Source organism: Ruditapes philippinarum, unplaced genomic scaffold (assembly GCF_026571515.1).
Source record: "Ruditapes philippinarum isolate M1 unplaced genomic scaffold, ASM2657151v2 ctg852_1_1_1_1, whole genome shotgun sequence".
NCBI classification, from domain to species: Eukaryota; Metazoa; Mollusca; class Bivalvia; order Venerida; family Veneridae; genus Ruditapes; species Ruditapes philippinarum.
Window position 1 is genome coordinate 1 of NW_026852510.1, and position 52056 is coordinate 52056.

General features: G+C 32.6%; 3 protein-coding genes across 4 annotated transcripts; 1 reads left to right on the plus strand and 2 right to left on the minus strand.

Annotated features, from left to right (window-relative positions):
- Positions 1-3935: 3935 nt before the first annotated feature.
- LOC132715251 (vacuolar protein sorting-associated protein 54-like) lies at positions 3936-36528 on the plus strand (the record flags this gene model as incomplete). Its single annotated transcript, XM_060698245.1, is given in 11 exon segments — positions 3936-3985; positions 26919-27001; positions 27748-27783; positions 28472-28526; positions 29326-29431; positions 29928-30015; positions 30525-30649; positions 31524-31604; positions 32358-32465; positions 33451-33545; positions 34490-36528. Coding segments are annotated over 11 exon segments (930 nt in total), but the record flags the coding sequence as incomplete, so codon positions are not given.
- Positions 5423-22655, minus strand: LOC132715234 (uncharacterized). 2 transcript variants are annotated; one of them, XM_060698229.1, is made up of 4 exons: positions 21400-22655; positions 7747-7815; positions 7066-7155; positions 5423-6601 (listed from the first exon to the last, which is right to left on the minus strand). In XM_060698229.1, the coding sequence occupies exons 1-4, from the start codon at positions 22426-22428 to the stop codon at positions 6554-6556; spliced, it is 1236 nt and encodes a 411-aa protein (XP_060554212.1). In that variant the 5' UTR covers positions 22429-22655; the 3' UTR covers positions 5423-6553. The 2 variants fall into 2 exon arrangements, with proteins under 2 accessions (XP_060554212.1, XP_060554219.1); XM_060698236.1 differs by lacking the exon at positions 21400-22655 and adding an exon at positions 9049-10592.
- Positions 36529-43140: 6612 nt separating the features above from the next.
- Positions 43141-45545, minus strand: LOC132715263 (uncharacterized). Its single transcript, XM_060698256.1, has one exon. It carries the CDS (start codon positions 44550-44552, stop codon positions 43845-43847), a length of 708 nt encoding a protein of 235 aa, XP_060554239.1. The 5' UTR covers positions 44553-45545; the 3' UTR covers positions 43141-43844.
- Positions 45546-52056: the final 6511 nt, after the last annotated feature.

Sequence of the window (52056 nt, forward strand, 5' to 3'; positions counted from 1 at the left end):
AAAAAACGATTTTGAACAAAGAAATAAAAGCATTTCCACAAACCTTTGCGATGTTATTCATCAGCAAATCTATGTCTTGGATGGAGAAATCTCAAAAACACGAACGTTATTCTGTCGATGGTCCGAACAATGGCGGGTGTGCCCTACTTATTAGTCAACACCAAGTTTTACCAAATTGCATCCGTTAATTCCAGAATACTTTTGAAAGACTTGTATTGTAATCTTGTTTTTTATTATTTATATAATAATATTTTTGTTTCAAACGCTTTGATTCTAAGCTATGATAGTTTGCGAACCATTTTTTGCGAAAATAGTACAGTACAGAACGCGGGTTGTAATAAAATGCGAAATGGACTCCATTTCGCGAAATGAACTTACCGCCTACGAAATGGACATTTGTTTGTTTAACCATAATGAGTAATATTATTTTTATTAATTTATGTTTAACATATGACATAAAACTACAGATTGAACCAATTAATATTTTGTCCCAGGTTAAACATATGATATAAAACAGAATCTTTATATTTGAAAGACCATGTATAATACACTGAACTATGTGGTATTATTATACGATTGTATTCTTAAATAATGAAAAAAAATATTACCAAAATTATTCAAATAGTAATTTTATGTCATATATCACTTGTTTGTTATTAAAAATGATATTAAAAAGTACACTTAAACCAAAATTTAAGAAACAAATGTCCATTTCGTAGTCGAAAAGTTCATTTCGCGAAATGGAGTCCATTTCGCATTCTATTACTACCGCCTTTTTAAGGCCACATAGTTATTGAGTTATCGACGTAAAAAATCAGCGGTGGCATAAAATGCTATTCAATAAATTGCTAAATATATACAATAAATACTTTCATTTCCCTTCGGTTGACTTATATATGTGAACTTTTCAGCATCTCTGCTACAAAATTACACCTTATTTATATTCAATTTATTGTACATAGGTACATGGACACAAACTTTTCTTTGGCCTAATGCGTAATAATACTGATGTTTTTTTACCGTACACGTTTAAGATTATGTTCCATTGATGTAAGCTAACATTGAATATCATCATTTCAAGTTTTTTTGAACATCAGCTTTTTCTTCAAGTCATCCACGTTTGAAAGTATACATATAGTTCTGCTGCACTACTTTCTTGGTCGCATTAACTACTTATTTTCTATTGAGCTTAAACAGAATTCAATTAGGTGTTGTTCGTTCTTTTTCAATATAGGCAGACCGATACTATAGAAAGGAAATTTTTTTTTGAAAAAATTTCCTTCCAAAAATCAGCTGAAGATTTGTGTTTGAAATTAACATTAAAGATCAAATTAGGATATTTCCCCAGCAGCGCCTTCTAGTAGTTAAATGTTGTTTATTGTTTTTTTATTATTTACTGAATAAATATAATTTTATATATTTGTATATACTATTTACAATTATTATACCCCCAAAAACGAAGTTTGGGGGGGTATATAGGAGTCACTCGGTGGTCGGTCGGTCGGTCGGTCGGTCGGTCCAGACGTCCGTTGCATTTTCCTTGTCCGGAGCATAACTTGAAAACTAATAGTTGGAATTCAATATAACTACATACAATGGTCAAGCACATTGAGAGGAAGTGCAGTGCACAAGAACCATAACTCTATCTTGACTAATTACAGAGTTATTGCCCTTTGTTACTTTTCCTTGTCCGGGGCATAACTTGAAAACTACTGGTTGGAATTCAAAAACAACTTCATACAATTGTCAAACACAATAAGGGGAAGTGCAGTGCACAAGAACCATAACTCTATCTAAAGTAATTACAGAGTTATTGCCCTTTGTTGCTTTTCCATTGCTTTTTTTTTTGTCCGTTGCATTTTCCTTGTCCGGAGCATAACTTGAAGACTAATTGTTGGAATTCAATATAACTACATACAATGGTCAAGCACATTGAGAGGAAGTGCAGTGCGTAAGAAACATAACTCTATCTTGACTAATTATAGAGTTATTGCCCTTTGTTACTTTTCCTTGTCCGTTGCATAACTTGAAAACTACTTGTTGGAATTCAAAACAACTTCATACAATTGTCAAACACAATAAGGGGAAGTGCAGTGCACAAGAACCATAACTCTATCCAAAGTAATTACAGAGTTATTGCCCTTTGTTGCTTTTCCATTGCCTTCTTTTTTTGTCCGGACCATAACTTGAAGACTAATGGTTGGAATTCAATATAACGACATACAATGGTCAAGCACATTGAGAGGAAGTGCAGTGCATAAGAACCATAACTCTATCTAAAGTAATTACAGAGTTATTGCCCTTTATTACTTTTCCATTGCTTTCTTTTGTCCGGACCATAACTTCAAGACTAATTGTTGGAATTCATTATAACTTCATACAATGGTCCAGCACATTGAGAGGAAGTGCAGTGCACAAGAACCATAACTCCATCTTGATTTATTACAGAGTTACTGCCCTTTGTTTCTTTTCCTTGTCCAGAGCATAACTTTAAAACTACTGATTGGAATTCAAAACAACTTCATACAATGGTCAAGCACAATAAGGGGAAGTGCAGTGCACAAGAACCATAACTCCATCTTGACTAATTACAGAGTTATTGCCCTTTGTTTCTTTTCCATTGCTTTCTTTTGTCCGGACCATAACTTGAAGACTTATTGTTGGAATTCATTATAACTTCATACAATGGTCAAGCACATTGAGAGGAAGTGCTGTGCATATGAACCATAACTCCATCTTGACTTATTACAGAGTTACTGCCCTTTGTTACTTTTCCTTGTCCACAGCATGACTTGAAAACTACTGGTTGGAATTCAAAACAACTTCATACAATGGTCAAGCACAATAAGGGGAAGTGCAGTGCACAAGAACCATAACTCCATCTTGACTAATTACAGAGTTATTGCCCTTTGTTACTTTTCCTTGTCCAGAGCATAACTTGAAAACTGCTGTTTGGAATTCAGTACAACTTCATACAGTTGTCAAGGACATTAAAAGGAAGTGCAGTGCACAAGAGCCATAACTTCATTTTGACAAAATACAGAGTTACTGCCCTTTGATACTTTTCCTTGTCCGGAGCATAACTTAAAACGTACTGGTTGGAATTCAAAACAACTTCATACAATGGTCAAGCACAATAAGAGGAAGTGCAGTGCACAAGAACTATAACTCTATCTTCAGTATTTATAGACTTATTGCCCTTTGTTCTTTTTCTTTGTCTTTCTGGACTTATTACACAGTAATTCAATTAAACTTCATCAATGGCCAACCACATTCAAAGGAAATGCAACATATATGATCAACAATTATCTTTAATTGCCCACAACCATAACTCTATGTTTCAATTCTTTTACAAGGTAATTCTGTTACTAGTAACATCCTCATTTCCGAAGCAGACTTGTGGGGGTATTAATCACATTTAGTGATAGTTCTAGTTAAATTTAATGCATAGAAAGACTAAAACTGATGGTGATGTAGTCAAAATTATCTCTCAAATTCTATGAATTATGAAAAATTGAATAACATAAATTTTGAGCATGACTGTGATTGTAATGCTGATTCTTGATCCTTCTTGAATACTTGGTCAAATAAATACCACAACTTTGCTTAAATGATTTAATTTGTCTTGCACAGTAAATTGTCGTGGCACACATCATAGGTTGCCAAAGATCTTTTGTCTTGTATGACATTTATTTCAAAGGTATGGCATATTGGGTGTCCAAGGCTGAGTGGTGAAAGTTGTTGACTTCAAACCATTTGCCCCTCACCGCTGTGGGTTAAAATCCTGACAGGGACTTTGAATTCTTTCATGTGAGGAAGCTATCCAGCTAGCTTACTTATGTCGCTGGTTCTACTCAGGTGCCCATTCTGGCCTGATGTAATCCGTAATATATATATGTATAAAATGATCACAAACAAAATTTGTATATTTTTAGGCAAACAGATTTATTAATAGATTCCATGAAGAAAGAAGAACAAAATTAAGGTATGTACCACTACTTTTTTGTCAGTGATATAGTACACAGAAAAAGCATGCATGTTTAAGAAATACCTACTTGTATATGTCTTCCAACAAAAGTACTGCCATTTTCAGCTAAACAAATTCATACGTCCGGGTCAAATATTTCTATTCCTTACTTAGTATTGCTGGAGTCTTTACAACAACAATGGTTATTGACATTATATTCATACACTTATTCATAAGGAAAAACAAAAGCTGAATGAGAAAAGTACATGTATGGTTATTACAATTTACAGCATAGATCAAATTATGATATAATGTTTGTTTAATATGAAATATTATACAAATTGTAAGTGGAGTAAACTGTTTTCTACTTGTTGGATACAGGAGAAATGATAGCATGAAATGTTTATTATTATACACAAAACTTTTTCATGACAGATATGTAGGCATACATGTGACATCCCGGCGGGATTTAAAAAAATCCCGATATTTCAACACTGATCCCGATTCCCGATATTACAACTTGAATTCCCGATATTTAAAAAAAAATCAACATAAAAAAAAATCAAACACAGCACCTGTATCTAAAATGTAAACCGTGCCTCCGGGCATTGATTGTTATCTGTCCATATCCTAAATTATAGCGGATTAAATGTTGAGTCCCTAATTGACAGCAAGGTGACGTAATAAACAGTTCCAATACCCAAAGTTATTCTCACGTGTTTAACTTATCACGTGTCGTGTGTCAGTCAATTGACCTCTTTTTAGGTATTACACGCTACGTCATCAACACTACCCTGTAAATTTACAAGTATGAATTCGGCTCAACCTTTGATTTTCTTTGATTAGTGCCGCACTGATAAAGATAAAAGGTGAGCAGAATCATTTAAAGGGAATCATTCAAAACCTGTTTCAGATGTTTTTTTAACCTATTTTTAGTGAGTGGGTAATTTTTTGTTTTGTTTAGGAATTACACAATCATCGAGGCAAACAGGTGGATTTAATTAACGGAATGATTCTTGCATTTATTTTGAGTCTTCTACTTATGTTCTTCTACTTATGTTACGTTATTTAACTGTCATAGTCTTATGTTCATGAATAGTTGTTGCACATTTTCAAATAGCTTGTGTTTAATTATTGAAAGACTGAAAAGAAATATAATTCTTCAAACTGAAAATAATGAAATGTGAAAGTGTCACTGTTTTAGAAATAGCCTGTATGACTACACTTATTTATTTATCTATTTATTTATTTTTTTGGTGAAATAAATTAAAATTGATCAACAAAAAAATCATAAAAAGTATAATCATTAAAGGATATTGAGGGTAATATAGATTCTTTGAACCAAATGTGCCAAACACGCATTGAAATTCAAGTCGATAAAAAAATCCAGTTTTGAGCCTCAAAATCCAGCTGAAAATCCAGATTTGGCCCATTTCATTTGTCACATGTATGTGTAGGTAAAAGTATGATTTTGTACAATGTGAATTTAAAATGTCTTTGACACATGAAGTATGAAAACTGACATTTAAAACACTATGCAAATTTCAGACTTTAACACGACAGATAAAGTACAATGTATATCATTATATGAAAAAGAAAAAGTAAACGTTTGATCAAGAAATGAAATGACATGTAAAAAAGCATGAAATGATTTTGGCGATATTAAATTTCAAGGTAATGAAAATATGAAGTTGTATTAACAAATAACTTGCTGAAATCAACCTGGTTTTCCATAATAGTTTTCACTTTCACCTTTGATCTGCTGAAGTTGTGCAATAGAATTATCCTGCTTTGAATTTTGGAACAGTCCATTAGAAGTTTAAAGAATTTCAATTTTGAAATGACAGTATATCGCTTGTTCAGGCTACATAGACATGCACTCTGGCTTAAATCTATACTGATGGCAAAGTCTGATGATATTTGGTACAACTGGTTAAAAGTTAAAAGTATTGTCCATAGATTCTTGTTCACCCTTCCAAAGAGTGATATTCTAAACTGTTTCATTTTGAAAATTTTGGCTTGCATTGTGAAAAAGATAGAATCATGTGAAAGGTATCATGTTGTCTTGTCTCTATCTTGGGGTAAAAACTTAATGGCTTTTCGTATAATGCAGATTTTTTGTTCATGCTGTATAGATTTCCGCTTTTTTTTGCAGACTTTTTGTGTGCACTAAATCTACAATATTTTCTAGTGTTTTATTCATAGCTTTCAAAAACTATCATATTGTGGAGGAAAACCAGAAACTCAGAAATGATTCAGATTTGATCTTTTTCCATACTTTACACTACACTGGAGGTTTTAATTTTATGGTCCATTGATGACATGGAAATTTATCTCTCCAGTTATCTTCATTAATAATTCCAGTTATGTCTTATGAATATTATACACAGATGTCAAGTATCAAGGTCATTAGAGATATGACATTATTTTGACCTTTGGTAAATGCCAAAATATATACACTTTTTCTAAAAATTTTATTTATATTGTCTTATTTTTGCTTTATGTCTCACACGGGTATATTACTGGCATTAACTCTCTGTTGTGTTTTTGTTGTTAATTACGGTAGTAAAAAAACAAGCCATCATTTTACAGTGTGTAGAGGACGGCAAAATATGTCAGGAAAACACCAGCTATCTGAAAAATACAATGTTTTATTAATGCATATCATTATCCCTTTGTGAAAAAGGTATATAAAAACCCATGTCAAATGTTATGAAAACAGTAGTTCAAGATTTACATTACTTCCAATAACGTAGATTAAAATGAATGGCTTCAAATGTTATTGTGAAAATTTCTTTAGTTATATGCTTCAAGTTAAGGCTAAAGATTTATTATAAGTTAATTTAGGTCATGAGAAGAATTTATTGGGGTTCTACCAAGGTGGCATCTTGTGTCTGAAATATTGTATGGAGGGGCTACAAGGGGTGTTCTTACACTGTTAAAATATATCCTTAGCAGAAGCTTTGTCAAATTAAAGGAAAAATTCTACAATACTATATTAGAATTGAATGACAGAGTTGTACATTTTAAACCAGTTTATATATTCTAATGATAAAGGTACATTAAGTCATGTTATAAATAGGTCACCATAAACTTACTGTCAGTATGAATTCCTTTGTTATGATGAGTAGTCCACATGTTGAAAATCCAACTTGGGTACCAGTCAACTTTGACAGGAACAGGTTCAGCTGAAATGGGAACCAGTAAAATATATGTTCACTAAATTAAGTTTATACTGCAAGGCATAGATAAAACAATATTTAGGAATAAATATTATAAAGTATAGCTTAGTAAATAAGCTATATCTAGTTCATTCAGAGTAAGTCAGGATAATGATAATCAGTAATTAATAACCCTTGATTTCCTGTTTGCTTTGTAGGTGAAAGCTTAATATATACATACATATATATATTTATCTTTTCTATCTTACATTTAACTTACATATGCAGTCAAATCTTAGAATAATTACCATTGAATTAATATTTGTCACTTAATTGCCAGCATGTTAGTTTCTTTTTATGAATTTTGTACTTTGTCACTGCTAAAAGTTAAAATTCTTACTCTGGATTATTACTTGTGTGATAGCTACAATGTATTTGGATGGCTTAAAGGAAGTTGTTGTTGATGTGACTTAAACAGCCAACATCTAAGGCACCTCCCCCCACCTAAAAAAAGAGAGCAAAATTGCAGTCTGTCATCAAGTACCACATGATTTTCCTCGACTTGTCTGTTAAAACAGGTGTGTTGTTATGGAAACTGTGTATATTCATATATTTTACCTGTGCTAGTTTCTCCACAGTGATGTCCTGCACATTGATGTAGTAGATACTATCTAGTGGGGCATGGGCCTGAAATGAAGATCTTTAGTTATTGATTATACCATATAAGACAAGATAATGCCTGGAAAGAAAGTAACTTTAATTTTTCAGCCATACATTTAAACAGTTTACAAGCAAAGTGTAAGCTTAATATTAAACCCTTGGCTTGCTGGAATGAAATGTGAATAGCCTTTGAAACCAGTATAGAGCCAGGCAAGCCTGTACATAATTATGTGAAATCTGACCAGGTTCTATACTGTTGGCTGACTAACTTTCAAAATTAATAATGGACAGTTCCAAAATAGAAAATTGTACTAGCCCATTTAATAGATTCAGCAGGTTAATTTCAAACCATTGCCAATGTTAAATAAACTGTCATGCTTTTGATTTAGAACTAGAGATTTTCAAATGGAGTCAGAATGCCGCAATCAGCAATATAAAGTCTGCATAGGCTCACTCAGGCTAGATTTAATGTTTGTGATATATGGAAGTTATTATCCCACTTCCATTCAGAAAGTAGAATTGTTTAAAAATTGTAGGATTTTAATATCTTTGCTTGCTGTAAAAGTCTGATCAGAGTATGTTCAAAAGTGATTATCAATAAGATTTTTAAAGTTCATTAATTTTGTTTTGTAACAGTTTTGTTGTTTGGAAACCTTAGCCAATTAGTTATTAAATATAAGGTCTTTGACTTCATTGCACTTCCCTCTTTGCTGTGGGTTTGGATCCTGTCATGGGCTTTAAACTCTTTCATGTTAAGAAGCTATCTTGCTAGCTTACAGAATGTCTGTGGCTCTACTCAGGTAACTGCTTGTGTCTAAAATAATGCACAGTAAAGCTTGAAAGTAGCCTTATGACCATTACAGTGACAGTGTGATTTAAAACCTAACCACAGATTGTGATAATCAATCTACAACAATTGAAGATGAAACTATTGATTTATAAATTTGTTTGATTTAGTCACACATTTATATTATGGTAGGTGGTAGATATATTTATAGCGAATGTAATGAACATAATTATATCTATTGATTAATTGATTTTAAGTATTATGTTTATTGACCTGAATTAGAATATGAATTTACGTTCTTTTAAGCTGAAAATTAATTCAATGGATTCCAAAGGGAACATTCATGCTTTAAATAGTAACAAAAAAGTTTGAACGAGAATAAGAATTGTGTTATTTCTTTACAATTCTTTGATATGTTTGTAATATCGAATTCTATTGTATTATTCACAATGGAAAAAACTAGAATATCTTACGGCTTCATGAACAAGTGCAGCAAAGACTGACACAATAACAACGATTGCCATGCTTAGAAAGAGCCAGAATGTGTAAGCCATGATTGCTATCAGCCCTAAACTGCCATCATTTACATGTAACAACACATATAGAGTGAATAGACCAAGCGTAATGTTCCAGAAGCACAGATTTCCAAGCAAGTACTGGAAGTCCTTATCAAAGTCCTTGACAATTTTGCAGAGGTCCGTGTAGAATTCACGTATCTTCTGAATAGTTTGCGGCAGACGGCACGCATCTTGGCACATTTTCTTATGTAGATATTCGTTAAAGCCTCGAAAACAGCGTGTAAGCAAAGAGAATATGACCACCATGTAGAGTGCTGGTATATTTGCCTGGAAGCCGCAAGCTGCTATTAGTATCATTTGAAGGAAGCAAGTAAACGGCGTGTTCTCAAAAGGTGTCGTCATCATCGCAGTATTTCCACTACCTAGAATGCCAGTTAATTGTAAAGCACTGAACAATAGTAGTATAGTAATGAATCCTGCACCAGCACAACACAGAAAAATCTGCCTCTTTCTGAAACTGTCTCGGTCAAATTTTATCCCTAATTTTTCCATTTGCGGCCCAATAGTTGTGTTCCAAAAGCGAAAGGTGCGTTCTTGGTTTCCGAAAGAAGAATGGTTCATACGAAGTGTCAGGAGGAACATGAACAAGCAAGAAACATTCCATGTCAATACAATACCGTGTCCAAAGAAATCCTTATCAGATATGTAGAAAAAACCGGAAATTGTCTTTGCCGTGAAAGCAAGAATTGCCACAAGGATGAGAATCCGGTAGATGGTTATGAGAATGCCATATTTTTTACGCTTACACGGATTATAATTTCCACTAATTGTCATGGCTAAGAGAACATGTTTAAGACATGTTTTCTCTATGTTGAATGTAGTTTTTTCATTTTCAGCGTTATCTCCATTATTTTCAGCAGGAACAACTTTGTTCTCATAAAGATCATCCATAATATCAGGTGGTTGCACTTTTTCCATTTTTTTATCCTAGATAAAATGTTTGCAGTAGTCACTTTTTATGGTACATGTATTTACATTTTGTATGTGATAAATGCACTCATTTGTAGCTAGGACTAGGTTGTAAACAATCAATAATTTAATATCCTTTTTTCCGTAGAATAATTTTGAATCTGATTAGAACACTAGCATTTTCATAGCACTGCGCCAGCATTTACTATTAGAATTGCATCGTTACAACTTGCTTAAATGCATTGTTCTATAGATAGAAACATTCCTATAGTTATTTATGCTCCCCCTATGTTTAGAGCTTGAACAGTATCTATTTCTATTGAATGGAATCTGCATAATTTATCATTTTGTATAAACAAGTTTTTTTGTAGCATTCACTGATTAACTGATAGCATATCTGAAACTTTTCTACTTTTCACAATACATATGATTACAACTGAGCGTTTAATCACTCATCTGGGATCCATAAGTAAGAGACATTTCTATTGGTGTGATGTCCCTCCGGAAATGAATTGTATGAGAAGCTTTCGTGGCATGTGCCTGTAAGCTGTGTAAAATTTGTTGACCGATTCTAGAATAAATTGATTTTTTAAGTGCAGGTCTAGAATTGCTTTGTTTAGTTTAATTACTTGCCATTAAAAAATATTTGATTTGAGACTTGTTTTCAGACAACTGTGCCAGGTATTCCATTGTTTATTATCGATATGTCAACATATTTTGTCTATAAAACATTATAGTTTTAAAATCAAGTTTTTTATTGACAGACTAAATGGGTTTTTGGGTTTTCATAATGGTTCATTGGATGGCTGAAACAATGCAAGGTTCTTAAATATATGAGTCAGATATAAATCATATCACACTGATACTGAGTGAAATAAAGAATCTTGGGTCCATTTTTGGCCGGGTTGCACAGGTGCAAACCCGGGTTATAGTATGGTGAATATCAGGCGTTTGGTGGACGGGCGGGTAAATTTTTTTCGTAACATTACTATTTACAGCATCATGATACTTGGTATAGAAATGCAACCTGGCCTTTTCTGTCTTTGACCCATTTTTGTGTCGCCTCTACGGAGTAGTGGCGACATATAGGGATCACTTCTCCGTCGTCTGTCTGTCCGTCTGTCCGTCCGTCCGTCACAAAACTTGTCCGGACTACTCCTCATAAACTACTGGTGCAATTTCATCCAAACTTTACAGGAATGATCAGTATCAAGTCTAGTTGTGCATATTGTCAGGATTTTCCGGTTCAATGATTTTTGTCAGAGTTATGGCCCTTTAATAATTTTTAATTTTAAAGTTTGTCCGGACTACTTCTCTTATACCACTAATGCAATTTCAATGAAACTTTACAGGATTGACCTGTAGCTAAAGTCCTTGCGCATATTGCACGGGTTTTCCGGTTGAATGATTTTTGGCCGAGTTATGGCCCTTTGATAAAAAGGTTTCTTTTTCTGTGTGTTGCCAGATACACAAAAGCTTGTCCGGACTACTCCTCATAAACTACTGGTGCAATTTCATCCAAACTTTACAGGAATGATCAGTTCCAAGTCTAGTTGTGCATATTGTCAGCATTTTCCGGTTCAATGATTTTTGTTTGAGTTATGGCCCTTTAATAATTTTTATTTTTAAAGTTTGTCCAGACTACTTCTCTTATACCACTTATGCAATTTCAATGAAACTTTACAGGATTGATCTGTAGCTCAAGTCCTTGCGCATATTGCACGGGTTTTCCGGTTGAATGATTTTTGGCCGAGTTATGGCCCTTTGATAAAAAGGTGTTTTTTTCTGTGTGTTGCCAGATACGCAAAAGCTTGTCCGGACTACTCCTCATAAACTACTGGTGCAATTTTATCCAAATTTTACAGGAATGATCAGTACAAAGTGGTTAGTCTAGTTGTGCACTGTCCGTCTGTCTGTCCTTCTGTCACAAAATTTGTCCCAACATGAAATTGGCCATCATGAGGCGACACATGTGATTACTGATCGCTCTTGTTCTGTACAAAATCTGCTGTGGTCATATTATTATTTTAACAATAGTTTTGGTCCCAAATTCACTTTGCTTATATTAATCATGGTCATGTAAATACATAATTAAGTAAAGAAGGAGATGCTTGTTTTATTTTGAAAAGCAAAGTAAAGTGGAACACACAACATATAAAAAAATATCATGAGGTCATTTTTATTAGTGTTATTTGGCACCAATTTTAGCAAGTCCGTTTTAGAGAAAATGATGAGCTAATATAATCACTGTAGCATCATTTTCATTGGTCGTTGTGCAAAATTTTTATGTTGTCATCCAAATCATCACAGAATAAAACATACCAAGCCGAAGACTTGGACTATTTTAGGTCAATAGAGATAAAATTGTCCTTCAGAGTTATTTAGATACACTGTGCTGGAACGGACTATAGAGCAGATATGTCAGTAATGTCAGTGTATCATTCCCTCGTTAATGTACAGGTGATATTCTGCCATCATTATTACTGCTAATTGCTTAAAAGAATTCTCTAAGAAAATGTATCATTTGCAAAGAAATGTATACTCACCACTTCATGAAGAAGGGCCGCATGCAGTATGGATATAGTCGCATTGAACATGCACGCCAAAAACCAAATGATAAACAAGATGAGAAGGGCGTTATCTAACGAGGTTCGCATAATTTGGTAGAGGATAAATATACACAAACCTACATTAAAAACAACACTTGTCCCAAAATACCACTTCACCTCTTTATCGAGGAGTCCAACTAGGTTGCACAGATGTAAATGCAGACGGCGACCTTTTTCAAAGTTCTCGAAACTTTCTAGATTTCCGTTTTCACAAATTGACACAAGATACTGATTCGTAGCAAGATATGCTTCTTTCACAAACATGGAAATAATAACGATAAAAGCCATTGGCATCATCCAGACAAATGTTTCAAGGCCAAAGACAGCTAACCCTATTGTAAGCAGACTATTATTATTTTCAAATGGAGCAACGTAAATGTTGATATGGGACATTTTCACCTGAACATATGCACCAATTATGTTTACAAAAACCGAAACAAAACAAAGTACTAAGGCAACTGTTGAACGTCTTTTCATTTTTGTCTCTGGATACTGAATACAGAGTTGGTCAAGGAGCGGCACAATTTGTTGCTTCCAAGAATCAAATGCTTTTTCATTATGTCCGTATCTTCGGCTTGTGGTTTTAACAAATATCAGAAATGTAAGTAAATTGTAAAGAAGCCAGATAACATATTGTACATAGATTTTGGTGTGTCCAGATGACGAGTAGAAACAAGCTACCACTACCCTGCAGACGGACAGACAAAGTACGGCAAAGATCAATAACCTGTAACTTGTAGACAAAACAGATTTCACAGAACATCTTTTCTCTATCTTTGCACATGCTTTTTGTCTAATGTCTTTGAAATGGTAACATCCAGCTAATGCTAGTCCATACAATACCGGTTTTAGAATCTGCTTCATATGGAATCTATGGTTTCTATCAGTCGAGGCATCCATTCTTTCCTTTAGATGACCATTATCCTTTTGGATTTCTCTCACATTCATACTTTTATCCATTGCCAAATGAATATGATAGAAAAAATTTGGTCACACTTTCTTTATTTGACAACAATTTCCAATTTCTTATGCTTTTGTAATAATTAATTTCTACAAAAATAATATGTCACTGATTATCGCTCTGTTATAGTAATAAAACTAAGTAACTCTCTATTAATGAAAGAATATAATTGAATAAAATCATTGAAGGGTAAAAATATGAAAGCTTTTTAAGAATTGTATTACAGTAAATCAAATAAAAAGCTTTTAATGAGAATAAAAGGGGAAATAATGGTCTAACTAATAAGACAATGTAGAGTTTTTGCTATTATTTCATTAAATTTGTGAGTTTTTGATGGACAATAGCCATTAATGGTCAGGAAGTGTATGATTTATAGGTCTTTTAATAAGTTGGATTACTGTGTAATTTGAATGTCCATTGAATTCTTGACAATGTCAATTGGAAGAGAATTGTGGAATTGAATTATAGCAAGAATTTATTAAACAAAATGGATGTTTTTAAAAAGTGAGGAATTGTTTTTTTGACCTTGATCCAGATAGTGGCCACTGACTTCATCATTCTACCCATGTGTGTAGTGCAGACCAAGGTCAGCTGGTACGTAGGTTACACCTTATCAGTGAATGAAAGTCTGCACTGTTAGCTATTCAGTTGGTCTATATTTTGCAATATTTTTTAAATTTTTCCCTACAATTATGATCAATGGTTTTGTACTGATTGAAAGATGGATCAGTCCATATAAGATATTTAGTGGGGTAAAGGTTAAATATTGACCGTTACAGCGTTTTCTTTCTCTACTTTTGGAATGGTGCCGGTACCAGACTGATTGTGGAAAAATGCATTATTCTGACTTTAATTGGGAATTTTTTTTTATGTATTTTTTCAGCTATAAATAAGATTAGTCATCATGAATAAAGATAGCTAACAGCTTCCACTCTCCAGGTAGAACTATTGAATGGTGATTTATCTGAATATGTTGGATTTAAATGATTTCAGAGAAATCACTTGGCCTTGTGGGAATTTTGAACAGTCATTTTGGGAATTTAAAACATAATAATCTTCTGGTTTGTTTTTTTTTGTAGCATTCTCCACAAAAAAAAATAATTCTTTTGTCTGCTCATTTATTATGAACAAGAGAAAAAGCCAAAATTTGTGAACACTTTTGTTAGGATAAGTTATTTCTGTTCTAGACTATGTTTGATACGATTGTTTTGAGCGATATTATTGTTTTCTGCAGACTGAAATTGTTTCTCAATTGATTCTTTTGAATTATATTTAAATTTTTAAATGGAGGTTTTGCCACCACAGGGATTAGTCAATAAACTAATAGGATTATATAGATAATGTAGTTACAAACCTTGAAAAGTTTGACGTCATAATCAAGGAAGCAAGATATTGCCTCAGTGTGCATTATGTTTTAATACAAATACAAATTCCAATACCCATGGCCTTTACAATTAGATAGTGCAAATGCAACAAAAAGAACAGCTGGAATCCACAATTTCAGTTTTATAACTGGGTATTCGATACCAAGTTCTTCAAATTCTGGCTCAATTTGCTCCTCCCAGAATTTAAAGACATGCGCGAAGTGTCCAAATTTGGCACTCGAAGTTTTCATGCAGAACAACTCTAGGTACAGAATGTAAACACACCAAGCAAGAAATAATCCGTTTGAATCAAAATTGTCTTTTGGTAGGTAGAAAAAACTTACTATAAATTTAATAATAAACAGTGATACTGACAGAAAATAGCAAATCCTGTTTGCGACCAGCATGGATCCAGACCAGCCTGGGCATCCATGCAGTCTGATCAGGATCCATGCTGTTTGCTATCAGTTTCTCTACTTGTAATAGGGTTGGTAAGCGAACAGCATGGATCCTGATCAGACTGCGCGGATTCGCTGGCTGATCTGGATCCATGCTGGTCGCAAACGCACTATGTTGGTTTTGTTATGGCGCGGCTCAACATTATGTGACATTAATGTTGCTTGGTAACCATTGAATCCATGGAATTATTTAAGTTCAAATATTCTGCTTTTTTCCCCTTCTGAAAATCCACTTTTGTATCAAGTAAATTTATTTGAGTTAGATTAACGCTTTGATAAAAAAGAATCACAAAAGTGATTTTTTGAAAAAATTTAAAACATGTTCTGGAATAGTGATAAACCTAGGAATAAACAAATGATTGTGTCCTTAGGGTATTATTGGATTGGCACGAGTGGGTGATAACAATATGATATTTAGCAATCAATTGAAAAGATTGTAGATTAACGAGGCAGTTCAATTGATAGATGTCAAAACAAACTTTTAATGTGAATTTTGTTTTATTTTAAAAGCAATTAATTTCATTCTGACTAAATATTTTATTCATTTATTTGAAATGTTGCATTTTATTTGTCTCTGACAGATGGTTCAGGGTGCGTGAGCAAAAATGACATTTGTTACTTCTTCCGGCGAACTATTTGATAATGTTTCTTCAAAAATTTGATTAAAGTCTATATTGCTTGTACTGATGATCCTAAGGAAAAGACTATTGACATGAACAGAGGCAAAATTAGAATGATGTTTGATGAATATTTTTCACATAAATGCTTCATTATCAACTGTGGTCAGACACATTTCCAGAGTACATTGTAACTTCCGAATTCCGGAACTTCTGAAATCCGGAAACTTCTAAAAACCGAACAATTTTTTCGGTCCCGATTTTCCCCCTTCTATTTTCTATTAATATAATACTTCTGAATTCCGGAACTTCTAAATTCTGAATTCCGGACGATATTTTCGTAAAATTAGAGTCAAATCAATGCAATTTTACCTCCAAAATCCGGAAATATCTAAAGGTGTGAAATACATTGTAAATCGAGAATGTTTACCCTGCAGGAAGATTTAATCTCCCTGTCAATTGTTTAATTGTTTACTAATTAGCGGTGATCGTGTAATTGGACACGCGTTAAAATCACAAACTGTAAAATGGCATGTTTGAAGTGATGCGGTCAATTAAAGTAATTTACGGCGGTCAGTTAATTTAATGTGTTTATTAGCGGATTAAATGACAATTAATTGGGACAAATTTGTGTGCACCAAAAGTCTTTAGGGATTTTATTGCATTTGATGTACTAATTAATTAACTAGCATCGGACAATATGCAAGTTAAATTAAGTGTTAAATATCAATGTTTTCTTTTCCTTCACATCTTTATCTTGATTAAAAGACTATTATATACAGAACAGAACAAAACATATCTTTTATTCACCCAGGTACAAGAAGATATCATATCGTACAACATGGGGTTATTACGAAATTTACATGAACACAAAATAATACAGTATCCGGTCAATGAGTATTACAATGGTACAAAATCATAAGAAAAAGAGAAAGAGATATATATATGATATAACAGTAATGGCCACATTTTCCTTGACATTTAGTGACATGTAATGTCTTAGTCTTGTCCACATTATCCGAAACCTCTGAATTCCGGAAACCTCTGAAATCCGAACTTTTTGACAAGACCCATGGGTGTTCGGTTTTCAGAAGTTACACTGTAATAGTTAAGTGATCTTTTGAACATGCTACATACTCACTAATATACATCCATGTTGTTTTCATACCAATGATTATAAGTACAACATTATCTGGACTAGATATTTTGTTGTATTTTAAGTGTTGTAAATATCTTCTCATTTATTGAGAGATCCGGATGGAGGGAGATGTCAACCTGTATAAAACCTTTCGTTATGAATTTTTCCAAAAGAACATCGAAACACATGTATTGTTCGTAAGAATTTGACTAAAAGGCAAATATGATAAATCAATAAAATACTTACAGCATCGTGAACCAATGCGGCATGTATTGCTGGAAGTCCGATGCTTATTAGTCCAATGATTAACCAGTATAAAAACATTGAAATATCAAATACTGTCATAGTTTTCTTTATGATCTGGTAAAGTGTGAATATACTGAGGCCAATGTTACAAGTAAAAATAATAGCAAAGAACCAGCCAAGGTCCTGATCAAGGTCACTCACAAGCTTGCACAGATTCAAATGCAGCAGACGATATTTTTGAAAATTTCCCGCCATTTTGCATCCATTTTGTTTGAAAAGTTTATCTTTGTGTTCATGCAAGGAATAAAAAGCTTGTTGAATGAGTTTAGTAAAACTGGTGACAAAAGCGATGTTGATAAGCCAAACAAGAAAGGCTACTGTCATAAGCGTGATAAATGCTGTAATTGTGTAAGGATTAGTTTCGAACGGTGCCGTGTAGAAAAAACCTCCTGCTACTTTAATCAGAACCCCAATCCCAGCATCGTTGAAGAGAGTCATAATAAATGTAGCCGTTAGTATTGCAATGACCCGGTTTCTAAGTTTTCGAGCAGGGTATGTGATATTGAGGTCTTCAAACTCGGGCACAATCTTTTGATCCCAGAATAGAAACACTTTTTCGTAACATCCAAACTTGGAGCTTGTTGCCTTCATATTGTAAACTTGCAAACAAACAAGGTATATGCTACATAACAGGCATAATCCGTTGAATTGGAAAAGTTCAGAAGGTATGTAAAAAAAACTTACTGCAAATTTTGTGACGAGAAGCAAAAGTGATATGAAAATGCAAACTCTGTATAATTTGGAAAATGCACATTTGTACATGCTCACCTTTGCTCCATCATTGTTAATGTCAAAAAAATTGTAACCTCCACTAATTGCCATACCATATAACAAAGGTTTCAACATTTTCTTCAAGCTCTTTTCACTTGAATTCTGTGAAATTTTCTGCACTTTATGATCCTTTACATCAGATGATTCCATACTCAATATGTTATAAAAATCCATTTTCATCATCAATTGAATCTTAAATGATCTAAATATTAATTCTGTTTTTTCTGAGAACTTGCTTTTTGTTTAATGTTTGCTTATTCTTTCCCTTTATTAGATATTTGTCTTTATTGATGGATTTGTTTATGAGTTACCATACCTACAATTTCACGTGTTGTAGTTCCAAAAATTCTGATTTATTGAGGTTCAATATCTGTTTTAATTACAACTTAACAATTAAGATTAAAAAAATCCAGTTTCACAAAACGTTACTGCCAGTTATATTTACCCTGCAAAAACAGGCTTCTTTAAAAGATAAGAAATGTTCAATTGCCTGTTTAATATCAATCAATAAACCACTCACAGTTCAGTTATTGTATAGATACCTGTTGTGACACTAGCAGTGATTGTGCTTTACCTATATATACCCATCAGCTTTATAGCGAATCCGAAACCTGCATGTCTTTGTTAAAGTGAATTGGTCTACATTATGGGCATATTTTTCACAAGAATTCCAAATATTGGTAAAAACCATAGAAATGTATCATTTTGATATTCTTATTATATATTTCTTGGAAGAGAGTCAGTATAGACATGTATATGATGAATAATGATATTTTATCCCAGAACAATTTATTATCTGCAATATTAAGATACATTTTATTGGGCCTTATGTATGATACACTTATCAACAACGTTTCTTTATGATTATTTTGTGGTTTGTTAAGACAATCATATGAACATATTAGCCGCGCCATGACAAAACCAACATAGTGTATGGATCCAGACCAGCCTGCGCATCTGCGCAATCTCAGATTAAGATCCATGCTGTGCGCTGTCAGTTTCTCAACTTGTAATAGGGTTTGTTAGCGACCAGCAAGGATCCTGATCAGATTGCGCAAATGCGAGGTTGGTTTGGATCCATGCTGGTCGCAAACGCACTAAGTTGGTTTTGTCATGGCGCGGGTCAATTAATTATTTATTGTATAACAGACTTTCCATTTATTGACCTATTCACTTTAAGTGATAATTTTTAGTTACTCAGATTTGGATCCCGGTTGAAGTTATAAGAATAATGTAAATTTATCCTTGTACACTTGCATATCAGAAAAGTATTAGTTAACCTCTCTGAACAATAATTAGTTGTTATTATTGGACTCGTTTTTCATTTGTCATCACTTTGGCGTTATGTGAATGTTTTCAATGTCCTGACTTGAAAAAATTGTCAATCCAGTATATATTATTTGATTATGAGAAAAAATTAGGAAAGGTTCAAGTTAAAACCCTGATCATTTGGTGTGCATATCATAATGTTCAGTTATAGTGATTTGTTATAGTGTTATGCCCTGTTTATACATTTTAACTACTAATATTTTGTCCAGACTATTCCTCATCAACCACTATTAATATTTTAAAAAAAAGAGAATTCATTACCAACAAAAAGCAACATATTCTAGTTTATTGATTTTTGGGAGTGTTTTAACTTTTGTTGCCTTTTTATCATTGACATCCTTTGTCCAAAACACAAATCCAAAGCTATTCATGGCATTTTGTTGAAAACATTGTCAATGATAGTACCGTATATTGATTTAAGGTAGATTGGCAGTGTGCAAGAACCATAACTCTGTCTAACTTGCTCTATAAATAGATCACTTACATTGTAACTGTTCCATCCCACACAGTACTCTCCTCTGTTACTTATGGCTCTCCTTTGTTACTTATGGGAGAATACATAGTTTCTAATGATCATACCTTTGTTCCAAATTCTGTTAATGTGTTAATTATGCTTTTAATCTTTTCATCAACATTCTCTTTATTGTTATCACTGGTGATATTGTCTTTTAAAAGATAATGAGCTTTTCAAAAGCTTTTACATTCTAGTAATAAAATTGTCACCTTAGTGCAGTAACAGGTTAACTCCTATTAAATTGTATAAGGAGTTAACCCATTATTGCACTAAGGTGGTGATATATAGAACATTTTGTTAGACTGTCATAAAGTTGAACAAATCAATGTCAGAACAATTGAATGTATACAAAATGTTATGATAATATTTGATAATTAAATGAAAATTTTAAAGAATTCACACAATAAAGACAAAAGTTGACAGAGGACTCATTAACCATTGGAATTAATGTTTAGTGAAGTTATCAATATGTATTGGGAGGCTGATTAATATATTATACTGTATTTGAATATTGTAATTGTGTCTATGTCTGTTTGTATTTAGCGTTATCTGAATTATGAACACAGTGGTAAAGCGGCCTTACTTGCACTGTATAATTATGGTCTATATCAGTGTTTTGTTTGTTCTTAGACACTCCAGGCTCATTTAAAACAGTTTTCAAATCGCAAAAATTTGCCCCAAATTTGGATATTGTTTGGGCAACTAAAAATATCCCATTTGCGAGTCTCAGGGCCAGATCCTTTGTGTGATTGGGCAGCTGATATTGAGCAGTTTGATTTTGAAATTTTCTTAAATTACCATTTATGATGAATAATATCTTAAATGGACTTGTCCATTTTTATAAAAAATCATTCATCATTTTAGAGATATTTTAAGAAAAATAAGTGAATGTCAAAAAGAATATTGAAGGCCATGATCAGATATGGCACAGATTAATGCCTGTTCATATTGGCTTGCACTGGATGCATAGAATCAATTGCCCCCAACAGGCTATGGGTAGATGGGCAGGTAAAAATTTAAAGCAGTGTCAAAGACAAGGTATATAAAAGTGGAAAATTTCAAAGTTCAGTAAGAAATAACCAGACCAGCCTGTACTTGCAGGCATTTTGACAGGCTTTATGCTGTTGGCTGACCAACTCAAAATTTTCACATTGATATTCAAAAAATTAAAAATAAACAGTTCTAAATATAGAAGCTGGACAAGTCCATTTAAGAAATCAGCCGGTTAAGAGTTAATTAAAAAAACAAGTTTGATTATAAACATACTTACAGCATCATTTACGTATGCAGCATATATGGCTGGAGCTCCGATACCTGCCAGTCCAGTTAAACACCAGAAGACAAACATTGCAATTTCAAATGGTACCGTAATTATTTTTATGATCTGGTAAAGAGTAAATACACTGAGTCCAATATTGAAAATGAAAATAATGGCATAGAACCAGCCTAAGTCCTCATCAAGGTCGCTCACAAGCTTGCATAAATTCAGATGCAGCAGACGAAATTTTTGAAAATTTCCCGCCATTTTACAGCCATTTTGTTTGCAAACTTTGGTTTTGTATTTGTTCAACGACTTAAATGCTTCTTGAATTAGTTTTGTGAAGCAAATAATGAAAGCAATAGGTGCTATCCAAGCAAGTGTTGCAGCTGTCATGCAGATGAAAAATGCAGCCAGTGTGGCGGAATTCGTCTCAAATGGTGCCGTGTACAAATAGCCACCGATTAATGATATCTGAACTCCAAGTGCAGAGATGTTGAGCAGCACTAGTACAATAGTAATAATCAAAATGATGATTACGCCTTTTCTCAATTTTACTGACGGATATTCGATACCGAGTTCTTCAAAGTCTGGAACAATTTTCTGATTCCAGAATTGAAAAACCTTCTCATAGTGTCCAAATCTGGAACTTGTTGCCTTCAAGTTATAAATATGTATGCAAATGATATAAATATTCCATACAGCACATAAACTGATGAAGTGGAAATAACCAGCCGGCAGGTAGAAAAAGCATGCGATATATTTTGCAGCTCCTGCCACCACCAGTGTTATCATAACTAGTCTATATACTTTAGAAAACACAGATTTGGTGTAACTTACTTGTTCTCTGTCATTGTTTATATCGCTAAAATTGTAACATCCGGCAATCGCCAGTATATACAACATAGGTCTTATAATGTATTTTAAACTTTTAACTCTGCTTTCATTGTACTCAGACCATGCTTTTTGACTGTCTTGCCTTTCCATTTCAAATCGTTCTACTTTTGTCTTCTTTTCCATCTTCATTATTAATTCCTTCATTTATTCTGAAATGAAAAATCCTTTTGGCCGACAATATCCTTCACTGATTGAGGGTTTTTTCTCAACTAAATTGTCTCTCAGCAGCATTTATTCACTTCGTAAATGTTTTGTTTATTTTGAAGAATCAATTTGATCATTCATCCTTTTATGATTATCGCTTGCACTCTGAGGACAGGCAGGTTTTTTTTGTAACAAGATCATCTAGGACATATTTATGTGATATGATCTTTTTTTTTGTTTATGGTCAGTCAATAAATCTATGTGTCAGAGATTCATCAGACTCCCACTGGCAGCAGGCTTTCATAGAGGGTATTTATCATGTTTTTATGAACATATCATCTAGTATAGGAATTGAAACATCAGTGGTAATGATTATGTGGAGCTGATGAAATAAGTCAATGTTTGCTTTGAACCTTTTAAGTGCTGATGTTCTATTTCTTTGCTTGTTTACCGTGGCTTAATTCCATGTCAATCAATGTGATACTTGATGGTTTATCAGTGAAAAATATGATTTATATATATCACTTTAGTAATTACCAATCCTTTTGAAATTCACTGTTCTTCCATCAGATAGTATAATAGTATAAATTTAAGTATATTTGTTTGTTTTAATATTTGTAATGAATATAGAATTCATTTAAGTTCGAAACAGATTTTTTAAAATTTCAATATTTACTTTCTGCGAGACAAAATATTTTTGAATTTTTACTTTTGAGTAGAGTATGATAATAAAAAAATATTCTTCTATGCCAATTACATGTAATGCTTGATTTTGTTTTAGATAATTATGTTATTTCTTGTTTAATGCCTTTTAAGCAACGTAAACTTGGGTAAACTGTGAGACTTAACAAAAAAAATGTTTGTCACCATGTCTTGATGTCCTTGCGATGGAAATTATCTTAATGGACTTGTCCATCTTTCAGTCTGGACATTATATTCATTACTTTTAAGGAAACTTGAAAAATAATAAATAACTGAATAGTGAACATAGCAGACCATGATCAGACAGAGTCAATGTTCCAGCTTATCTTGTTCTGCAGTGACACATGGATAGAATTAGTTGTTTCTGAGGCTTAAATTAAGTTTTAAGAAAAGTAGGAATGCCAGTTGATAAAATGTTTCCTCTGACATAGATTTAAAAAAAGAAAAAATTAATTCTTATGTAAAAACTATTCATATTTAATAATAGCTAAAACTCTGTAATCCATATTCACATTATTAAATTATACCCAACAGTTCTTGAAATTCCATATAAGTCTCCCTTAAGCATTAGACATACATTAATATCTGGTTAAAATAATTTTTTGAGCAATTGTAAAATTGATAATCTATGTCTGGAGCTGAGATCATAATCAAATGTCTGTTAAATTTAATTGACTTTCTTTTGTTTGGTGAAAAGAGTGGAATTGAAAAGAGTTTTTCAGCCTGCTATTTGATCGAATGTATTGTTTACCGAGAAAGGTGATCTTTTTTGAAAGAAATTATTACAAATGCACTGGTGATCATTATAGGTCCAATTTTAGATTATCATACGACATAGCTGAATTTTCAGGAAAAGTTTCAAAATGTGTAGTGACCTAAGTGACTAAATAGCAAACACTGCACAGAAGTTCTCCTTATCATTGGGTATGCATGGCTAATGGTAAAAGCAGCATGCCTCAAGATTCATGCTAATTTTTAAGAAAATTTTGAAAATATATTATGCATTATGTGTGAAATATTGGCACGTGGAAAATGTATTAAAAAGTAAAATATTGTTAAGTGAACAAAGAAAGTAATTTATACATTGAAAACAGAACTTTCAATCCATGCAAACAGCACTTTCAATCCATGTAAATTACCAAATATAGTTCAAAATAATTATGCAACAAAAAAAAAAATAAATAAATAAATAGGTGGCACAGTAGGAATATGGTAAAAAATACTGCAAAATCAGACATTCAATGCATACAACACGTAAACCATTACTTGATGTGTGAATATTTTAACTTTTCTTAAAAGTGTAGTTGTTGATTTTCTTGAAATGGTTTGGATCATCTGGTGCCATGCAGCTTTAAATATTAGCTGTGTCACGACAAAACATAGTGCGTTTGCTACCAGCATGGATCCAGACCAGCCTGGTCGCAAACGCACTATGTTGGTTTTGTCATGACACAGCTCAATTATTAAGATTTTTATATGTTTGACTGGTAGAAATCAAACTATGCAGGCAATAGGGAGCAAATTCTCAAATATGTTTCTTTATGTTTGTATACTTCAAATGAATTTGAAAATGTCTAATTATTCGTGTACCAGAAATTGTTTTATATAAAATATGTTTTTGAAATATCTTTAAAAACTAAAATAACCTCAGTGTTTTAGAATAATGCAATAATCACAATAATAAAATTCATTAAATTCATTGGGGGACTGTCCATGGCCGACTGGTTAAGGTTGCTTAACTTCAAACCTTTTGCTCCTCACTGCTATGGTTGTGAATTCTTTGGATTCTTTTATATGAGAAAGCTATCCAGACAGACATAATTATAATAGAGGCTAAGATAGAGCGATGAATGCTTGACAATTCTATTTGAACTGCTCTACAGAACTACTACGTGTACTAATAGAATTTATCAAATTTGATGATCTCATTTTAATGTTTTCCTATTTAAATACAGTTATATTGGTTATGTATCCAGGGAATTATTATTGTTAATGGAACATGATCACTAGACAGTAATTACTCTACAGAATTGTTTAAATGCTAGAAGATTATTCTGTCTATAATTAAGAGAACTTGATAGTTTTGTGAGTAGGGAAATGGGATTGAGAAAAATCAATGTGTTTTAATGATTTTTATCTGAATAAATGAAAGCGAAATTAATAGTTTATATAAATAGAATGATTATGAAATGAGAAATTTCATTTAGTAATAGAAAGAAAAAAAAATAAGAAAAAATTAGCTCATGTGGAGTAGGAGAGACTGTAGCTGTTAAAATGTGTAATTTCTAAATTACTTAGTTTGTTCTAAATTATTTAGTTCATTGTTGACCTAATTTTTGTATTATTTATCAAGGAAGTAGCAACATTTAAATAAATAGTTAGGTAAAAACTATTCAAGACAGTTTATGGGAAGCAGACTGTAAAAAAAATTCAGATTTAGGCCTGTATGCCCAACTTTACTGATTACCTTTTAATTTTCATCTAGATATATCATGGATAGTTCCATATTTAGTGGATTGGATAAGCCCATTTAAAGGGTGTCTGTGGCCGAGTGGTTAAGGTCATTGACTTCAAACCACTTGCACATAACCACTGTGAGTTCAAAACCCAACAGGGACTTTGGACTCTTTCATGTGAGGAAGTTATCCAGCTAGCTTACTGAACATTGGTGGTTCTATTCAGGTGCCCGTTCGTGCCTGAAATAATGCACAGAAGGGCATCTTCGAAGTCTTCCTTCATCAGTAAAGCTGGAAAGGGGCCATATGACTTATACTATGTTGGTCATGGACATAAAACAGGGGAAAAACAAAAACAAAATAAAAACACAACACATTTAAGAAATTCAGCAGGTTAAAGGTAAAGTTGTTTTTTTTCAAAAGGTCAAATAATGTTACAATGGTCTTCTGGTGTTCTAGAACATCATATCCTGGGAAGGTTTAATGAAAAGAATAATATTTGAAATGCTCTAATTGTTTTCCAAAACAACTAAAATTGTTACTTGATTGGTTAAAGTATAAGTAAATTATCAATACAAATAAAAGTCTAGAACATGTTGATTATGAAGCGACATTGAAAAGGAATCCTAATACATTGTAGTAAATGAAAATGTCCCATTACTTTTAACATAAATATTGTTTGACAGACTCGCTAATGGTAGCTTTTCAAAATAATCTATAGAGAGATACAATTTCTTAATGGTGCTATTTTAATTGTTTTTTGTTTCAGTTATTATTTTTCTATATCTTTTACCATTTACAATGGAAGTAATTTATTTACAACAAAAACACTCATCTCTGTAGGCTACTTAAGTAGTCATTATGGTGGTCCCATCTGTTTTTAAAAAAAATTATAATAAGGTTTTTAATCATTAGCGTAGCAGACCCAAAAAGTTTGGCTATTTATTAAGCAGTAATTTTCTTAGTAGTTTAGTATCTTTAGATGAACCCGTAACCTGAACTAAATATTGTGCTTGAAAATCTGCATAAAAATAGGGAAACCTGTGAACAACTTCATCTTGTGAATTAACCTTTACCAAGCTTAATATCGAAAATGGACTTGTCCGTTTTTCAACTTTTAGGAAAGCATTCATCAGGTTTGGTTAAAATTTCAAAATATATATACTGAATGAGAAGTGAACAGTTCTTACTTTGGCCTGCACTGGTTGCATGAGTAAATTCAGTTGATGCCAGCAGGCTAATGTTACATATGTTCAGGTGAGCGATGCAGGGCCATTAAAGTCCTCTTGTTAGATTTTTTAAGTAATCATGTATGTATTTCTGTATTTTCAGTTTGATTTTGGACAATGAAAGATGGAAGCAGGCAGATGTACCAACAGAATTTCAAGACCTTGTCTATCATATATCTAACACAGGTATGAAGAAATATTTTATTTTAATCACCTTCCTTATTTTTTATGTAAAAAAAAAAACAAACAAAAAACGGTAACTTATTTCCGTATATTGCACATGTTTGATATGCAGATTGGCCTGGGTCTATACTAGTGGCAACGGCTAATGTCGCTTTTGGTTCCATTAGGCTATTTTGTTTGTTTGTTTCATCTAATTTTTACACTAGTATCAACATATTTCTTGGTCTTATATTGGCAATCAGTCCACAAAAAACTGGCTTTCCTGGAAAACTAACCAGTAATAACCAATTTCTACTAAATCCACATTATTTGACTTTCTGACTTATTGGTGATAGATAAAGACAATTAGACACACTGTCCAAGATCAGTTGTCATGATGAAATTTCATCTTGCCCAAGGATCAAACTGGTGGCCCCTCGATTACAAATTCAATGCTCTCCCTATTGAGCTAACTTCATTCATAAAGATCATTGCTTCACCTGTCCAGTATCAACGGAGGCTTAGACCATTACTCCATTTTCATTCTTTAAAAGTTGATAATTTACTGTGTCTTCTTTGTTTAAAGTTGAAAATTTTCTCTGTTTTCATTAAAGTTGATTATAATTCCATTTTTATTAGTTTAAGTTAATAATTTACACCATTTGCATTAAAAATGATAATTTACTGCGTTTTCTTTGTTTAAAGTTCATAATTTACTCCTTTTTCATTAATAGGTAAACGTTGATAATCATGTTTTGATTATTTTACAGGTCATTTATGTATTCCAGAAACCAAAATTGAGATAGGTATGTAAATATTTTTTGTTGGTTTTAGTCTATTTAAAGAGCATTTTAATCTATATGATGTTATTATACAGAGTTCTGCTTTAAATTAAGTGGATTTTTTATAGCGAATGTGACTTTCTCATTTAATGCATTTCTCGGATCAAGCCCATGCTTCCTTATATTTAAAAAAATACGGGAGGGGAGAACAGCATTGTTTCTTAATTCTTTTTTATCACAGTACATGTACTTGTACTGTGTCAGTAAATACAATACAGGTAGTATACAAAAATAGTTTACAGTCACCTTTCTTTTTATAGTTTATAAAAATAGAACAAAAATAAACCATTTGTTGAACAATTAAGCCAAATTTGATTTATAACTGCTTGCATTTACAAATTTAGAAATATACCATATTTTATGGTCAGAAATAGAACATTATTTTTACATTATCCTTAAAACTTCCTTTGGCCTGTGGCTGTTAGTTTTATTTGCACTTCCATCAAATTAATTGGCCATTTGCAGCTTTCCTTTGCCCAAATATTTGTTGGACAGGTAGCCCTTCTGCTCTGATAATACTTTAACATTGATAATTATTGTGAGTTCAAAAATTAGCAAATAAAAATTCAGGCTGAATATCTTTTTAAAGAAACTACTTGTTGCTTTTAAATTTATAAAATACAAATGTAAATGTTGATTGTCTCCTTTACAGAGAGAAGTCCTGGTGAATATCTAATAGTAGATGGTGACAATTATGCTGTTGTAGGGTAAGTGATCAAATTTCTTTCTTATCCTGAATATCCTACTGATTTTGAATGGACTTAACCATGCTTTGAATGTGGAACAATCCATTGTTAGTCTAAGGGATTTTGTCATTACAATTATGAGAATACACTAAATTAAAACATCAGTCAGAAAGAATTCCTGATATATTTTAAGTTCAATGTCTAGATTTTGAATATCACTGAACTCAATAATTTAGTTACTTTTTTTACCTTGTTTTGTTTTAAAGATCTTGCTATTTGTAGACCTTGTTTTGTTTTAAAGATCTTGCTATTTGTTAGATTTATAGAAAAACAAAAGTCTTAAGTGTGTGTGCCTCCAGTATAGAGCCAGGTAAGACTGCAGGGATATGTATGCTGGCCTGGCTCTATACTGGAGACAAGGCTGATATGATCACTTACAGTTCCAGTAGGGTAAAGATTAAAGTCTAGTTCTGGTTTTGCTATAAACAGTATGTCCTAAGATACTTTGTCTGCTGCAAATTTAGAATATTGTATGTCTGGCTATAATGGGTTGTATCATTGTAGAATCAACTAATTTACTAATTCAGTTAGTGCCTGCTGGCATAAGACTGAAATTTAATTGGAAATTATTGCTGAAGTTAAGCTATAAAGATTATCAAAAGAGAGATTTGATGCTCTACAATTGTATGCAGACTTTTGAGTTTTCTTTCTGTTTTTCCTTGGCTTTAAATGTAGTGATTGACTTTACGATGGTTGTCTAAAATGATTTCTGTGTAACTGGAAATTCTGTTTATGAATTTTAATTATTTTGTAATTTCAGGACAGTGTTATTACTATTGAAGATGGTGATAGAGTATTGTCAGTGTTCAGATGATATTCCAGCAGTGTCTGCAGATCTTCTAACTAGACTTGTAGATCTACTTAAGGTATGATATCTGTCAAACATGTAACTATAGCAACTGTGCACATTTTGGACAAGACAAGGTTGATTTTTGACCAAGTTTTGTTGTATTCTTCCTACTATTACAGAAGTCTTTTGTTTTAGATTTACTAGTCCTAATATTTTGACTTAAATTACATTATTTGAGAGTAAGTTGAATCTCAATAGTGATTAATATAAAGTCATAACTTTATTTTATTATGCCATAGATGAAAATGAATATAATTCTATGTTCAAATTAAGGTAGAATATCTAAAGATTTAGCAGAATTCTGTTTTCCATGCCAGCTAGGATGAAAACAAATTTAATTAGAATAAAATAGCTTCGAAACTGCTTAAAAATTCTGAAATCTTTAAACAAATTTTTACCTTTTCCTAGGAAAACTAAAATGAAATTTAAGTGTTTGACAATAATTCTGTTTAAAACTGAAAGAAAGTGCAGTTTGTATGCATGAAGTTAAATTCTTCCATTTTATTTTTCAGATATTTAATTCAAGGACTTGTCAGCTGGTGCTAGGGGCTGGTGCATTAGAATTAGTAGGCCTCAAAACTATATCAACTAAAAATCTAGGTACTTTACTCTTCTTTAAAACTCCCAGTGATATCTGTTTTCTATACAATGGCAAATTTATAACTTAGCTTTATCTCACAATTTTGATAGATAAATGATTATTCTTATATCTTATAGTAATCAGGTTGCCAATTGTTTTGATATTCTTCCTCTTTTGTATCGTATCTTAAAATAAAATATTTTTCCCTGTCATCACAAAATTGTAAACCCCAGAAAAAATGTATCTTTCCTACTTGCATCTAAATATGTCTATCTTTATCCATTTCCTTGTTGTCACCATTAGTAAACCCTAAAATAATGTTGCCATACTATGAGAATCTGTATTTTTTATCCCAAGACAGACAGCTGTGTTAACTGACATGCAGGTTAACTAATAATACCTGCTATTCAGTTAAGGCACTGTGCATTAATGAGTATAAGATTTATCTTCCAGCACATTTTCAATGGAAAGGTCACTTAACTATGATAAATATAAAAAGACATTTGTATTGTTGTGGATATATTTTCAGCTTTAGCATCACGCTGTCTACAACTAGTTGTTTATTATATGCCGATGGTTAGAAAACATTTTGAGGAGAAGCTAGTCAATAATAAAACAATCAACATGCTTAAACATTTCGATCAAATATTAAAGGTAAGCAATACTGTACATTTTATAGTGAACAGTTTAATATATATTTTGTTTTTTTAAGACCTCAAAAGAAGTTATTAAGTTATTTCCATACTTGCCCACTCAGCTCTACAGGGAGAGCATTGGATTAGTAATCCAAGGGGTCTCTGGTTCAATCCTCACTTGTGACAATTTCTCTGTGACAATTAATCTCAGACATCCAGTTTTATGATAATTTGTTACCAACCGCTGAATCAGAAATCAAGTGGGATAAGTAATGGGTCACATACGGAGAAATTTGTAATAACTGGTTAGTTATCCAGGAAGGCAAGTAAGATGGGTCGACTGCAAAGATATGACCAAAGCATGTATACTAATCTTCGTAAAAACCAGAATGACAAAACTCTTTTATAGATATTGGGATCTCAAAGGTTATGTACATGTAGGTTTTTTAAGGGTGAAGAAGTGCTCATCTTTGTCATTTTGTCAGTAGAACTGAATTTGACCTGGAGACTGACATCATAATTATAATGTTGTTTATTGATATATTCAATAAAACACACATGAATTGACATTTCATTTTATACTTTCTCAAAAAGCTTTTTTTTTTCAAGGGAACATATTTAGATATTATGTACTAAATCAACAAACAGGATCTAATAAAACCAAAGACATGGCACATGAACATGGCAGCAAAACTCATATGGCCACTACAAGCTTTTCTAGTTGAGAAAGATCTCTTATGCCCCCTTCCCCCTACCCCAATCCCAACGCATTATTTTATGCATTATCATCATAACTAAATTATATTAACTACATGTATTTGTGAATGTACCATAAGTCATTAGTGTTTGGTTTACTTATTGTTGAATGTGAAATTATTGTTTTTGTATTACAGGACTATCAGGACCATATAGACGAGATCTCAAATAAACTAGTCACCATAATGGAGAGCATGGTAGATTCACAGTTATCAAGGGTATGTTACTCTGTGCTAAACTAAAAATAAAGCCATACACAGTTGGTTCCCTTTACATATTACAATCCTAACACTGGGGTCACAGAAAATGATTAGCCTTAGACACCAGTATAGAGACAGGCCAGCCTGTACTATTGTGCAGTATGACCAGGCTGTATACTGTTGACTGACCAACTTCAAATTTTCATCTTGATATTTCTAAAACCCATTATGGTCAGCTTCAAAAATAGAAACTGGATCAGTCCATTTTGGAAAAAACAACATTTTAAGTACATGGCTCACATCATATGGAGTTATAAATGTACAAAAGGTAAGTAACTCTTTGCTGTAGTCTGTAAATACATGAAGTATTCTTTCCGTTTACTCTGTCTAATATTGCATTCTATGCAAGGGAATGTGTGAGAAAGGCTATATTCATCATGTTTTCATTTAACAATATCACTGAATAGTGTACTTCTTTTAGAACATGTATGATTTTGCCAAATTAAATGATTTAAGTTACTGTCTGTAGTTTGTTTAAAGTTTGTAGAAATTCCATCATAGGAATATGATGTTTTCATCAAAAGTATATAAACATTGTACTTGGTTTTCATTAAATGTTATTTTTTTATGTATTTTTTAACAAACAGATTTAGATTTCATAAATTATTTTATGTATACATTTGTTTTTCATTTTTATGTTTCATAGGATTTTTTTTATTTATTTTATGTGCATGCATATTTCATAAGGTTTTTCTTATATGTATATTTCAGTGGGAAGTGAAGGCTCCCATGCCGTCCTCCTGTTTCCGTGCAATATGTAAACAAATGGCAAAACTTCATGAAGCTATCATTGACATTCTTCCTCAGGAACAAGTAAAGGTATGCCATGTATCCCTGCTGAACCTTTTCCTACATTGATACCACATCAGAGTTCTAGATACATAGTTTCTTATTGCACCAACGTGATGTATATTTGAGGATTTGAAATTTTCTGGTCATATAAGCTGTAAACTCTATATGTGCCAAAAACATGAAAGAAATTGTCAAGAGAGGCACAGAAGTTGTAAAGAATGATATGTACTACTCGCTTCCTGAAAGCATTTGTGCCCAACAAAGCATTTGCGACCAGCGTGGATCCAGACCAGCCTGCGCATCCGCACAGTCTGATCAGAATCCATTCTGTTCGCTTACAAACCCTATAACAAGTAGTGAAACTGATAGCGAACAGCATGGATCCTGATCAGACTGCGCAGATGCGCAGGCTGGTCTGGATCCATGCTGGTCGCAAACACATTATGCTGGATTTGTCATGACACGGCTCATTTGTATCTTTATATATTTATAAATAACACTGGCGATAGTCAATATTGTCAACCCCAAATATATTTCCCACTGTGAAGACTCATGAATCAAAGATATAGCATTTATTCAGTCTGCCTATTTTCATCTCTCTATTGATCTTTACATCTTATTCTATTATCAGGAGCCTTCTTACTTAAACATTAGTTACATCTAAGAGTTTCATTTTGGCATTTTGAGAAATGACCTTGAGATAGGGGCCTCCTTAGCTGAACTCAAATCATCCCTCACTCGAAATTTCACCTGGAACATTGAATTCATTCTTATAGAATGTTGGTGGTTCTACTCACCTACTTGATTATGCCTGAAATAATGCACAGACGGTCTTCCTGGGATCTTCCTGCACGAATAAAGCTGTATAGTTGCCATGTGGCCTTTACGGTGTTGATGTGACTCCTTGCAAAGAAGATGTTTCTTCTTCTGTCAATTAAAACTATATGCCATTACGGTTTATTTACCAAAACTGTATGAAAAGATGTTAAAAAATGATCTTTATTTTTTTAAGGCAATATTTACCAGAATCAATCAAACATTTAAGAAAGTGTTACGACAACAACTCGTTCATCTCAATGTAACAAATAATGGAGGACCACAACATGGGTATTGTTTTATTTACCTACTTTTTACACCTAATAATGGGCCTCGCGGATATATAAGTTTATAAATTTTGCTTCTTAAATAAAATGGTATGAAAACATGGCTTTCATTCAGTCAGGGGCAAGCCATTGTTTCCTTGAGCAAGAAACTTTACACTCATTGCTAAGTACTGGTTAGTTCCAGGAACGAATTCGAGAGTGTTTCAATAAGCTTATAGCTTCCAACACAAACTAAAATGAATTTGTATAAAGATAACTTAAGACAAATATTATGTACATTTCTTTCAGCAACAAAATCCCTTGTTTGGACTGTCAAAGATCTTTCATTTGAATATTTACTAGCTGACTTAACATTTAGTCTGGTGGCAGCACTGAATCTACCTGGTGCAAACCAGAATTATCCAGCACATCTGTGCAGTCTGATCATGGTTTGCATTGTTCACCATTCAGTCAGTTCTCATTTTGAGATTTTCTCTAAAAAACAGGTGGTTTTGTCCAGAGATTGAAAGATAGACAAGTGCATTTCAGATATTTGACATTGTAACTTGTTAACAGAGCATTTTCTTCTATTATTACACTTCTTTATTATAAAAAGTTTGAGCACTGGACATATGTTGCAAAATTTGACAACCAGTTGCGTATTTGGAATTAGATATGGTTCAGAATAAGTAAGTAAGTAAGTAAGTAAAGTCTTTATTTACTGAGGCTACACATTTGGTTGCCCAATCTTCCATGTGGGCCTCAAAAACATAAATATACATAAAATATACATAATTTACATCATGGTTATACAAAGATATTGAAAATGGTGTATAAGATATTGAAAATGGTGTTTTGACTATTAACGTATATGGCATTGGTTTATTACCCTATTACAATGAATTAGTATGACATATTAAAAAAACTAATTACAGAATGGCTGAATTACTTTTTCCTCTAATTTTGTAGGCTTGTAACATCAGATCTGACATTCTATGCGGGCAGCTTTAAAACACTGAGAGGCCTTGAAGATTTAGCACAAGATGTTCACGACGTCTGGGACAAGAGATGACCTTCACCTCTTATGCTGATGATTATCTGGGTCACTGTATGACCTTGACATTGAGTCAATGAGGCAGTCACCTTCACTGCTTGTGGGTTTAGAAGTCATCATCAAATGACCTTGACCTCATTGCAGCTATAACCTTCATTATTCAAGCTTCATGGTTATCAAGGTCAACATATGACCATCTGTTGGGTGCACTCATTGTAATCCAATATTTAATAATCTGAAGGATATACAAAAGACTTATAGGTGTCTCCATCATTGTTCATGAGGACAGGATCACAGTTCATCTTATCAACTGGCATGTACGCTACTCATGGTCAAGTGGGTTATTTAACTTAAGAACAGACTTCAGTTTTAGTCTCACTTGTTCATGCTGACTTTTAACACATTTATGTCTCAGATGTTGAAAGTTTGTTCTATTTACATAATGTACTTTATCATTATATATATTTTGGGGTAATAAACACTGGGAAATAAAAGAAGGTCAATCCTATTTCATATGGATATGCAAAGTTAATGCAAACATTAACCTTTGACCTTAAGCTGCTTTCAGTTTAACCTTCACCTTAACTCCTCTAGATATGTTTATAATATTGTATGACCTTTTAGCTGTTGATTTCTTCTTTTTTAAAGCTACTTGCAAAACATATCTGAAAGGTTACTAACAGCTGAACTATGTAGACACATTAAGTATTAGACAGTGAATGACCTTCACCAAAGAGACTTATTAGAATATAGCTTCCATTTGTAGATAAGAATATTTTTTATCAAGTATGATATTAATTATATCAAACTAATTTTTATTTGGGTTGAGAAAAATGAATAACTTAAATGTTAACATGAGCCTATTGCAGCAACTCTATGTACATGTATCTTGAAACAGGCTTTTTTTTTCATTTTTAGTTTTGAGGTATGCAAAATATCACATTTCTTTCTCAGCCATTGAGCATTAGAAAACCATCAAACTTTATAAAAAAAAAAATGTTTTCTTTTTAAAGGAACTGAGTATTTGATTATGTATTACTAGCTATTGTTGCTCTAAATTTACATATGTTTTATAATCTATAAGACCTGAAAGAAGACGAAAGGGGCCAAGTAAGTAAAATTTGTTTATATATCTTTTAAAGCTCAATGATTTTGGTTCACTCCTGGCCGTACTTAGGAGTCTGCTTATGTCTTTAATTGTGCTAAGTTGGTCTTCTAAGGTCTTTCTTAAAAGTGGTAGAATGCTGGAGTTGTTAATGTGTTCTATCTAGTTGTTTAAGGATTGCTGGCAGTATGGGTTCAAAAGCCTTTACACTCACTGCTGAATACTGATTTTTTCCAGAAACAGATTTAAATATATGACTTTAAGCTTTAATTTCAAGTCTAAATAAATTCTGTGCAATTTTACAATTTCCTACATTGTTATGGCTTGAAAGTCACCATATGACTGTCCATAATAATTGTTTGTCAGGCTCTGATTTCAAATTAAACAAGATCATTTAATAATATTTGAACTTATTTTTTGCCAATATTTATCATTCAATACACAAAAATCTTCCATGCATGTAATCAACTTATCAGTTTATTTAACAAGTTCTTGTTGTAGATTTATTAAAAAAGTTGCCCAAACTTATACTTTATACATATATGAGCCGCATCACGACAAAACCAACATAATGGGTTTGCGACCAGCATGGATCCAGACCAGCCTGTGCATCCTCGCAGTCTGATCAGGATCCATGCTGTTCGCTATCAGTTTCTTGTTATAGTGTCTGTAAGCGAATAGCATGGATCCTGATCAGACTGCGCGGATGTGCAGGCTGGTCTGGATCCGTGCTGGTCGCAAACCCATTATATTGGTTTTGCCATGGCGCGGCTCATATATGTTAGGTCAGTGAGTTTTGTCTGCATATAAACTGTATTTATTAGTCAAGTCCTTTAATAGTTGTATGTTTTTAACCAGGTTTTCCGAAGGAAAAAACTGGTTATTAGATTGAGGTATGTCGGCGGGCGGATGGGCGGGCGGACGGGCGGGCGGGCGTTAACAATTTCTTCTGTGCGCAACTCCTCCTAACATTTTCTCAACGGATTTTGACCAAACTTTCACAGAAGCTTTGTCATCAAGTGCCCTGGCGCATATTGTCGGGGTTTTGCCATTGGATAATACTTGACCTAATTATGGCCCTTAGTTGTTTTTTCTTATATAGAATATATAGTGAACAATTTCTTCTGTGCGCAAACTCCTCCATCATTTCTCAACGGATTTTTGACCCAAACTTTCACAGAAGCTTTGTCATCAAGTGCCCTGACACATATTGTCGGGGTTTTGCGATTGGATAATATTTGACCTAATTATGGGCCCTTTGTTTGTTTTTCTTATATAGAATATATAGTGAACAATTTCTTCTGTGCACAACTCTTCCTATATTTTTTCTACGGATTTTGACCAAACTTTTACAGAAGTTTGTCATCAAGTGCCCTGGCACATATTGTCCGGGTTTTGCCATTGGATAATATTTGACCTAATTATGGCCCTTTGTTTTTTTTTCCTTATAAAGAATATGTAGTGAACAATTCCTTCTGTGCGCAACTCCTCATACATTTCTCAACGGATTTTGACCAAACTTTCACAGAAGCTTTTTTATCAAGTGCCCTGGCACATATTGTCGGGGTTTTGTGATTGGATAATATTTGATGTAATTATGGCCCTTTTTTTTTTCCTTATACAGAAATATATAGTGAACAAATTCTTCTGTGCTGAACTAGTCCTACATTTCTCAAAACAGATTTTTGTTCAAACTTTCACAGAAGCTTTGTTATCAAGTGCCCTGCGCGCATATTGTCAGGGTTTTGTGATTGATAATATTTGACCTAATTATGCCCCTTTGGTTTTTTTTCCTTATACAGAATTATCAATATATAGTGAACAAATTCTTCTGTGCTGAACTAGTCCTACATTTCTCAACGGATTTTGTTCAAACTTTCACAGAAGCTTTGTCATCATGTGTCCTGGCGCATATTGTAGAGGTTTTGTGATTGGATAATTTTTGACCTAATTATGGCCCTTTGTTTTTTTTCCTTATACAGAATACATTTTTTCCTTATACAGAATATACAGTGAACACTTCTTCTGTGGCAATTCCTCCTACATTATTCATGTTTTACATTGCACATAGTTACATTGTTTATTGCTTGCATTTGTATTACAAATACAACATATTTATCTACAATGGAGATAATTGAAAACCTGGTTTCGTGGCATTGCCATGTTTCTTGTTTACTATTTAACTTGCCTCATTTTGGTAAGGAATATTTATTTTTGAGTCCAGCATTGCTGGGATGATTTTAGGCTTGTCTGCTTCATAGAATTCAAAATCGGACTATTATGATCACTTGGTTGTTGATGATGAAATCTTAGAAAACCTTCAATTTCTCTTAAAGTATGAACGATATCAACACTAATCTTTGAATGCTTGCTTTTGATTATTAAGATAAGGCACTGTAGGAATACAAAATGGCATTATATAATTTTGGAGTTGTGTCCCTTTTTAACTAAGAACTTTTGTCAAAACAGCTTATTAATTTCAAATGATTTCTAAACTGTCAAAGGTTTTCAAAATGAATCTTGGAATACTGGAATTGTAAGACAAGCAGCATTATTTTAAAAGCTATATTTGAGTGATGTCCCTTCTTAACTTAGAAGAGTTGTCAAAATTGCTTATTAGGTAGAATCATTTGTACAATCATTGAATCAACATAAAGCTTGGAATACTTTATTGCCATGATGTGATGCAGTTATGAGACAAGGAGCATTATCCCGATAGTATTAATTTTTAAGTTATGTCCCTATTTATCTAAGAATTTTTATTAAAATTGGTTATTGATAAAATATTGAGAGAAAAAAAACAACTAAAAGATGTTGTACATATTCTTGGGGACAGTGTGTAGGGCAATTGGTTCAGTATGACGTCCTATTCTATTTCTAGAGTTACGTACCTTTTTCAACTGGAAAATAATTGAACTATGAAAATAACTGAATATCTTTAAAATTAACAAAATTATTCATCTTACTGAGTAGAGGTGGAGTCCAAAAGAACCGAGATTATTTTTTAGTCATTTTTTTTAACAGACGAGGGTCAGCATCGTATGCGGTGCTCCTGTTATCAGCGATGCTATACTAGAAATTGTGTCTTGTTCAAATATCTCACTGGAAGTTATGTAAACATTTAGTTGATACTTGTATTTGTCTACAACACTTACATTATGTTGAGTGGTTATGGTTGCAGTTTTACAATCACTTGCTCATTACTGCTGTGGGTCCGATTCTGAGTCGAAGCGTTGGCTTATTTTATGAGAGGAAGCAACCTGTCTAGTTTACTGATGGTTGCTAGTATTAAACCTGTGCCAGTTTGTGACTGAAATATTGCATGAAGAAACTCCTAGCGTTTTCCTGCAGCAATAAAACATAAAAGTTGCCATAAGACATTTTAACACTGTTGGCTGATTTTGAATGGAAACTCAAAAAACAACCCTGTGTCTACATATGCATATTCATTATTAACACCAATAAAAATTTTACTTTGTTAGTGACATGTGAAGCAAAAATAAAACAGTATAAATTATTATTATATAATATTTTTGGAGTTGTTTGGTGGTTCACTGTTCTACCACAGCAAGTGTTCATGGTTGGCAATGTATTTATCATTTTTTTGTTGCTCTTGTATTTATTTTAATGCATTATAGATAGAGAACCAAGTTATTCTGTGATACTATTAAAACATGAAATAAAACACAAAATTTTAAAACATGATTTGTGTTAGTGTTTAGTTTGTTTCAAATTTAAAATTAATGGCTCTGGTTGTGTTTTTTTCTCTATTGAGCCAAATATGCAACTCAACTCATGTGTAATGGAATAGATTGTAAAACTTTGAAGTAATTGGCGTCATCATGAGATTTCTTGTGCTGAATTCAAGAACTTTCCAGCTAGATTACTGAACGTTTATTGTTTTCAGGTGCCCGTCTGTGCCTGAAATAATGCACGGAGGGGAGACCTGAGGTCTCCTTTGACTATTTGACTAGTAAAGCTGGAAAGTCGCCACATGACCTTTTCAGTGTTGTTGCGACGGTAATTGAAAATGAAAATAGAATTAATAATTTTTACCATTTATGAATTTTATGATATTTCATTGGATGTAGGCAAACAATTTTTCGGTGTTATTGCATTATATAATCACAATAACTTGTAATAGAATGACCATGTTAAGAAATATTTAATGTACATTTATGTATCTGAAGGTTAATGACTAGTTGTTTGGACCAGGGGTTTTGAAATACACTGTCTAGAAAGATACAATTTTTTTTACATATTAAAACCAGCGGATAATGTTCTTATTAATTATGCAATGATGTAAATAGGAAGAAATAACGTGCAATATTTCTATGAGTCCGGTTTTATTAGTGGACTATTATTTTCAGATTGCCAGGTCTTTAATTCCTTACTTTCTGCTCTTCATATCCGGGTATTGCACAAGTTTCATGACAACTTCTTAGTGTACGTCACTCGGTTATCATACTAGTATGTTGGCATTTAGCACTAGGATTTAGAGATTGTACAGCATCTATGAATATAATCGCTACTAAACATTTATATGCATGTTAATATATGTTTTGCAATTAAATATATGACGCGTTTCTGTTGATTATTTCGCTAACATTTCGCAAAAACAAAAATTAAAGCAACATTTACTAGCGCAGTCGACAAAAGATCCCGGAATCACAGACTCGCAGAAAATATTCTGTGAATACGTATACAAAGCCTGTTTTTCTCAAATGTACTCAAGCTTCAAAAACATGGGAGCAATGACCTATGCATGTATAGAAATGCAACCAGTATGATGTCTTTTAAGTGTGCTTTCTTTAAACACCGTGACATAATTATGCTGGAGCAATCAAAAGACAATATTTTGCAAACATCATTGGATGACGTAATGAGTTCAAAATGAATTGATTATTTATCAGTCATAAGATGTGAAAATGATGCCAAATCATTTCATATTCCATAATCGCCATGTGTGGCCGCGTTCTTTTTCCGTATTTATATCAGAAGGGAATTGAATGTTATCCGAATGTGTTTACATTCACCAATTATAATGCAGAACACAAAGTTTCTGTACCAAGTGGTTTTAAAACATCACGTGAATATTTTGTTAAGCATAAAAAGGCTATTGAAACTGCTTCAATATCTTTTTAAGAGCTTGTTATTAAATCTGACAAGTTGAATGCAGTAAGAACAATATTTCTTTGCCATCAATGCGAGAGAAATCAATATTTTTGCTTGTCAAGGTCGCTTAGGTGTTTACTTTACAAATTATATCTACTTTTAATCGCCTGAACATCCTTACAGATTGTCAGATCTTATTGAAATGGTCCGACTTCTGATATTTATTTACAGCCATTGTCCGATTGTCACTTTTGATCGTCTGCTTTTCTTTAACGACAACCGAGGGTCGCTTATGTGCCAGAGTGAAAATAATTGCTATAAAAGACGGATATTTTGGTCCGGATACCCTGTATTATTTAATGAATTACACGATTTTACTGATTATACGGTTTATTCTTGCCGTTTACAATGGTAAAACTGATTGATCGTATGCGCTTTTCTATTTTCATTGATAATTGTAACATACAACATACAATTTACATAAACAAAATACAAATGTAGTTAAAACATCTTCATTGCCTTTTGGTTAGGCGTTATATTTGGCGCCCTTTATGAAAATGTCGCTTTCGGTTGTTAGGCATAGCGTCGGTAGCTACCTGGGATACATGAATATTAACAATGCATGTGTTCAAAATTAAACGATGTTCGCGAATAGTGTCTTTCTTAGATTCTGAAAAGGTAACCAAAAAAAGACTCTATCAAATACAAAGACTGAAAAAAATGCAAACAAGTTCTAGATGTGTTTAAAGGAATGCCCGACACGGAAAATTTGAAAATGTTGCACCTTTTCATTGATGGTTCGTATACTTAATACATGTAAGACTTAAAACTGCATGCCTCCAGATTCATGCTATTATATTCATGACTTGTTTTAATGTTTTAAAATGTAAATATCCTCCTCAAGTGAACAAAGAAAGTAATTTACAAAAAATGCCAAAAAAATAGGTCAGAATACGCAAAAATAGTCCTTACTGCGTTAGTCACGCAGTACAATACAAAAATATGGTAAATATTGCTGTAATATCAGTCATTTATTCCATATAGCACTTAAATTATTTCTTGAATTCTTATTTTTGCTTTTCTTTAAGTCTTAGTAACTTTTTCTCAAGGTTGATTTTCTTGACATATTTTAGGCTCATCTGGAGTCTGCAGCTTTAAAGCTGATGTGAATTTTAAATAAACCGATTATTATCAATATAAAATTTTGTTGAAAAAAAAGAGACTGTCTTGTTTCACAATTTATGGGATGACAAACATAAATGAGCCACGTCACGACAAAACCAACATAATGGGTTTGCGACCAGCATGGACCCAGACCAGCCTGCGCATCCGTAAATAAATACATAAATAAAAAAATGGGTTAATAAGCTTTTTCTTTGTCATCTGATAGCTTTAGTAAGAAAATAATTCTGAAACCAAAGATTTGATTGAAAATATCGTATAAAAACTTATATAAATCAACTTAAAGCCTAAATAATCTCGTGTTCTTTTTTAATTTATGCAATAACAGAATCAGAGTATACACAAAAGAAACAACATAATCAAAACAAAATACTAATAAAAGTAATAATCCTCTTCACGCTCGGATATTAAGGGACTTAAGCTTAGCTATTTATTTTTCTGATACCAATATTATATCAGTAAATTGTAAATATTTTATTAGTTGTATACACTATATTGATATAATAACAAACGATTGTGTAATGTTGCCCCTCATTAAGTCTATGAAAATTTTAAGTCATTAAGACCCTAGGTCAAATCGTTCACGTTTATCGGAATGGCGGTTTTCTTATATCAGCGTTTTCTTTCCATTAATGAAATTTACTTAATTGATTTGTAAGTCAAACGGTACAAGAAAATCGGATTCTGTTTCTAGTTTGTTGACGGTGAAACCGGAGTGTCAAGAAAAACCTCAACACATTTGTATGTCTTCCATCACAACTGATAATCATTTATGTACTATTTCCTATAAGAGTAATAGAATCAAATTATTAAGTAATGGAAATGTATTAATGATTAAGAAATTGTATTAATATGAATTTTGTCTTTATTTCCATGAAATAATTTTGTCTCTATATCCCTCAATTAAGAACGTTTTGCAAACAGTATAAAGAAGATGTAGATATTTCTATATTTAATATTCAATCATCATTACTAAATTAAAATTAAAGGCATATTATTCTTCAAAAATTCATATTTTTTTAATTCTGTAGAAATGTTAAACATGTGTTTGATAATGTTTTGATCATGGGTTTAAGAAAATGTTACATGTTTAACAACTGAAGAAGTAGTGCTGAACATACAGTTCTGTGTTATAAAGGTAGCAAAATATAAAACGAAGTAGTGTTTGACTTCCATACAAAATACTTATTCACTATAATTTTAACAATTGCCAACATGACAAAATCAGCAAAAGACAGTTTATGTATATGGAAACATGAATTTTTAAAAACCGTAACAAGATACCAAAAAATCGAAAACAGTTTTTGAGAAATGAAGATAGTAGCATTTCTCAGGCACAATGGGCCTTTAAATCAAATTTCATTTCATTAATAATCGTGATTGTTATATATACCCTATTTAAATCATTCGGTTGAGAATATTTCGAAAAACGTGTCGGCAAATAATGTATCATTTACATATATTTATTACATTTTATTCATTGCGTGAGACAGAGCAAACACTTGATTGCTTGTTATAATTATATACAGATGATCTCTCACTTTAGAGAACGTACAATAACAAAAATCAATAACAAAAAAGCCATTAAAAAGTATAAATGAATAAAACATTGCACAAAGTACCTTGGGGACTCCATATTCTATGAAAGTGTAACATACACTACTGTTGCAACTGTAATAATGTTGCTTTAATAAAATATTTATCGTAACCGTAAAATTTTCTATGTAAGAAACCGTATCGTTGGTGAGCCAACTTCTATGATTATTAAAGTCACACTTAAAATCATATGTACTTTTCGGCAAAAAACAACATAAATACTATTCATTTGTTTCACTTGAATAAACTAAAACTAATTGGTCTAACTTTTATCAAACTGTTTTTATGTCGTCATCATCATCGTCATCATCGAGTAGTCGAGACTTTGATGACAGGTAAGTATCATCGAGCGATTTGATTACCGGAAGTAGTTTAGGAGACAGAGAGTCGTCTGTCGGAGGCGACAGGGAATCTTGGGATAGGTGATGCGATTGTAACGGTACAACTCTCCTGTACCGGTCACTGGGACGAGGTCTTAGGTCAGGCATACTCATACCCTTCTTGACCGAGTGGAGTACATCCTGATAAAATCGAGACTTCGTCGGCAAGTGATGTGTTAAGAATCTATCACAGAATGGTTTTTCGTCTTTTTCAGAAATTCCTTTCATATCTAAAGGTTCTGTCGTGAACACACAGTCATGTTTTGGAGCGTATTTCGCTTTCTTTCCTTTACGTAACTTTTTCACCTTTGTTTCTAATTTAGGTATATCCGCATAATTTGGCATTCGCCGGCAAATGTTTCTTAAATCCATCCGCAGTTTATCTCTTTCGCGGGTATATCTCTGCTCTGCGGCATTACGATATTTTGTAAGCACCTTTTCTTGAATTTTTAGTTTGTAGTTTAATTGCATATTCATAACCTTTGTTTTTTCTATTGCGTTTGCGTCCAATTTATTATAAATATCCGGCACACATGCATTGTTAACCGGCGGAGGGATGCTGTCGGTCATCCCCGTACCCATTCCTTCATGCACCGTCATTTTTATATATCAAAACTTAAATTCGAAATAATATAAATCCGTTAAACTTTAAACTGCCTATGAACGCCTCCTCCACTTTCACATGATTCCGTCTTTTACAGCGACACTTCCACTTAACTTTGCTTTTCTTTTAAATTCCAATTCATGTAGATCTATATTTCTTTTTTGTATATAACCCATTTCAATTAGATAAATTTTAGGCATTTACAGCGCCTGTAAATTCTTTTTTCAAGTATTTGTGCATTTAAGTAATATTTAACTTTCCATTTGTATGCACGTATATAAGTACGTATTTAAGTGGAGTCAGCCTTCTTTTCAAATACACCACTCACTCCAGATGTATTTACTTTTTTTAAATACGCCCTTTCATGGCTTACATCGCCAACGAAATCGGATGAAATGCTATGTTGTAGTTGTATACTTATTGAGTCTCAATTTCAATCGAAAGTCTATAGACGTCTGCGCAGCTGAATCGCTTTAAAATCCATTAATAAATTAAAACACGTGTGTGATTTTAGTCTTCGCGGTTATGTTTGACTTTTTGCTATGTTTACATTATTTTAAGCCATCTTTTGTCTATAAGAGTGTTTCCTATATAAAAATTCTCGTCTCTTTTTGTCGATTTTACTGTTTGTTTTTATAGCATTTAGTACAAACAGACAACATCACGTTTGAATAATCCACTATTTCTATGGTCAATTTCAGCGTATTATAATCAATTGTTAAGATAAGGTAGATTTACTTTCTAAATAAAGAAATCCAATCTCAAACTTAATACGTTGCTTTAGCATCTAATTTCCCCACCGGTAAATTAGTTTATTATCTATCAGGGCGAATAAATATATGCAGAATAACTTTACTATTTAAGGTATCAGAAACCAATTTGCCCAGATGAATGAAAAGTTTTTCATTGCTATTCAATTTTAAGACGCGAAAAAAAGTTGCAGACGACAGTTTTTTGCTCTTCACAAATGGAGAAAATAATAACTGATATTGACTTAAATAGATAGATATATAGTACATTCATCGGACTTTTTATGTTTGCTGGAGAGTTAATTAAGAAGTCTGATAATAGTTACGTTATAATAGAGGAAATAACTAACGTTTCCTTTTAAAAAGAATATTTCATATTCAAGGGACTTTCCTATGAAAGTAAATATACGAAATTCAGAAAAAAGTGTTGATTTGGGTAAATGGAAGCCTTAAAACGATGCTCCCGCGAAACCGGATTTATTTTCACAATAAACGCTAATAAATTCATACGCGTCAATTCCTTATCCGGCTACATTGTTCGTTTTCCCATACAGTAAATATTCCATGTCAACACAAATAGTAATCAGAGATACCCAGTTCTTCTATTATTGCCTGTAAATGCACCATGTCTATAAAACTTGAAGATAAATTAGTGTATTTACTGTAATATTTCGAATAATAAATAGCCGTTCTTATCTGCAAGAATAGAAAATCCGTCTCATTTTTGCCCCTTCTTAATCCGCCTTTAGTCCAGGAAAACAATAAGAACGCTACTGGTCAATAGGGTTATTCCGTCTGCACGTGGGAAAATGTCTACAAATTGAAGATGGAAAGTTACAGGGTACAAGGTTTCATCAATAATTTATAGATTGCGACAAATGGTCTCTCTTGGTACATCAGGACCGGTCATTGATCATAGTTATCATACAGTTTAATTAGTTTTATATATTTAGTGATAATATAGGCTACTCTTCAAGAAAAAAGGTATTAATTGGCATTGAAAAATCATGTATCGGGGAGGGTATGGGGTTGACAGCTATCGTTCTTTGTGATTTAGATTCTACAGAATACACTGTATATCCCGAAAAAAGATATCCTGAACGAATATCCCGATAATATCCCGAAAAATATCCTGAAAAAAAATATTTCGTATAACCACTTTTGAAAGCTAAATTTTGCCATTGGTTATGAATTGTTCGTGATAAAGTAGGTATGTAAAATAGGAATTTATACCCGATATTGTAAAAAGTGAATTGTTCCATTGTGTATGGTATATTTATGTGACTTCAGTATGCAATAAAATGCCTCTTATATTGGAAACAATTGAAAACTGATACATATTCTTGAAGCTGATACGTGTTATCGCTGCGATACCAGGAACCGTGGGTTCGACAACCGACCCCCATCTTTAGAAAGTAACTGTTAATATATTATAACTGAAACAGCTTGGTTTGAATTAGTTGGTACATTTTTATTTCCGTTTAATCAGACGGACTGCTTCGGCTAAAAATTTTAAGTGGAATGGGGGCGTCGTTAAGATTTCTTTTTTTTCTTTCTGTTTTTTTTTCCTGAAATATCTCATTGCACGTCAAGTGTTTTACAGGGTTTAATATAATGTCTGTGACACGCACTTTGCGTTTTTTAAAACATAAATTTCTGAAATTCTACTTGAAAAGGCGCGCATAAGTGCTACATTTTATACACTGTCTTATTAAAACAAATTGGTGATGATAAACATGTCAATCATGGCATTGAACTATAAAAAAGTGATCTGTATACAACTGAATTTATACAAATAGATAAATGGTTGAAACTATCGAAATAAACATGGGAAAGTACCGTTGTGTGCAATTTTCGTCTGCCTTCGATAAAGGATTAAGGGAAATAGACAAGAAGTTCCGAATGCGCTTCAACCATTCGGAACACTTCCCCGATTATGTAATTGATGGAAAGGGTAAAAAGTTGCGACTGTCACAGCGCCGATCTTCATGTGCGACTTTTTATTTATTATTTATTATTCCTAACTTTTATGAGCAATGTTTAATCAAGGCAACCCTCACGACATGACGTCATTGGTCAATCCTTTAATTATAGAAACAGTAATATAAATGTTTTATCAAAAATGACAGCAATGCCGTAAATTTCTCCCCATTTCAATAAACCATCGATCACCAAACGGGTCACGACCTAGCACGGCGGCTGAATGGGTTGTGTTTATTTAGTTTTATTAATCCAAAAACAATGAAATAAAGCCGGTGTCAGCTTACAAATATTTCTAGAGGATTATCAATCGATTAAATGAAGCTGGCGATGACACGAGTTCTTGTAATATATAGCTCTGTATGTTTGCGTTTGTTGTCAGTTATTGACAGTCTAATCTCAGACTGTCTGTAAAATAATAAACTTAGGATAATTAAACATTTATCATTCTTTTTGTTGCGTTTTAAGGCATGTCAGCTATAGTGGGCGACTTCCCCACAAGAGTTCATGTTAGACAGCTTGGTTCTGTTTAAATCAAGAATTTTCTGCTTTTGCTAATACAAATCGCCAAATGGAACTTTGAAGATGTGTACACAAAGCTTTATAGTATTATCATGATATTAATATATAGTCATGAATCCAGCCAAAGGTGTGTATTGACATCGGTCTGTATTAGAAATTACGGCGTCGCTCTAATAAAGGTGTTTTTTTCCCGCACACAGTCTTAATAACCATGTAAAATGTTTTTTGTTTTTTTCTGTGTGTCTTTTTGTTGTTATTTTTCTTATTGTTGCTGCTGTTGTTGTTTTTGTTGTGATGTGATATATTTTTAAAATACAAAAACTGTCCCTTTAAACTATCTGCTCTTGAAAATTCATCATTGAAAAAGAAAACGAACGAAAGCAATAGTATACATCACAAAGAAAGTTAATCCACTAAAAGTGGAAAAAATATGTGTCAAAAAATGAAAACTGGATGTCATTAAAATGACCATGTTTAGAGAGGAATATTATTTTTTTTTCATTCACTATATAAGAGGTATTTAAGAGTTTACAATGGTATTGATTATAAATGTAGCAACAATCGTTTCCATTCATTACAGTTGCATTATTCATTAATTCATTTCATTGAGTGTTGGATTTATTCAATGCACATACAATTTATCCGATCGTGAATTACGCATAATTGCCGTGAAATTAACGTTTTTTATTAAGCGACTGGAGTTCAATTACACCATTATCACTGCGCAACTAAAAGTAGTTCACAATTTGCTTTACGAAAACGCACCTACCAAAAAGTCATTATTATGGATTAATAATTATATATATTGAGATAGAAAACGTTCTCTTGTTACTTTTAAATTTGATTAATGAGAACAACGCGATGTTATGAATGTAATTTATACAATTACTTAGGTGTAGAAATGTTAAATGTGGCATGTGACGCACGGAAACCTTCCATTGTCTTCATTTTTTTTTTTATAAAAATCAGCGCACGTTTCTGTGACTAAAATTATATATTAAACAATAATTATATTCGCCTTCCTATTTCCATTTAGAATTAAAGTGAAACATCATGCATCGGGGTTAATTCCTAGGACTGCTCATGCATTAAATTGTTAACATTTGCATGTAAAATATTGAGAGAGAAAAATGCTTCAAGTTGGTATTAAAGTGTTAAGTTATTAAAATGGTCACGAAATACAAGTACAAAGTTCTGTTTGTACAAAGTACACGCGTTTGAGGTAACCGATCTTCGACTTATAAATAACTGTTACTTTACAGTGTATTGTTGAATGATAAGTTTTAAAAAATAATGTAAATCTTTCAGCCACCTGCATCACCCAAACAGTAAGAAACAAAAATGAAAGAACAAAGTAAATGCGAGATTGAACATTCAGAAATTTGTTGATACATTGATGGACGGCTGCATACGACGTTCTTAATAGGGGATTTGCAGTAACCAAAGATTATAATATAGAAAGCCACAGTATGCCCATGAAAGATATATCCATAGAGTAACGTAAGGGTCTACATTGAAAAAAGGTTGTTTTCTTATTTGTTCAAATAAGCAAATGAGCAAACAGTTAAATTTGAAATGATGGTTAAAAACACTTTTCGCAAGTGTGCATGTAATTCTCACTTTACATATTTTGCAAAGGATAATATTTAGATTTTACAACACTGTTGTCATTTTTGTCTTTTATAAATGATGTATTATGATAAATCATTCTTTTGTCAAATTTACAATAAACTTATAAATGTGGACTTTCTGTCTTACAGGGGGATAAATGTGGGTGTTATGTTAATAGATCTTAATTGAAATTTAATGCAAACATAAGTGTGTGTAAACATTATGAAAATTCATAAGGCGTATAATTATAAAATCGTCTCACTTTTGTAGGCGGATGAATCAGCTGATTTCTATATCATTTACAAAACTCTAAAAACAAAATGCCAAAAATGAGCCGCGTCACGACAAAACCAACATAATGGGTTTGCGACCAGCATGGATCCAGACCAGCCTGCGCATCCGCGCAGTCTGATCATGATCCATGCTGTTCGCTATCAGTTACTCTACTTGTAATAGGGTTTGTAAGCGAACAGCATGGATCCTGATCAGACTGCGCGGATGCGCAGGCTGGTCTGGATCCATGCTGGTCGCAAACCCATTATGTTGGTTTTGTCGTGACACGACTCAAATGCCAAAATTAGGTTCATTAAAATAGGAAGCTACATTACAAAAACGAAACGTATTATGCTCTCGTAATATCTTAACATTTTTTTGATAAGGAGGCGTTAAATGGTCATAATTCAGAATAGAATGAATTGTGGTGCTTCAACGCTTCGATATCTAAATGTGACGATAACCATTCGATTATAGATACACTCGAAAAGATATTAAGTTGGTACCGGCATCTCTCAACTGTTTTAAGTACCATTCAAAACTATTTTTATGGCTTATGTTTTATTTATGACTGTGGATGAGGAAGACTTTTATCGTTCTTGTCCTGTTGAAGGCGACACGGAAAGTGTTATCACAAACAATTCCCCATTAGCTCTTACTTAGATTTTGTTCTGACATTTTTTTTTTTTTTGAAATTCTATAAAAGTTGTCCAGTAAGGTTAGGGGGTTTAGTTAGTGTGGATGATGAACGCTGTTTTTCTTAGAATGTTGAATTTGTAAGTTTGAATCAAGGTTTCAGAAAGAAAGTGGAATTAGTTAATGCAGCCTTCCATGTTGTCCTTCCATCGAAGAATCAGGGAAATGACTTGGACAAAATTGTGTAGCAGCATATTTTCTAGTAAGATTACGTTTGAGTTTGAATTAAACCTCTCGCCCTTGCACTACATATGAACTAGAAGTGCACACCATGTGTACCTATAGTGCACTATATGGACCAAATGACCCGACAGGATGACACTTAATTATTCAGAAAAAAAAAACATCCAAAAGTACATAATCTCATTGTTTTCATGAAGTTAGTTTAATGGTTAGCAATTGACCAGGATAAAGCAATGTATTGTAATTATACATTTTCTAACTTTTGAGATACATTCATTTATAATGTAAAAATAGTTCTGAATAATCTAATTGTACATATGAATGATGCATTATGATAAAGCTAAAATAGTTCAAATAGTGATGATAAGAAAGCTGTTTATTATGAATATAAATATCTTTTATAGCTTTCTTTTGTCTTATAAAATAACTTCCTATATGTGTTGTACTTCCTGCTTTATATATAAAAAATCTCATTGATAAATTGGTTATTATTATTGCTTTAAAGTTTATAAGATTTAACACTTTTACATCTAAAGTGTATTTTATTGTTTGATGAAAGCAGACGATTTTCTTTAGCATTTTATATACATGTCTGTCTGCTTTCTTTGGTAATAGAAGTAAAAATCATCTAACTTTCAATTGTGAAATGAAGTCTTTTATAATCAATATGAATAGCTTCATTACAATCTTTTTTTTCACTTTGATAAGCATTATTATTAAATAAACATAAGGCCTTCAAGTTGTTTAAATATGCCTTTCATAATGAAAAAATAATAAAAATACTGCTTTTCTTGTTTAAATACATGTTCTTTTTACTTATAATAATATAAATGAAATAAGGTGCTTTTAATTTCCCATTCAGAATATACTTTGATATAAAATGACACGAAAGTCAGTTTTTTTTCAGGTCAAAATGATATAAACCCCCGAAAAACACAAACTGATTGTACTTCATCTCGTTTCGATTATAATCCCAATATATCTGTTTTGAAGTATTTAAACATACGTAAGACTCAACTAAGAGTTGAAATGTAAATCAATCCTATTAAAAACCTGTTTACTTTGGTATCCAAATTGATTTCTGTAAACAATTCAATATTGACCATGGAGCTTTTGAAAAATCCAAATGTATATATAATTAAGTATCTTATAAATTAGAGTTAACGTTTGAAAACCGACTAAGAGAAAAAGTAAACGTAACCATAAATCTGTGTGACGTCTGTGTGAGCTATCTCCTTGAGACGGTGGAGGGGGGGGGGGGGGTATTTTGGATGATTAAATGATGTTACAGGTCAAATATTGATGAAATATACTAGAACATTTTCCAAAAGTGCATAATCACATTGTTTTCATGCTGTAAAGGTTATATCTTGATAGTGCTCTTGCATGCATTATACATGTATATGAAGAAATCGTGCCCTTAGAAAATATTAAACTAATTTTTTTCAGAAACCTGAGTGATTATATCGCGCATGCGCCATTTAGA

Bases quoted from the DNA above. Each gene is read 5' to 3' on its own strand.
- LOC132715234 (XM_060698229.1), bottom strand. From the start codon at position 22,428: ATGAAGGAATTAATAATGAAGATGGAAAAGAAGACAAAAGTAGAACGA. The intron at 7,816-21,399 runs GTAAGTATGTTT...TCTTCATTTCAG, and splicing joins CTGCATACGTAAATGATGCT to GCCCATGCCCCACTAGATAG. The intron at 7,156-7,746 runs GTAAAATATATG...TTCCCATTTCAG, and splicing joins CTGTGGAGAAACTAGCACAG to CTGAACCTGTTCCTGTCAAA.
- LOC132715263 (XM_060698256.1), bottom strand. From the start codon at position 44,552: ATGACGGTGCATGAAGGAATGGGTACGGGGATGACCGACAGCATCCCT.